This window comes from Quercus suber, unplaced genomic scaffold, assembly GCF_002906115.3.
Source record: "Quercus suber isolate HL8 unplaced genomic scaffold, Cork oak 2.0 scaffold_66, whole genome shotgun sequence".
Classification (NCBI taxonomy): domain Eukaryota; kingdom Viridiplantae; phylum Streptophyta; class Magnoliopsida; order Fagales; family Fagaceae; genus Quercus; species Quercus suber.
The window spans coordinates 535,547-607,635 of record NW_027069531.1 but is presented as its reverse complement, the minus strand read 5'-3'; the positions used below and the strand labels follow the sequence as shown (position 1 = coordinate 607,635).

The following is a 72,089-nucleotide window of genomic DNA, read 5'->3' as shown; positions in this document are numbered from 1 at the left end:
TAGTTGGGATACATGAACAGCAGAAGACCCTCCAAGCCTAATCTACCCAGGTACCTAAGCTCTCCAAGCTTCTTGCTCCAACGAGGTTACGCCGAACCTATTTCTTCTTTAGCTTCCCAGATTCCGCTACTTGACCATAGCATCAACTAATGTATATTGGTTCCTTCCAAACTGTTTCCCTCAGCACCAAATAAACCTTCTCACAGACGTGGGTGTGGTGAGATAAGGATTTGGTAAAAGACCTCTCAAGGGTATGACAATGAAGAGGAAGAGAGTAGAGGAATTTATAGAGTTTCTTAGATGAAGATTGGGGATAAGGCAATCTTGTTTTTCTCTAGGGTTTTCTCTCAAAAAATTCTCTCTAGAAGCTCTCTCAATTTAGTGGGTATAAGGGTCTATATATAGTAAGGTGAGAAAAGAATACGAAGAGACAGTTTTTGCCAAACAGGGTAAATTGGCGGCTTGGTCTCGTGGCTTGTCCAAGTCGCGAAATTAAGTCGCGACGTAACGGCCTAGCCAGCCTGGGACTTTTGTCCTATAGTGCGACAGTTGGCGTGACCCTTCGGCTTCCCTGTGTGCATCTCACGTGCCTGAAGTTGGCGACTTGCAGCCGCGAGCCACTCGCGAGTCTTAGCCGCGAAGCTCTGCTTCTTTGCACATACTTGAGCTTTTCTTCACACCTTCTCACACGCTACCCTTACAATAATCCCACCTAAATACAAGGTTACTAAGTGCTTAAATTATAAGCAAATTGGCACAGAATAAAGCCAACAAGATGGTTGATAAATTTCAACCTTACATATGATGCATGGTTCTTTGGCAGAAAATCTCTCTTCTAATGCACTTGACTGGAAGCAAAGGTTTGAAATTGCTCTTGGTACTGCAAAAGGTTTAGCTTATTTGCATGAAGAGTTGTAACATCCCAATCAGCTTTTTTTTTTTAAAAAAAAAAAAAAAAAAAAAAAAAAAGGGGTCAAGATCAGATATTTTGGGTTCCCACGTGCCAAGCCCCACCTAACCCCACTACCCACTCCCTTTTATCTCTTCTTTGGCCGGCTCACTCTTTGCTTTTCTTTCTTTTCATTTTTTTTTGGTTTTCTCTCATATGCTCCTCTCTGCTCTCATCCTCTCCACCGGCACTTCCACACCACCACTATTTCCACCATCATTTTTCTGGCAAGATCACCGAAGAAATGTTGAGAACTCATAAACACCTTCACATCTTTTTTTTTTTAGGTAAAACTTTCTCATCTTTTTGGTGGGTTTTGCACTTTTGCTTGAGGTTATTTTTACCTAAGGTTTAATAATGATACCCATGTGATTTATGAGCATTGGAAGTGATATTTATGTGTTTTTATGTATGGGTTTTGTATTGGTGGAATTATTTGATAAATGGGTATATATTTTTGTGCTATTGATGACTACTTAAGTTTTATGTATGGTGGAAAAATTCAGGGGTTTTAAGTTATAACATGTGATGGTTGGTAAATTTAATTTTTCCATTGCCATTGGGTTTATTTAGAGTTAGTTGAAGTTCTAAATTTGTTGTCTTGGAGGATATTTTGATTTTGCTTTCATGGGTCTCTTGATGTAGTGTAAATTTTATGGAAGCTAGTCATAATGTTGGAGATGATATTAAATGGTTAACTCTATAAATTGGAGTTTATGCCTTGTGAATAAATTTGTTGAGAAACTATGGAAGTGGAATGTATTATTATTGATGAGGTTAAATACTAGGCTTGCCTAATTAAGTGATTATTTGGCAATTCCTAAATTGTGTCTAGATGCAATTTCAAGCTCTATACTTATTGTGATAGGTTTACTTGATATTATTTAGGTTCTAGCTAATCTCCTTAGAGCTTGGAGAATTAGGATTTTGCGGTTGCGAGGTAAGTAGCTTTTTAATTGGATTTTAAAAAATAACAATGTTATATAAATGTTTTTGGGTTAGACACGCTTTTGGAAACTACCTATGGAAATTATACTTTCCTAAAAACTATTGTGTCGTAACCTTAATATATATATATATATATATATGAAAATGCATCATATTTGGTAGTGCATTTGGAGAAATGCATGAATTTGTTGATATAGATAAATGAGCATCTTTTATTAATCTTGATAAGAAAATCTTGGATTTTATGGTGTAGTGGAATATTTAAGATGCTTATCTTGTCTTAGTACTTGGGAAATTAATAGAAAATCTTTTTGACAAGAATGAAGTTGAAAACCTTACAAACTTTGTAGAAGTTAAATTATTTAAGGTTGTTTGAAACTACCTGGATATGAACTATGTGTTTCAAAGTAGTGTAACCTATGAGTTTATGTTGTTTTAACACTATGCCATATGTGATTTCCTGGTGATCACTCGATTTAGTTTCTGTAGTCTTGGTGACAATGGAATCAAATCTAGGTCAATGCCCTTTCACTTTGGATGACGCATTCTTCCTTGCTGTCCATGGGGGGAAGAGGTTCCTTGATTGTGTGTGGGTGAGGCTGCTACCCATGGGGCCAAGAAACCACATGCAAGAGAGGTCCTATTTGACGCGCTCTCTCTGCTGCCTATGGGGGGAGAGAAAAACCTTAAGGGTATGGGTGAGGTTGCTGTCCATGGGGCCAAGAGTCTGCATACCAGAGAGGACAATATCATGCCAATTGTGAATGGGTGGATTCGCTGACCGGTCTTTGTGGTAGTGTGGTACATTTGAGATAAATTACCATATGTTAGATTTTATGGCTGTGGAATTATATTATTAGTGCCTACAAATTATAGTATATGGTTTCAACATATTTACTTTGAGGAACTTGTATTTCATTATTAAATCATTCTTGTTGTATTATTATTATTGTAGATGAAACTTGCATTTCCCCACCCCCATTAAATATGCTACTTACTGGGCTCTGTCTCATTCTATTATTTTATAACCTTTTCAAAGTAGGCAATAGTCTTTTGAGACAGCTTTTTGGTCGCTAATAGTAGTTAGACTAACTACTGATGGAGGCTGAAACTTTTGTAATGGGTATATTAGATGGTGTACATCTTAGAATAGGCTTGACTCATTCTTTTGTATATTAAAGTGGTTGTGATGTTATTCCCACTGATGGGACAAGCTAATGATATGTAATTAAAATTCAGATCACTATTCTTTTGTGGCCAATGGTCATTGTAATTGTTGCTTAGAGCTTTGACTTACTTTGAAAGTATATTCAATGGAATTATGATGATAATTCTTGATGTTAGTACTTGATACGATTTTTGTTGATTAAATTGTCAAAAAGGAAAATTTACAAGTTCTTTGAGATGTGTTTTTTTATGTCTTGGACCCTTTGGGGTTTGGGGTGTGACAAGAGTGCTTGGAGTGGGTTTTACATTGTGACATAAAGCCTTAAAATATACTTCTAGACTGGAATTATGAACCAAAAGTGGCAGATTTTGGTCTATCCAAATTGCAAAATAGAGGTGCCCTTAACAATCCAAGCTTCTTAAGGATGAGAGGAACCCGCGGTTACATGGCTCCAGAGTGGGTCTTCAATCTGCGTATCACCTCCAAAGTGGATGTTTATAGCTATGGAATTGTTGTGTTGGAGATGGTGACTGGAAAAAGCACAATAATGGGTGTCCACACTACAAATTTTGGAGTTGAAACTAAAATCAAAAGGCTGGCCACTTGGGTTAAGGGGAAAAAGAACGGAGAAGTTGCAACCACTTCTTGGATTGATGATATCATGGACCCCAAAATGGAAGGTATATATGACAATGGTAAGATCGAGATCTTAGTTGAAATGGCTTTGCAGTGCTTAGAGGAAGACAAAGATGAAAGACCCACCATGAAACAAGTAGTTAAGAAGCTTTCTTCACCTTGAAAATGATCTTCTCTAACATGGCATGGCGGGTCTCCTCATGTTCAACCTTTTTCTGATTCTCTCGTTAGTTTATTCTCTTATTTTGTGCCTACATAGTATGTTTCGTGGGGCTGTCTTCTTTATTTCACCATGTAGCTTTTGTGGAACCCTAAGTTTTATGCAACTCTTTTATGTTATAATAGATATTTCCTTAATTGTGTTTGAATGCCATTACCACCAACATGTATAATGCATTTATTTATTTTATTGGGTAATTATAGGTTTACATTGTATTTGCAATACAAGATTTACATTGTAATATTGTACATTTTTTGTGTACAACATCACAATTTTTGGTCTATAATATAAAATTTATGTTACGTTTTTAGACCCCTTAAAACACAATTGGATTAACCTAGTAAACAAGCCAAGTTATTACTGATGGAAATTAATGATGAGTGCAGCAGAAAATAAGTTTTAAACGGATCTACTTCATTCGATATTGATAACACGTACTAAGTAAATTTCAGAATTTGAGAACAAGAGATCGTACCTTGAAGCGGTGAATTTCAAAACCGAAGATTGAAGCACTTGGGATTACTTTTAATCTTCACTCCAATTCCACTAACGCCCAAGATGTGTGGTCTCTCAATTGGTAACAAAGGGATGACTAGTGAGTGACAAAAACTCACATACACACCACTTCACAATGGTGTTTTTTTTTACCCACTGAAAATTCTGAACATTTTTCCCTTTGTATCTAACCAATTTATCTAATTGGGCTGGCCTTTTGGGCCTTCCCAATTGGACTTAAGTGTGTGGCTTGGAGTGGGACCAAAAGGGACCAATAAGACACTAGCTCCAATGGGCCTTGGGTTTTTCTGTCAACTCTTGACAAGTCCAAAGTTACCATTAACTATATTTAATACCACTATATAAATATAGTTGCGCTCTAGGTCTTATCTATAAATTATATCCCAAGACTTTATTATACATGCAACCCCTTCATAAAATATTCGTAGTAATACAAAGTCATTAATGTAGACTGCCACTTTGTAAATTACTACATCTTAATCCTTGAGTACCCGGTTTAATCCTTTAATGTTATTCATTATATATTTATGAAATCCAATTCCATAAATATATACTTTAGTCTCACTAAAGTGGTTAGGCCTAACTCTCTGAATAACAAACTCATTAAACTTATCTCAAGGGAATACTTTATATCTCCGTTAAGAGACTATGAATTCCATCTTGAGAATACATGTTCCATCAACACTAAATGTGGCTGCCCAACATACTGAGGTTTTGACCATAACTGTAGATCTCACTCCTGATATATCAAAGCAACCTACACCTCATGATCAGGTCCATTATTCTCTCAGGATTAAGAGTTCATGCAAATACAAGTCGTGAGATTTATTATTCATTTGACAGTCTTTAGGAGAATAATAAATCTCACAGCGGTCCAGTTCAATATGTCTTAACTCTTAAAACATATTAACACATCAACTAGAAGTCTCCACTTCCATGATCAAGACAAATCATCGTAGTTGATATGTTATAGTCTTCGCAGATGAAATGCCCAATTTCATCACCGACTACGAACTATAATTCTGAGTTTACAAAGAACTTGTGATTTATATCTTCTGTGACTCTTCACATAAATCACATACTATGCATCTCATGGACTATATGATAATGTCTGAATATTCATGTTACCATTATTTCAGATAATAATAAAACAAATTTATTAAACATAATATTAAGTCATACATAATGTCAAACACAATGTCACACTTAATATTATACATAGCATCTTACAATAGGATTTAAGGGCACCAATCCTAACAATTTCCCACTTGCCCTAAAGACTATTGTGCACTAATCTAACTCCCATTCTTTCCAAATGCGACTCAAAAATCCTTTGAGGCAAAGCTTTAGTAAATGGATCTGCCAGATTGTTTGCACTTTCAATCTTTGCTACCACCACATCTCCACGAGCAACAATATCTCGAATGATATGGTACTTCCTCTCAATGTGCTTTCCTTTCTTGTGATTCCTTGGATCTTTAGATTGTGCAACTGCTCCACTGTTATCACAAAACAATGTGATTGGAACTTGCTCCATTCTTATTACACCAAGGTCAGAAAGGAACTTCTTGAGCCATACAGCTTCCTTTGCTGCTTCACAAGCAGCAACATATTCTGCCTCCATGGTGGAGTCTGCAATACAAGATTGCTTAATACTCCGCCAACTAATGGCTCCACCTCCCAAGGTGAAAACACATCCTGAAGTGGATTTTCTGAAATCTAGATCCGATTGAAAATCTGAATCTGTATAGCCAATAGGTATCAAATCCTCACTTTGGTAAACAAGCATATAATCTCTCGTTCTCCGTAGATACTTGAGAATATGCTTTACAGCTTGCCAATGTTTTGGTCCTGGATTTGATTGATATCGGCTGACCATGCCAACTGAATAGCAGATATCTGGTCTAGTACAAAGCATGGCATACATGAGACTTCCTACTGCAGAAGCATAAGGAACTTGTCTCATCATATCTTCTTCCTCTTGAGTCTTAGGCCTTTGGTCATCAGACAGAGGAACTCCATGTCTGAAAGGAAGCAATCCTTTCTTGGAGTTTTGCATGCTAAACCGTTCTAGAACCTTATCTATATATCCAGCTTGTGATAAGCCTAACATCTTATTCTTGCGATCTCGCCAAAGCTTGATCCCTAGAATAAAGTTAGCCTCACCCAAGTCCTTCATATCAAATTGGCTTGACAACCAAACCTTTACCGATGACATTACCCCTACATCATTTCCAATGAGTAGAATATCATCAACATAAAGCACTAGGAACATTACTACTTTATCTTGATGTCTTTTGTACACACATGGTTCATCAAGATTTTGTTCAAAACCAAATGTCTTGATTGCTTGATCAAATCTGATGTTCCATGACCTAGATGCTTGCTTAAGTCCATAAATGGACCTTTGCAACTTGCATACCATATGCTCTTGGTTCTTTGCTATGAAACCTTCCGGTTGCATCATATAGATTTCCTCTTCAAGATTGCCATTAAGAAATGCAGTCTTGACATCCATTTGCCAAATCTCATAATCAAAATGAGCAGCAATGGATAAGAGAATTCTGATAGATTTAAGCATTGCTACTGGAGAAAAGGTTTCATCATAATCAATACCTTCTTTTTGTGTATACCCTTTCGCCACTAGCCTTGCTTTAAAGGTTTCAACCTTTCCATCTATCCCTCTCTTCCTCTTGTAAACCCATTTGCAACCAACAGGTTTAATGCCGTTAGGCGCCTTTACAAGATCCCAAACTTGATTGGAATACATGGAATCTAATTCAGATTTCATAGCTTGGACCCAATGATGTGCATCTATATCATTTATAGCTTCATCATATGTGTAGGGATCCGATTCAACCTCTTCTGAGATAGCTTCATAAGTTTCTCCCAAACCTATGAATCTTATAGGAGGCCGAACAATTCTCCCACTACGACGAGGCACCTGAGTACTAGACATGTCATGAGTAGTATCTTGTGGTGTATCTAATACAGCCACATCATCCCTAGTTTCATCTATTGGTTGTTCATTTACAGATTCATTCATTTCAGCCAACACAACTCTACTTCTAGGAGTAAAATTATTCATATAGTCATTTTCCAAGAATTTAGCATTTGTACTAACAAAAACTTTGTTATCTTTACGACTATAGAATAAATAACCCCTAGTTTCTTTTGGATAACCTACAAGCAAACACACTTCTGATTTTGGTTCCAATTTATCAGGCTTCCCTTTTAAAACATGTGCTGGACAACCCCAAATATGGAGATATTTCATACTAGGCTTACGCCCACTCCACAATTCCATGGGTGTTTTGGGAACAGATTTTGATGGAACTAAATTTAAAAGATGTATTGCTGTGTTTAAGGCATAACCCCAAAAAGAAATCGATAAAGTTGAGTAACTCATCATGGACCTAACCATTTCTAAAAGAGTCCTATTCCTTCTTTCTGCTACACCATTTTGTTGTGGAGTTCCAGGTGCAGTCAATTGGGATACAATCCCATTCTTAGTTAAGTAATCCTTAAAATCCCCAAGAAGGTATTCGCCACCACGATCAGATCGAATGGCCTTTATGCGTTTACCTAATTGATTCTCAACTTCAGCCCTAAACTCTTTGAACTTTTCAAAGGTTTCAGACTTCCGTTTCATTAGGTACACATAACCATATCTTGAGTAATCATCAGTGAAAGTAATGAAATACTCATAGCCACCTCTTGCTTGGATTGACATAGGACCACAAACATCAGAATGCACTAGCTCTAGCAAATCTTGGGCTCTTCTACCTTTTGCATTAAAAGGTCGTTTGGTCATTTTACCTTCCAAACAAGATTCACAAACTGGAAATTCATCAAAGTCCATGGGCTCTAAGAGTCCATCTTTGATCAGTCTTTGAATCCTATTTGAATTAATATGACCTAAACGCAAGTGCCAAAGATATGCATCACTAGTAGAAGGAAATTTTCTCTTTAATGATTTTACATGAGAGTCATTATCTAATTCAGAATTATATAATTCATGCTTATCAGGAGTTAAAATATAAAGACCATCCACAATATTGCCAGAACAGATAAACACTTTATCCTTCTTTATTACAACATTGTCTTTCAGGATAACACAATATCCATGTTTACCTAAGTAAGTAGCTGAAATTAAATTCCTACGAACATTAGGTACATACAAACAGTCTTCTAATATTAGAACTCTAGATTCAAAACATAAATTACAAACACCAACAGCTACAACTGGAATTTTGCTCCCATCAGCCAAAGTAAGAAACAACTCCCCTTCTTTAAGCTTTCTGGTCTCCTGGAACCCCTGCAAGGAATTGCAGATATGATTAGTACAACCTGAATCCACACACCAGGAATCCGTGGGATTCTGTACCAAACATATTTCAAGAAGGAATGTATTAATCATACCTTTGTTCTTGGCAGCCTTAAATATTGGACAATTTCTCTTCCAATGTCCTTTCTCACCACAATGGAAACACTTTCCTTTGATCTTCTTTCCTTTGTCAGCAACCCCTAAGGCAATTTGTTTACCCTCTTGTTTGGTGAAGTTCTTCTTCTTCTTCTTCTTACCCTTGCCTTTCGACTTAGGTTGAGAAGTAGAAGCTTCACCAACATTGGCTTCAACATTGGAAGTACCAAGAATGCCTTCTGCCGCTACCAATTCATTCATTAATTCAGACAAGGTATAAATCTTTTTATTCATATTATAGTTAAGTTTGAATTCCTTGAATGATTCTGGTAGCGACTGGAGTATCATATCCACTTGGGATTCTCCATCTATATCGGCACCTAAAACTTCCAATGTATTCAGATTAGAGATCATTGTAAGACAATGCTCTCTCACTGAACTTCCTTCAGCCATTCTGGTATTATAAATTTGCCTCATGGTCTCTTGCCTTGCAGAACGGCCTTGCTCACCAAACATCTCTTTCAGACTTTGCATTATGTCTGAAGCTAGTTCTACATCCTGCATTTGATGCTGTAGAACATTTGAGATAGATGCTAGGATGTAGCACTTGGCCATCTCATTAGATTTCTGCCAACGATCATATCGTTGTTTTACCTCAGGAGGTGCATCTAATGAAGGAAAGCTAGGACATGGTTTAGTAAGAACATACTTATGCTCTTCAGCAGTAAGAACAATGTCCAAATTTCTTTTCCAGTCAACATAGTTGGATCCAGTCAGTTTGTTTTGATTAAGAATAGTTACAAGTGGGCTAAAAGATGCCATGATCAAATCTGAAAACAATAAACATGAATATAATAATTAAACTGACATTATCTATTTAGCATATGAACATATAGTATGGAACCTTAATAAAACCATAATATAATATATGCAACGACAACCCAATCTCATATTCAATATCCCTCAGCATAGAGTGAATATAAAATACTATGATTGATTGAGAACTATTCTCATCATTAGTGCTATCATGATAACTCTTATCAAACACTAATAATATGCCGTTATACATTTGGCCTCTAAATAATTATAGTAAGAACTCAGCATAGAGGATACTATAATATTTAGTCTAGTGTATACCATTGTCTAGAATCATGTGTAGCCACATTTCATCCCCTTAACAGGCTTATTTTGTAGTACCATGATACAAAACACCCTCCGCATGGAATGCAAAGCTCGAGGCTAAGACAAGGTGTTTGAACAAACTACTATAAACCAAGAAATTCAATCTTGTAGGACCATGAAATAAATACTCTCCGCATGGAATGCTAAGCTCAAGGCAAAGACAAAGTATTTATTCCATACTACTATGAACCGACAATGGAGGCCGTGAGACCCAACCCTTGTATCTCTCTCCCACTAGATGTTTTAAAAGAAAGGTTTTTAGTTTTAAAACATGCATAATTTAATTACACATAGTCTTGCCCCTTTTACATGAGAAAACACTTAGAAAAAATTTTAATTTTCTTTCTTTCGATCGATCGAAAGTGCCCCTCGATCGATCGAAAAAATTAAGAAATTCGAACTTGATCCTCTGACTCTTTCGATTGATACTCGATTGACTTTCGATCGATCGAAAAACAGATTCGATCGATCGACCAGCAATCGAAAATCAATCGTTCTAAAAAGTCTGATCTCTGTCTCATTCGATCGATCGAAAATAATTTTCGATCGATCGAAAATCGCGAAACTTGAATTTCCAGAAATTTTTCTAAGACAGTTTTCTTCGTTTTTCATGAACAAACATCTTTCATACGAACATGGCAGACAGAGTTTGATGTCAAAACTGAATTCTATTGATGCTATAGCCTTAAAACTCAATTTAACATACTTAAATTAAATTTAAACAACATCATAACATCAATTTCAGTTTTCATCAAATCATAGTTTCAACAACATGCAGAAAATTAAAACATAATCTTCTAACAGTATGAAACTATCTTCTCCAATTCTAAAACTCACACAACATGTTAAACAATACGAAATTGAAGACCGCTCTGATACCATTTGATGGATATAAAGATAAATGCAGCGGAAAATAAGTTTTAAACGGATCTACTTCATTCGATATTGATAACACGTACAAAGTAAATTTCAGAATTAGAGAAACAAGAGATCGTACCTTGAAGCGGTGAATTTCAAAACAAAGATTGAAGCACTTGGGACTACTTTTAATCTTCACTCCAATTCCACTAACGCCCAAGATGTGTGGTCTCTCGATTGGTAACAAAGGGATGACTTGTGAGTGACAAAAACTCACATGCACACCATTTTCATGATGTTTTTCTCACCTATATTTTTCTGTACGTTTTTCCCTTTGTATCTAACCAATTTATCTAATTGGGCCGGCCTTTTGGGCCTTACCAATTGGGCTTAAGTGTGTGGCTTGGAGTGGGACCAAAAGGGACCAATAAGACACTAGCTCCAATGGGCCTTGGGCTTTTCTGTCAACTCTTGACAAGTCCAAAGTTACCATTAACTATATTTAATACCACTATATAAATATAGTTGCACTCTAGGTCTTATCTATAAATTATATCCCAAGACTTTATTATACATGCAACCCCTTCATAAAATATTCGTAGTAATACAAAGTCATTAATGTAGACTGCCACTTTGTAAATTACTACATCTTAATCCTTGAGTACCCGGTTTAATCCTTTAATGTTATTCATTATATATTTATGAAATCCAATTCCATAAATATATACTTTAGTCTTACTAAAGTGGTTAGGCCTAACTCTCTGAATAACAAACTCATTAAACTTATCTCAAGGGAATACTTTATATCTTCGTTAAGAGACTATGAATTCCATCTTGAGAATACATGTTCCATCAACACTAAATGTGGCTGCCCAACATACTGAGGTTTTGACCATAACTGTAGATCTCACTCCTGATATATCAAAGCAACCTACACCTCATGATCAGGTTCATTATTCTCTCAGGATTAAGAGTTCATGCAAATACAAGTCGTGAGATTTATTATTCATTTGACAGTCTTTAGGAGAATAATAAATCTCACAGCGGTCCAGTTCAATATGTCTTAACTCTTAAAACATATTAACACATCAACCAGAAGTCACCACTTCCATGATCAAGACAAATCATCATGATTGATATGTTATAGTCTTCGCAGATGAAATGCCTAATTTCATCACCGACTACGAACTATAATTCTGAGTTTACAAAGAACTTGTGATTTATATCTTCTGTGACTCTTCACATAAATCACATACTATGCATCTCATGGACTATGTGATAATGTCCGAATATTCATGTTACCATTATTTCAGATAATAATAAAACAAATTCATTAAACACAATATTAAGTCATACATAATGTCAAACTTAATATCATACATAGCATCATACAATAGGATTTAAGGGCACTAATCCTAACAATTACTTAGTCCAAAATTCAAATCTAGGTTATTACAATAAAACAATCATATCATGCATAGTAGCGGAAATATAAATAACACAATGATATGATGACTTAAGAAAACCAAACTGGTAAAAAACCTGGGGAGGATTTAACCTAGCTATCCTCAAGGTAAACTTGAATCCACTATAAAAATAATTGAAGTTTTACAATAAGACTTAGACCACTAATATCTTATTGCTACCCACTAGTAGAAACTTACTGATACGACCACGTGCAAGTTCCAAGACCATGGACTCCTTCTTTCTTTGGATTCTCTAACAAATACAAGCACACTCGCTTGTGTATCTTTAAGCTCTTATGACAGCAACTGAGTGATCATCAAGTTCTTGAACAAATCTCATCTTGATAACCCTAAGCTTGTGTAAAGGAAAGCTCCTCACAGATCTCACAAGAGATTTACACAAATAGCAATATGAGCAACTTCTAAAACGTGACTAGGGTTTGCCTTATATACCCAGGGCAAAAACATAAAACCCTAAACGTTTTAGGAGTTAGGGCTGAGTTGGAAATTCTGCAGAAAAAATGCATCTGCCCGATTTTCGATTGATCGAGCCTAAGCTTCAATCAATCAAGCCAGGCCGAGATGCACATTAAATTCTGCATCAGCTTGATTTCAATTTTACATAAACAACACAACTTTGAGCAAGTCTAAACAAGATTAAACAACATATTTTGATCATGGTTTGCCAACAATACACATTAGAGTTCTAAATACATTAAATCCTAAGTCTTTAGAACCTAACAAACTCCCTCTTTGGCAATCCGTGACAAAACACAAACTAAAAGCTCAAAGTTTACAAAGCAAAGCCCTTTACAAGAAAATGCTCATTACAACAAATCCAATCCTAACTACTATCCATCAGTTGTAAGTGTAGACAGTAGCAAAATTGAATTAACCTGTATATTTCTTGAAACACTAAACAAAACGCATAAATGCATGTATGGAAAAATACAAGTAAACAAAAATAAATTCTTGATTTCACATAACCACAAAATAAAGACATATATCATAGAATAAGATCATGAATATAAATCAATAAGCAGTGAAACAAGAACCATAAACAATGTATCTCCCCCTAACATGAATAGCCCAAACAAAAAAACATCAAGAGCAAAAAAAGTAAATACAAAGTGCAGCTCCTAGATACAATCTAATCACCACAGGCTCAGAACACAATCAAAACTCCCCCTATCAACAGAAAAAATATAGGCTACACAAAATACTAATGCTACTCCCCCTTTTTGTGATAGAATGCCAAAGGGCAATTAGAATCCGCCATCAAAAGGAGGTGGCGAAGGTGGTCATCTAAAATGCGCCAACTCTGCACGTAAAGCACGAACCTCATTAAGCAAGTCCACCAAAATCTGAGCATGAGCTGCCTGAATGGTTATGACAGTCTCCAACGTACATCAAATGTTTGAATCATCCGAAGTAGTCAGTGGAGGAACATCAGTAGCAGCAGCAGCAGTAGCACCAGATGCCTCAGCCTGTGTAGCACCTGTAGAAGAGGAAAGAGGGGGTACTGGACCAGAAGACTCAACTCGAGGAGTTCTCATATGAGCAGCCCTCTGTCTAAGAAAGGTGGCACCTATGGGACCAGTAATATGAACGAGCTGAGACGCGGGGAAACCATCTAGACCTAAATGTAACAAAATCCTATGGATGAAAATAGGATAAACAAGTGCATGACCAACAGCGCTACTCCTATGAATCTCGTTCAAAGATCAAAGAAACAGATGAGGAAAAGAAATAGAAGCACCAGAGACAAGGGCATACAAAAACACACATCTCTCAATAGGAATGGTGTGAAGATGAGAGATAGGCCACAAAGAATGACACGCTATCCTAAGAAAAAGATAGGTAGTCTCAAGAAGCTAAGCGGACGTGATCCGAGGATCAGAACTCCACTGGATAGATGACCCAGTGATGTATGACATGACGTCATCTAAGGGTGGAGACTTCTCATAAGGATAGACAGACTCCCTAACGGCCAGAACCCCAACAGTATCAGCCACTACCCTAGGGGTAATGGTGAACTCAACACCTCGTATTCAACTCCTAACAAGGGTATTGGAATCATAGATGTGACTAGAGAAGTTCGAATAGAACTCTTTAATGAGGGCGGTCAGGGGTGGATGATCTACCTCCAACAGAATCAACCAGCCCCTACTCTCAAAGTTAGCCCTAATGGCTGGATCAAACTCATCTAGGATAACAGAACGCTTAGGCCAAATTTTCCTCTTACTGTTCAACTTATCATAAGCCTCTTTGCTCGTATCAGACCTAAACCGTTCACTTTTAGAGGGAGACTCAGAAGAAGTGGAGGGAGTCCTATGGGCTCTAGTCTTCCTAGGCATGGTGTTAAGGATAAGGACAAGGTCACAAAGCAGAACCAAAAAGAACAAAAAAGAGAAAAACCAAGGGCAAGCTGCAAGTTAGCACAAAACAGATATAGAGCAAAAATCTATATGATGCATGAATAGTTAAATGTTATGATGCATGCTCTAATGCAGTAAACTATGTTCAAATTCACAAAATTTGGCTTGAGCATAGATTTTCTAACAAAAACCCCAAAAATTGAAAAACCACTTGTTTGCTTTGTTTTAAAAATTGACCAATTGATCATTACACAAGTTAGAAAACAGATTAGAATGATCAATTATACCAATTCAACAAGCCAATTTCATCAAATTTGACCCAGTTGAATAAAATCCCCAAATCGGATTAATACAAGCCCTAGAAAATTCAATTTCTCACAAACTACAAGATTAATCAAATTAACCCATCAAGATCAAGTCTATAACATCATAGCACAAAAACCCATTGATCAAGTTTAGAAAATATGGCTCGATTCATCAAAATCCCCAAGTAGGAATAGGTCTGAAAATTTCAAATAAATGCATGAATTTATGCATGAAAACATGAAATAAAATGCAAAAGGAGGGGCAGAATGGACTTACCGGCCTTGGGAGAGGAAATCCTTGCAAAAAATTCGGAGGAGAACAACAAAAAATCGAGGTGGAGCCTAGTCTGAATCGGAGAGAGAGAGAGAGAGAAAAAAAGTTGAAAACTTTTGAAAAAGATGTTTTGAACAAGTCAAATCTGAGTTTTTTAAAAACTTGATTCATGATTTTTGATTGATTGAAACAGACAGAGGCTCACCTAAAATTTTAAGTGCAATTTCGATTGATCGAAAAACAGACTGGATCAATCGAAATTCTGGAAAAAAACACATTTTTGAAAAACTCGGCAATTTTTGTGAATACACTCCTTAAAGCATTGAATGTTATGAATAAAATTCATGAGTATGAGATGAAATGTTTTTCAAAAAACACAAGTTTTAAACCCAGTTTTCCCAAAATTAAGATTTGCAAACAATCTCCCTTTAAATTCTCAAGCAATAAAACGATTTTGCATAAAAACTCAAAGTATTTTCAAACTTGGTTGGTCAGACCAAAAACTCACACAACAACATGTACAAAGTTTAGCAAAGAGTAGCTTGTGTAGTGTGTGTAACTAGTAAAAGCTTGAGATATAGGTGAGGTGATATATGAATAGAATCCAAACACAAAGTCTACAAAATTCATCACATAGAATTTAAAAGAAACTATCACCTAAAGAGTTATCTCATATAACTCCCACATCTCCTAGATCATAAGCTTGCAATCATGTAAGTTTCTTGATTTTGCCTCATATTGTACACACAAATTTTAATTTATCAGAAACTTATTAGAAGCCGGGATAATGTACACACCAATTTAATTTATATGATTTAGCTTTAAGCCCAATAATGTACACACCAATTTTAAGCATTTAAATCGAGGCTACGCCTTATGTTTTTTTTGTGCATGTGCTACACTTTCTCGAGCACAAAATCTTATGATATGCACTAAGGTGTTCATGATTGGCTAGTAAATAGTGGTGAGATGGTTATTTATGCATTTCTCAAAAGGTTCAAGTCCGACAGTTAAAAACATGTGACTTTAAGATCAAGACAAAGTGATCAAAAACCATACACATCTTTCCCTCACAACATACACTACAAAGCTTCAACTAGTAAAGTGCAATAAATAAGCTTATCAAAACTAAACAAGGTACAAAGACATGTTATGTGAAAATAAATTGACCAACCTTGTTTTCAAAAACCAAGAGAATAAATACAAAACACGATTTGCATCCTTTTCCTTTTTATTTATTTATTTATTTTTTATTTTTATTTTAAAAAGAAGAAACAAAAATAGTCCTAGAATGAAATGCATGATTGTTATGCAATGCAAATCCTAGAGACAAAAAGAAACAAAAAGAAAAAAAAGAAAAAAAAAGAACAATGGTCACAAAGAATAGGGCAATGAAGCATAAGGACCATGTCAAGAAAGACTCAATTAAATCGAGTTTTTTGCATTCAAAACTTTTTAGTTGCACTTCGAGCATTTGAGTTCTTATTCACATTAGAGTGATTTCCAACTCTAAGATTGGAATAAAGGTTTAGAACCTTTACCAATTCACCAATAAGTGTCATAGGATCTTGTGCTTGAGGCACAGACACTTTCGGCTTATTTGCTCGCTTCGCTGCTTGCAACTTGAAACAGTTTGGACGAATGTGCCCAAGCTTTCCACAAAAATGACAAACCCAAGCAGGCTTACCATACAACTTGTCCTTAGAAAGGGTAGTCTCCTTAGGCTTAGACTCTTTCAGATCAACCCTAATCTTTCTAGGAGGTGTGACCTCTACAGGTTTGACAGTCTCACTCACAACCTTACTCACAGGGGGTTCAGAGGAAGAAGAAGGAACAAAATTTGTGGAATTGGGTGTAGACACAGAGATGCTTTCAACAAAACCTAATCCAGATTTGTCAGAAGGAGCCTTTTAAACACTTAGCATTTGAACAAGTTTAGAACTAGCAGATCTAGCACAGATAAATCATATTCCAAAGATTTAACTTTATCAAGCAAAAGCGTATTCTCAGTTTTCACGTTGTTCAAAAGTTCATTAGCATTAAACAATTTAACAAGCAAATTTTTCTTATCAAGTTCAAGATGCAATTTTCTTTAAGCCTAATTCAACATTCATGGCATCCTTTGCAGCAACTTTGCAAAGTTTATTGTAAACTTCTTGAAGATCTACATCCTTAGAGAGTTCCCCACCAGAAGGGTTCTCTTCAACAGACACACTTTCATTGACTACAGCAGTAGCAGTGAAAGCAATGAAGTTTTCATCCTCATCACACCTAGACTCATCATCAGAAACTTCATTATTACTAAGGGTTATAGCTATAGCCTTACCCTTAGACCTCAAGTATGTGGGACATTCAGATTTCATATGACCATACCCTTGACATCCAAAACATTGAGGACCCATAGAATTATTAGAAGATTGACCTACTTTTTCTCTAGGTTTTTCAGTGTTGTTAACCTTAGAGGGATCATTCTTTCTAAAGTTTATAGGTTTAACAGTGTTTGTACCTCTTGCCTTTCTATTACTATTCCTAAGAAAGTTTTTGAAATTCTTGGCAAGGTAAGCAATCTCTGTAGCAGAGAGCTCATCATCAAGTCCACCAACATCAACATCATCAACTGACTTAAGAGCCATTGATTTGGATTTGCTAGTTTTAAGTAGGTCTAACTCATAGGACTGAAGAAATCCTACAAGTTCATCAACAGGGATGGAGTCCACATCCCTTCTCTTAGTGATGACAGTCACTTTAGGTCTAAAGTCCTCAGTCAAAGATCTAAGAATCTTCCTAACAATTTTAGGTTGATCATAGATTTCACCCAGATTATATGCAAAATTAACAATATCATTCAGTTTAGCATAGAATTCATCAAAAGATTCATCATCAGAAATCCTAATGCTTTCAAATTTAGATGTTAACTACTTCAACTTATTAATTTTAATTGCCTTTGTGCCTTCATGCACAATCTGGAGGATATTCCAAGCAGTGTGAGCAACCTCAACATTAGAGATTCTCTTAAATTCCTCCGTAGAAACAGCATTAAAAATAGCATTCATAGCATTGCTATTGAAAACTGCTGTTTCTTTTTGAGAAGTTTGCCACTCACTCACAGGAGTAGTGGGCTTCTCTCATCCGTATTCAACGGAGTTCCAGACTCTCTCATCAATTGATTTCAGGAATGCTTTCATCCTTACTTTCCAATAAGCATAATTATTTCCATCAAAGTGAGGAGGAATAACCAAAGAGTGTCTGTGTTCTATGACAACAGGGGTCAAGGATCAGCTCATAGATCAAAAGATCTACAACAAGAGAGCTACTTGCTTTGATACCACTTGTTAGGTTTTTAGACCCCTTAAAACACAATTGGATTAACCTAGTAAACAAGCAAAGTTATTACTTAGTCCAAATTTCAAATCTAAGTTATCACAATTAAACAATCATATCATGCATAGCAGTGAAAATATAAATAATACAATGATATGATGACTCAAGAAAACCAAACCGGTAAAAACCCTGGGGAGGATTTAACCTAGCTATCCTCAAGGTAAACTTGAATCCACTATAGAAAAAATTGGAGTTTTACAATAAGATTTAGACCACTAACATCTTATTGCTACCCATCAGTAGAAACTTACTGACACGACCACATGCAAACTACGAGACCATGGACTCCTTCTTTCTTTGGATTCTCCAGCAAATACAAGCACACCCGCTTATGTATTTTTAAGCTCTTATGGCAGCAACTGAGTGATCATCAAGTTCTTGAAGAAATCTCCTTGTTGATAACCCTAAGCTTGTGTAAAGGAAAGCTCCTCACAGATCTCACAAGAGATTTACACAAATAGCAATATAAGCAACCTCTAAAACGTGGCTAGAGTTTGCCTTATATATCTAGGGCAAAAACATAAAACCCTAAATGTTTTAGGAGTTAGGGCTGAGTTGGAAATTCTACAGAAAAAACGCATCTGCTCGATTTTCGATTGATCGAGCCTAAGCTTCGATCAATCGGGCCAGGCCGAGATGCACATTAAATTCTGCATCAGCTCGATTCCAACTTTACATAAACAACACAACTTTGAGCAAGTCTAAACAAGACTAAACAACCTGTTTTGATCATGGTTTGCCAACAATACATATTAGAGTTCTAAATACATTAAATCTTAAGTCTTTAGAGCCTAACAATTTACATTGCTAATATAGTGTAAACCAAAAGTTTTCATTATTTTATTATTAATTTCTCTAGAAAATAACCTGGGATATTATTTGCACAAAAATTATTCTAAGCATGGCCACAAATTTGTAGCCACGTTATTGTTCACTTTGTAACCATAAAAGCAAGTGGTTTTTCCCACAAAATCTTTCAATCTTAGTGAAAAATATGTATCTAAATTCACTTCATTTGCAACTGAAATTCATACAAACTATCAAGATCATGTCTTCTTGGGAAGCTTACACTCTATAGAATCCCCAAATTGGGTGCCACCCCAAGTTGGCTAGTACAAAGTGAATTTTTTTGTTGCCATAAGATCGAAACAAAACTTAGCACAGTTGCAATTTGTAGAGATGATATGTCACGACCCAACCTGTACTTCAGAATTTAGTGCATGACCGGCATGTTAATATTAAGTTTACCTCAATACTAACACGTACCAACTAAAGCTGAAGGTGCTTATCAAATATCTTTTTTTCTATTCCTTTTTATTTCCTTGCATAAAAAACATAATCTACAAAATTGATAAAAACTTTGAAACCTCATTTCATTTCAAACTTTGCAAGATTACAACTTAGCTGAAACTTAAGGTATTCGTGTAAATATTACATAGCTAAACATTTAACAAAAATCTTATCTATAAGCCTAACCCCAAAGACATACAACTGGGGTTTAAAACAAACTAAGGTTCTGAAATACATTTGTGCTACTTGATCCCTTCTATACAACAAAAGAGCTAAACTACTATACAACAAAAAACTATACATTCTAACAAACTAGAATCACAAATTCCTTGTCATCTCTAATACTCTCGTTGCTTTTAGGAAAGAACCTGTGCACTGAAATATAATAAGATGAGTTGTGAAGCCCAGTAAGATTTTAAGCTCTATGAGCATTTAATAAGAATGCATGTAAATCAAATATCTTATGAATATGTCAACTTTGATAATTAGTCTTTATACTGTTCATACTATTCTTAAAATAACTTATGACCTTTAAGATGAAAATACATTATTTTCCTTTCATATAATAATAAAAGGACATAATAAGAAACTTAAACATAATTTAGTAACCTTATCTTTAAATAGACTATAAAATACTTTATCATAAACTTTCTATCAGACTTATAACATATTCAACATACCTTTCTTATCATCATACTTTTCTTATAGATTCCAAATAGCTTAATAGCTCATTCATGACATATATTAGTTAGTCCAATTGTAAGTCTGTCACAACTTTGGGAGGCTTCCAGCACATAGTGCCAGGCATCCAGTATTCCCCACAATTCACACCCCTTTCGGCGTGATCATATCATCAACCATGAGAGTCGATTCATCATCCACAAGTTGCCCGTTCCCAATGAGGGCGACTACATCAGAGTCCTCACCACTTATAATGGCCAATCAAAATTTCCATGGAAATGTCAGTACTATAACCCCTACTGGGTAAGTTTAGATCATCACAATGGAATAACCCAAAAACTATATTTTTCTGATAATCATGCTTTTATATAAATATTTCATAACAGTAGCATATTCACTTCATTCTTTAAATATTATGTTCATGATATAAGTAATAGTATCAATATGCTAAAATTATCATATATATAGGATTCAACAATTCACAAACATATATCTTTACTTAAATCATACTTATATGTAATAGGTTTAATTAAAAGGTTTTGATGCATAATAAAATTTTTAAACAATCCTTATACTTATTAAACGCACATGTCACACATCCCTTACTTGAAAACAAAAGACACGAGAGATTTGTACAAGAGGAGCTCAAGTGTCCACGTTCTTGTTCTCATTACCTAAATGAAAGACCAAAACCTATTACTGACAAATTCTTCCTAAGTATTTAAATTTATACATGAATCATAACCTAACTCTCAAACTCATGAAAATCTTAATTCCCATCACACAAAGGTTCCCATAGCACAAGATATTTTCATCAAACACATTATGTACCAACCATTGAGAAACCAAAGCATAAAAATTTATCTATGATCCAAACATACCAAAAGATGAGCATGCTAATTTATAGCTCAAAACATTCACCCTAACTTTAGAATTAAATCTGTTGGGAAATTTAGACCCCAGTTGATAGAATTAATAAGTTTTAAACCCAAGTTGTTAATTAGATTTATTATGAATCAAACTTGTTAAAACAAACAAACATCAATATCATGTCAAAATCATGCAGCGGAAAAAAAATAAATAAGACAAGATATGATGACCCAGGAAAACCAATGAAACCAACCAGTTTCAAAGTAAAAAACCTGGGGGGAAACCTCCCCGAAAAGCAATCCACTATAGTAAAGAGAAGTTTTAGATCTAGTACAAAACCTTTGTCCCTAGACTCTACAATCCCCGTAGATGAACTCACAGCAGAAACCTTTTACCGCTTCAGAACCTCTGAACTCTTCAATATATGAACGCCATCCTTTTTGTTGCACAGATCCCAGTACGTGACTAACTCCTTTGCACGAATCCCAGTACGCAACTCACTCACCAACTTGAGGAAGAAGAATGTTGGCTACAAAGTTCTTCACTTCATCAACAATGAAGATCAAGAAGCACTTGGTTACAAAACCCTAAGGCGCAAAGACGCAGTAGCTTCTATCAGAGAGAATAAGGTATCGATCACCTTTTGCATATGTTCTCCTTGTATTCTCTTATGTGACGGCCTTTAAAATAAGCCTTATATAAGTCTAGAGTTGTGAGAAAAGAAACCCTACTCAAATACATAAGCCTGGCCCAAAAATCAAAAAGCTGAAATTCTGATTTCCCGTAACCTCGATCGATCGAGAGGTGTCGAGGTTTAATGAATCTCAACAAATAGCAGCTATCGAGGAGGTGTCGAGAAGGTGTCGAGGGGACAGAAACTTTCTCGATCAATCGACCAGCTATCGAGAAGCTATCGAGATTGCGATAAGAATCAGCTGAAGAGCTCGACAGATAGCCAGGTGTCGAGGAGCTATCGAGAAGCCATCGAGCTATCTATCCGCAGGTGTCGAGATTGTTGGATAAATCTGGTTTTGTATCTCATACAAAACACACACGCAGCGGAAGCAACAAATAATCGGATCTACTTCAAATCATGAAAGATAAACATGTAACCATGAATTCTAGAATAAAGAATAAGATGCGTACCTTGGTGCAGTGAATTTCAAAACTTGACTTAAGAATACCTTCAATCTTCATCTCAATTCCATATAGTGCCCAAGATGTGTGGTCTCTCAATCAGTCCTTTGTACATAGACACTGAAAGAAAAAATCCTTCTTCTTCTCCTTGTGGAGAAAAACTGATTTTTCTTCTTTTTCTCATACGTACGTTTTTCACTATTCTCATAGTTTCTTTATTTAATAACTCTTATTAAATAATGACTGATTATCTAATTGGGTTAGCCTTTTGGGCCTACCCAATTGGGCTTTAGTTTTTGGCTTGAGATGGGACCAAAGGGAACAAATAAGACTCTAGCTCCAATGGGCCTTGAGCTTTTCTGTCAACTCTTGACAAGTCCAAAGTTACCATTAATTATATTCAATACCACTATAAGAATATAATTGCACTCTAGGCCTTATTAATAAATTATATCCCATGACTTTATTATACATTCAACCCCTTCATTAAAATATTCGTAGTAATACAAAGTCATAAATATAGACTGCCACTTTGTAAATTACTACATCTTAATCCTTGAGTACCCGGTTTAATCCTTTATGTTATTCATCATATATTTATGAAATCCAATTCCATAAATATATACTTTAGTAACTCCTTACTAAAGTGGTTGGGCCCAACACTCTGAATAACTAAACCCATTAAACTTATCTCAAGAGAATATTTTATATCTCCGTTAAGAGATTATGAATTCCATCTTGAGAATATATGTTCCATCAACACTAAATGCGGCTGCCCAACATACTGAGGTTTTGACCATAATTTATAGATCTCACTCCTGATATATCAAAGCAACCTACATCTAATGATCAGGTCCATTATCCTCTCAGGATTTAGAGTTGATGTAAATAGAAGTCGTGAGATTTATTATTCATTTGACAGTCATTAGAATAATAATAAATCTCACGACGGTCCAGTTCAATATGTCTTAACTCTTAAAACATATCAACATATCAACTAGAAGTCTCCACTTCCATGATCAAGACAAATCATCTTAGTTGACATGTTATAGTCTTTGCAAATGAAATGCCCAATTTCATCACCGACTACGAACTAAAATTCTGAGTTTACAAAGAACTTGCGATTTATATCTTCTGTGACTAAATCACATAAATCACATACTATGCATCTCATGGACTAAGATAATGTCCCACTAGTTCATAAATAGTCTCATATAATTAAACAACTTAATTATTCATGATATGCCAATAAATTGGATTTTAGGGCACAAACCCTAACAATCTCCCACTTGCCCTCAAAGACAATTTACCATATATCCGACACTTATCTTCCATTAGAGTAATTCACAGTCACTCTAAGGCAAGGCTTGGAAACAAGTTTCAGCCAGATTTATTGCATAAATTATCTTTTCTACTACTACTACTACTCACGTAGTCATATCTTCTCTAATGAGATGATACTTACGCTTGATGTGCATCTTCACCACCTAGGATGAACACATATCTTGAAGTCCAACTTCATGAATCACAATCAAACTACGAGTCAGTATTTGTACGTCCAGTAACTATCAAAACCTCACTTTTGTGGAAAAGCATATAATCCCTCATTCTCCTAAGATATTTGAGTATATGCTTTACTCCCACTAAAATAAGTGATCTTTGATTCACTTGATATTTGCTTACTATGCCCACCACAAAATAGACATTTAGCCTAGTATTTAGCATAGCATAAAGACTTCCTATCGATTTAATATAAGGAACCGTCTTATATGCTCTTCCTTTTATATGTCTTAGGACCATAGTCCTTTATAAAGGAACTTTAAACTTAAAAGGAAAGAATCCTTTCTTGAAGTATTACATGCTATACTTGGCTAGAATCTAATCTATTTAAGCAGTTTGAGATAGACCCAACATCCTAATTTTTGAATTTTAGCAAGGTTAAATTCTTAGGATGTGACAATTCTTTCTCAAGTACTTTTATATCAAACTAGACGAGACAACCAAAAACCTCCTTTGATGACAACAACTCTACATCATTCTAAATGATTAGAACGTCATCAACATACATTAAGAAATTTATTATTCTATATAGCTTTTACACACTTAAGGCCTTTTAATACTTGATCAAAATCAAATAATTTGATTGCTTGATCAAATATGATATTTTATGATTTAGATGCTTGCTTTAGTCCATAAATGGACTTTAAGCAACTTGCATACTAAACTCTACTGGTTCTTTGCTATGAACTAGTCTAGTTACATCATATAGATGTCTTCCTCAAGATTGCTACTAAAAGAAGCTTTCTTGATATCCATTGTCATATTTCATCCAAATGAAATATAATAGATAAGAGAATCTAGATAAAGTCAAACTTGACTATTGGTGAAAAAATCTTTTCATAATCGAACCATTTCTTTCTGAATAAATCTTTTCGCCACTAGTCTTGACTTTGAAGGTTTGCACCTTCAAAACTATGAATCTCATTTTCTTTTAGACCTATTTGAGAACAATAGGCTTAATGCCATTAGGCTCCTCTACAAGTACTAGACTTAAAATAGAATCTAATTCTATTTACATAACCTTGAACTAGTAATCCATATTCATATCATCTATTGCCTTTATGTAGTTCCGAGGATCAAATTCATATCCTTGTGGAATAACTACAAAAGTTTATTCCAAAACTATGAATTTATAATCCTCCCACTACGATATTGTACCCGTGTAGTAGCTATATATCTAGAATAATGCCTTGTGGCGTATCTAATACAACCATCTCATTTCTAAATGTATTTTATAGTTGTCCTACAACAAATTATGACATTTTTCTTCTAGAACAATCTACCTTTAATTCTACCTTTAAAAGAGCCCTATTCCTCCTTTATGTATGTACTAACTTAAAGAAGTCATTGGAACTTTATTCCTTTACAAAAAGGAGCCCTAGATCATATTATCCTCTAAATAGAATTCATAGATTGTGAATATAACAAAATAATGGTTCTAAAAGCCCATCTTTCACCAATCTTGAATAACACTTAGATTAATAAGATCTAGACATAAGTTCCAAAACATACAATTACAAAGAAGGGAAACTTTCTCTTTAAAAAGTAAAACATGTAAATATCCATCTAGAAGACAATCATGGACAATGCTTAGCTTTACCAAAATTAGAAACACTTTCCTTTTGGTCATGCTTATGAGTCTAATTTCCTTTTGGCAACTACTAGGGCAACTTGCTTACCCAACCGTTTGGAATTATAATTCTTCTTCTTATCACCCTTACCTTTCGGTTCAAGCTAAGAATTTGAATTAAATCATATTGATCTTAGCTTTAGCTTTTAGGATGTCTTCCGTTGCGTAGAACTCACTCATCAATTCAGATAATATAAAAAGAATTTATTTTCAAAACAATCTGAATTGATCAAATGATTCTAACAAGGACTTGTGGATCATATCCACATGAGATTAACATTTAATCTCTACATCCAAGAATTCCAATTCATTTTAAAAATAAAATATTTTCATAAATTGATATAGAATTGAAACTCCTTAAGCCTATCTTAGCACTCAATATGATTCATACCAAACATCTCATTTAGACTTAATATAAAGTCTAAATCTAGTACTAACTCTTACATCTCATGCTGTAGCACAATTGAGATAGAAGCCAATGTAACATATTAGCATTTCAATGGAAACTATGATCACATCATAAGCTATCTTCCATAAATGCATCATGTATAGGAAATTATGACAATGCTGAATCAAATACATAAATATGTACTTCAGCTCCTTTAAGCACCATGTCCAAAATTATTTCTTAGTTAATGTGATTCAACTAAAATAGTAGCTAGAGGACAAAATTTATGACAACTTTATATTGAGACTATGAACTTAAATACAGGACATTATCATTTTGCATCCATAACCATATAATATGGAACCCATAAAACATATTATATTAGGTGCAACGACAACCCAATCCATGTCTATAATTCCTTGGTAGCAAGTTTATTATAAACACATTAATTGGTTGAGAAATATTCTCATTATTAGTGCTATCATGATAACTCTTATCATACACTAATAATATGCCGTATTACCTTCAGCCTCTAAGTAATAATGACATAGCTCCTTTGGGAGGTTAACATTACACTTAGTCTAGTGTACACCATTATCTAAAATCATATGTAGCCATATTTCATCTCCCTTTATAGTGTTTAAACTTGTAGTACCATGAAACAAAACACCTTCCTTTGGGATCGCGAGGCATATACGCCAAGACGAGGTGCTTGTTCACACTACTTTAACGGGTAAGTTCAATCTTGTAGTACCATGAAGTAAACACCCTCCTTTGGGATCGCAAGGCATATACGCCAAGACGAGGTGCTTACCCACACTACTATGAACCGATAATGGAGGCCGTGAGATCCAACCCTTGTATCTCTCTCCCACTAGAAATTTTAAAACAAGTGGATTATCTTGAAATCATTGTGATCTAATCACTATTTTAACCCTACACATTAAATGTGTTTAATTGTTTAAATTCAATGTGATGTAACTATGTCACGTCACAACGTAACGAACATTCACGCAATCACAAAGAAGTTTAACCTTGTAATCCATGAAATAAATACCCTCCGCATGGAATGCAAGACTCGAAGTCAAGACGAGGTATCTACTCGCATTACAATAAACTTAACAAAATGGTTATTTCAAGAATTCCCACTCATTATTTGGGTTTTTCTTAAATAATTGTGATCCCATCACAACTAATAACCTTGCACTTGTTGTAGACTCTAATCTTATTAGAATTACTAACTAAAATGGAAGTCCTAAACTATTTAGGATTCCTTAAACACTAATGAATCAAAAATTAGTTATATAGAACTCTATCCTTAATTTACTAGATAAAGTATTCTAATCTCATTAGAAACTATATAACTTTAATTAGAATTTTAATCTCATTAAAAACCTCTAACTAAAATAAATTAAGGACTTTTAATCATAAAATGATTTAGTACCAAGAGTTCTATTTAACTAACTTCTTTGATATCATTAGGTCTTTTAGTTAGATCCATGTGTAATCTAATCACAGATAACCTTGCTCTTAAAAAACTTGAAAACACTTAGAAAAAATTCTGATTTTCTTTCTTTCGATTGATCGAATGTGCCTCTCGATCGATCGAAAAAATTAAAAAATTCGAACTTGACCAACTGACTTGTTCGATTGATACTCGATTGCCTCTCGATCGATCGAAAAACAAATTGGATCGATCGACTATCAATCGAAAATCAATCTACTTAAAAAGTCTGATCACTGTTTCACTCGATCAATCGAAAGTGATTTTCGATCGATCGAAACTCGTGAAACTCAAATTTCCAGAAATTCTCTAAGGCAGTTTTTTATGTTTTTTTTTGAACAAACAACTAACAGTTTTTGACATCTTCATTGTTCTCTATCAAAAACACTTTTTGATTTTATCAACGAAGATTTACAGATCAAACATAAGGGTTTTCAATATCTAGATCAAGAACCATAATATGCTAGAAACCTTGAAAACATAATCCTAATCTCATTAGGAATAAATTTCATAATCCTAGCATTTAAAATACTGTTTGATCATAAAATAATAGAATGCAAGGCAAGCAACAATACTCGTTCAACATTCAGATCTTAATACAAATAAACATGAACTAATATCATGGTTTGTACATCCGCACTTTAATATATATATAAATATATATATTAATCAATTCATGAAGTTAGGCCTTGAATCCTTGATTACATATAAATATATATACGGATTCAATATTCAAAACGTTTATATATAAGATCAAGTGGTTCATATTTAATATACTATAAACCAATTTACAGTATATCCTTTTATGATTGTGCCGACTTGCAATGTTCATATAGGATTGAATAGAAATATTAAAGCAAGACACGGCACCGTATCAAAGAAGCATCATCATGGACCACTGTGTTAAACGTGAATCAATACTATGAAAACTTGGCACCGTATCATGTCAACGGTTTCCGAATCAACAATCAACAATCAATATATCATATATATTAATCATGGCATCTGGTTTAAACAATTAGTGATTCTGAAACAAAATTATGCAGAAAATTTACTGCAGAAAATTAAATCACCAAGAGAACGATTTTTTTTTTCTTTTATTCTAAAATCCAATCACATGCCATACAATCATGATATTGAAAACCTGGCTCTGATACCATTTGTTGGATAAATCTGGTTTTGTATCTCATACAAAACACACACGCAGCGGAAGCAACAAATAATCGGATCTACTTCAAATCATGAAAGATAAACATGTAACCATGAATTCTAGAATAAAGAATAAGATGCGTACCTTGGTGCAGTGAATTTCAAAACTTGACTTGAGAATACCTTCAATCTTCATCTCAATTCCACATGGTGCCCAAGATGTGTGGTCTCTCAATCAGTCCTTTGTACATAGACACTCAAAGAAAAAATCCTTCTTCTTCTCCTTGTGGAGAAAAACTGATTTTTCTTCTTTTTCTCATACGTACGTTTTTCACTATTCTCTTAGTTTCTTTATTTAATAACTCTTATTAAATAATGACTGATTATCTAATTGGGTTAGCCTTTTGGGCCTATCCAATTGGGCTTTAGTTTTTGGCTTGAGATGGGACCAAAGGGAACAAATAAGACTCTAGCTCCAATGGGCCTTGGGCTTTTCTGTCAACTCTTGACAAGTCCAAAGTTACCATTAATTATATTCAATACCACTATAAGAATATAATTACACTCTAGGCCTTATTAATAAATTATATCCCATGACTTTATTATACATTCAACCCCTTCATTAAAATATTCGTAGTAATACAAAGTCATAAATATAGACTGCCACTTTGTAAATTACTACATCTTAATCCTTGAGTACCCGGTTTAATCCTTTATGTTATTCATCATATATTTATGAAATCCAATTCCATAAATATATACTTTAGTAACTCCTTACTAAAGTGGTTGGGCCTAACACTCTGAATAACTAAACCCATTAAACTTATCTCAAGGGAATATTTTATATCTCCGTTAAGAGATTATGAATTCCATCTTGAGAATATATGTTACATCAACACTAAATGCGGCTGCCCAACATACTGAGGTTTTGACCATAATTTATAGATCTCACTCCTGATATATCAAAGCAACCTACATCTAATGATCAGGTCCATTATCCTCTCAGGATTTAGAGTTGATGTAAATAGAAGTCGTGAGATTTATTATTCATTTGACATCATTAGAATAATAATAAATCTCACGACGGTCCAGTTCAATATGTCTTAACTCTTAAAACATATCAACATATCAACTAGAAGTCTCCACTTCCATGATCAAGACAAATCATCTTAGTTGACATGTTATAGTCTTTGCAAATGAAATGCCCAATTTCATCACCAACTACGAACTAAAATTCTGAGTTTACAAAGAACTTGCGATTTATATCTTCTGTGACTAAATCACATAAATCACATACTATGCATCTCATGGACTAAGATAATGTCCCACTAGTTCATAAATAGTCTCATATAATTAAACAACTTAATTATTCATGATATGCCAATAAATTGGATTTTAGGGCACAAACCCTAACAATCTCCCACTTGCCCTCAAAGACAATTTACCATATATCCGACACTTATCTTCCGTTAGAGTAATTCACAGTCACTCTAAGGCAAGGCTTGGAAACAAGTTTCAGCCAGATTTATTGCATAAATTATCTTTTCTACTACTACTACTACTCACGTAGTCATATCTTCTCTAATGAGATGATACTTACGCTTGATGTGCATCTTCACCACCTAGGATGAACACATATCTTGAGTCCAACTTCGTGAATCACAATCAAACTACGAGTCAGTATTTGTACGTCCAGTAACTATCAAAACCTCACTTTTGTGGAAAAGCATATAATCCCTCATTCTCCTAAGATATTTGAGTATATGCTTTACTCCCACTAAAATAAGTGATCTTTGATTCACTTGATATTTTCTTACGATGCCCACCACAAAATAGACATTTAGCCTAGTATTTAGCATAGCATAAAGACTTCCTATCGATTTAATATAAGGAACCGTCTTATATGCTCTTCCTTTTATATGTCTTAGGACCATAGTCCTTTATAAAGGAACTTTAAACTTAAAAGGAAAGAATCCTTTCTTGAAGTATTACATGCTATACTTGGCTAGAATCTAATCTATTTAAGCAGTTTGAGATAGACCCAACATCCTAATTTTTGAATTTTAGCAAGGTTAAATTCTTAGGATGTGACAATTTTTCTCAAGTACTTTTATATCAAACTAGACGAGACTTGAGCTCAAAAAAACTAGACGAGACAACCAAAAACCTCCTTTGATGACAATAACTCTACATCATTCTAAATGATTAGAACGTCATCAACATACATTAAGAAATTTATTATTCTATATAGCTTTTACACACTTAAGGCCTTTTAATACTTGATCAAAATCAAATAATTTGATTGCTTGATCAAATATGATATTTTATGATTTAGATGCTTGCTTTAGTCCATAAATGGACTTTAAGCAATTTGCATACTAAACTCTACTGGTTCTTTGCTATGAACTAGTCTAGTTACATCATATAGATGTCTTCCTTAAGATTGCTACTAAAAGAAGCTTTCTTGATATCCATTGTCATATTTCATCCAAATGAAATATAATAGATAAGAAAATCTAGATAAAGTCAAACTTGACTATTGGTGAAAAAATCTTTTCATAATCGAACCATTTCTTTCTGAATAACAAACAAATGAACATATGAGAGAAGTCATAAATCACTCAACTCATATTCACTTGTTGAATACAATAAAATCTATCCTAACACAAACTCTTGAAAAACTTTGCAAGAAGAGAGTTTATGGCAAGTAGACTTTGACAACCTGTATTTTTGAAATACTTGAAATGAAACTCATCAAGGCATCTTGTGTGAAACAGAAATAATAGATTGCATACAAGTATAAAGAACATGTGTATAAAGATAGAGAAGAAACAACACATGAAGAGATAGGTGAAAGAAACGTACATCCACATATATAAAGAAGTATAAGTACAATATATGTAAAAATGGTCAAAGGACCTCATATACAAGATCAATGTATCTAAAAAGTAAGAAAAGAAAAGATACATACAGAACCTCACTACATCCCTCAGAATATCAACAGCCCCCCTATTAAAATGTCCTACACTAACTCTCTCCCTAAGATGACTACTCTCATAACCCAAAACTACTCCCCCTTTTTGTCACGAGTGACAAAGGGTAGAGTGTCATGTAGACATCTCATTAGCAAAGCTAGCATCCCCATCATCATCATCATCATCCTCATCATTCTCATCTTCCTCAGAATTTGAAGCTATTGGAGTAGGTGGTGAAGGAGTAGCCTCTGGAGCAAAACCACCTATGGTCGCCTGCTGTCGTGCAATACGACCAACATGAACATTCACCCGATACAACTCAGCAGAGAATGTATCAAGGCGAGTGTCCATGCACTGCAGCTGTGCCATAATATCTCCTAGAGATACATTACTCGAAGAGGAAGAAGGAGCAGATGTAGATGAAGCTGATCTAGACGGAGCCGAATGGGAGGGAGGAGTGGCATCCGTCTGTCGCGACCTAAACTACGCCTCACTACGTTTTACGGTAGCGGCATCTACGACAGAGATGTGTGTGAAGTGGTTGGACATAGGAAAGGGAATGGAAAAATGGCATAAGATCCTCGTGATAGCGGAAGGGAAGATGAGCTTATCACGGGACGCTGAATCAAGATAAACATCAATAATTTAAAGAATGAAGTGAGAAGGAAAATCTATAGTAAGATGCTCTAATAAGGATAACAAAAATCAAGCACGAGGCTCAGTGATGGAGTTGTAGTGAGAGAGAGGATGGAGTACAAAAGTCATCACCATGTTAAGAAATCTAGGACCTTTAGCAAAAGGCCTACATGATGTGTACTGATGCTCACCCCAATCAGCAGGGTGCTCACAGAAAGCAGAAATGAGCTCATCTTTGGACATAGTCCTTAGACGCTCACAAAAAGGATAGTCAAGAAACTCTATCCTAGGTACCCTAAGCACATCTGCAACCAGCTGCGGTGTGACAGGAATGCGCGTACCTCGAACGCGAGTGAAAAAAAGAGGTACTGAACAATCGATCCCGTCCATGTTGGAGTAAAACTCCTGTATTAGCACGAGACCAGGATGTCACACAATGACCCCCATTCCCTACTGTGAATGACAGAGGGAAGGTCAGTATCGGTGAAGTCCGTTAAAATGACTTGACGTTCTGAATGAACACCTCATCGAGAAAAGTTCTCTGAAAATGCCTTATGGGCATCTCCATCACAGAACCAAAGGTTAAGAGGAGCAGAATCAGAAGAAGTAGAAGCTCCAGAATGCAGAAGGTTCTAAGCAGGAGTGGATTTACGTTTGGGTGTCATAGACACTACTAACGTAAAAGAATGAGAAAGAGAGAGAGAGAGAGGAAGATAATCAGAAAAGTCCCAAAACAGTTCATATATGAAAAACATATTGAACAAAAAGTACGTATGCATGGGAATGCATGAGCATGTGACATGCAAATCAAAAAGGCATCATGGGCTTAGCCTAATCCAATCCTACCAGCACACATACATATAGCATACATCTAAATGCATGTAAGTATCATTCTAATGCACATGGAATGCAATGTATGACATTTTAAAAGCATTTAAGTGAAAACCTAACCCAAAATTTCAATAAAAACTCATCAATTTTGAAAAACCCCAAAAATTTCAAAAAATCCCAAAACCTAGGTTTTAAAACATGCAATGCATGAAAAAGTAAGGGAAAAAGAACATACCAGGTGATGGAATGCAAGGGAAGATCGAAAATGATGAAGAGTTGAAGCTTTGAGTGGGAAATGGGTGAAAGGGAGATGAAAAGCCTCGGAGAGATCGAGAGAGATCGAGTGAGAATGAGAGAAAATCGCGATCGTAGCTTTTATAGGCACCTTAGTAATTCTCGACAGCTGAGCTGTCGAGAGGTATCGAGGATGTTATCGAGAAAGGTGTCGAGAAAATTTGCCTTCGACAGCTGAAGGTATCGAGAGGTATCGAGATGCAAGACCAATTTCAGAGATAAAAAGCTCGATCGATCGCAAAGGTGTCGAGGAGGTATCGAGGAGACAGAAGATTTCTTGATCGATCCACATGGTGTCGAGACAGGTGTCGAGAAAGAAGACATCAGACACAACAAGTAAATCTCGATCGATCCATCAGGTGTCGAGAATCTATCGAGGAGACATAAGATTTCTCGATCGATCCATCAGGTGTCGAGAAGGTGTCGAGATTGTGATAAGAAAAAGCTTGAGAAGCTCGACAGATGACCAGGTATCGATGAGGTGTCGAGGAGGTGTCGAGCCAGCAATAAAAAGTAGTTTTTCGAGAAGAGAAAAACACAGACATGAATGCAATCCAACATACACCTCAACCAATGATCCACTCAACATATAAAGCTCTCAAACTCATCTCTCAACAGAAATTTAAGCATATGGATCCTCAAAAACACACACACACACACTAAACAAGTCTAACCAATTTTATTTTTCAAAAACAAGTTAAGACAGTTTAGTGAGCATACATTAGCACATATAAAACCTTTGTGATGACCAAATCACATTGTACCTGCACATGTATCACAAGTAGCAAAGAATATTGCGTGTTGTGTGTGAAAAACATCACAAGATTGCATATGTGAATACATGTTATGACGATCTAAGATATGAGAAAATAACTTTTAACTCACACACAATCATAACTGTTTGATGGGGATTATCACCTTAGAGGTACATCCCATAACTCCCACATCTCCTAGAATACACGCTTGCAACCATATTTAAAGCATTTTTAATCTTTTTTCTTTTAATTTTCTTTGCACATTTTCTTTTATTTTTAGCATATCATACATGGGCATAAAAAGGAGAAAAGAAATACCCAAGATGTTAAGCATTTGACATCGCACTTTTGCTATGCCGAAGTATACGAATGTCTTTGACACTGCACTTTTGCTATGCCGAAACATACAAGTGTTATATTATGATTGATGGGCAACAGTGGTGAGATGGTTATTTATGCCTTTCTCTTAGAATTTCTAGTCCTATCCGTCAAAAAGAGTGATATGAGTGTTAAGTTTTAAGAGATAACCTAATCTTACTCATCACAAACAAGAGCCACAAAGCTCATTTGCTTAGTTGTGCATAGAGATGCTCATCTAAACTACAAAAGATACAAAGTTTAGAAACTTTGTTTCAATGGCCATCTAAGGTACACAAATACCAAAGTACACAAAACACACACTGTTTTTTTTATTTTTCTGATTTTTCAATTTTTATTTATTTATTTTTATATTAAAAACAAAATAAACAAAACTGAAAGTAAACACACAAAACATGTTAAACAAGACAAAGCATAAAACTAGATGCATATGCATGAAGAAGAGGGGCAAGAGAAGGAGATCAATCCATGGAGATGACACCAATGTTTTGATGAAGGAATTCAAAACGTTTGCTGTCAAGAGGTTTGGTGAACAAGTCAGCCTTCTGATCATCAGTGTGGATAAACTCAAGAGTGAGAGTACAATTTTCGACAAGCTCCCTAATGAAGTGATGTCGAATTTCTATGTGTTTGGTTCGAGAATGCTGAACCGGGTTCTTAGAGATATTTATGGCACTGGTATTATCACAATAGATAGTGAGATGCTCTTGACAAATACCATAATCATGAAGGAGTTTTTGCATCCAGAGGAGTTGGGTGCAGCAGCTACCAGCAGCAATGTATTCAGCTTCTGCAGTGGATAATGAGATGGAGTTCTGCTTTTTGCTCATTCAAGAGACAAGATTGTTACCCACATAAAAACAACCCCCCAAAGTACTCTTTCTATCATCAACATTACTAGCCCAATCAGCATCAGAGTACCTAACTAAGACACCATTAGTGTCCTTGCTATACCACACACCAAACTCAGCAGTGGTTTTGACATACTTTATAATTCTTTTTAAAGCAGTCATGTGAGATTCCTTGGGATTAGCCTGATATCTAGCACACACTCCAACACTGTAACTAATGTCAGGTCTACTAGCAGTAAAGTAAAGAAGACTACCTATCATGCTTCTATAAAGAAAGGAGTCAACACTCTTACCTAAACAGTCTACAGTAAGTTTAACATTTGGGCTCATAGGGGTTCTAACAGAACTAGCAGATTCCAAACCAAACTTTTTCACAAGATTTTTAGCATATTTAGATTGAGAAAGAAATATAACTGAATCTTGTTGGCGAATCTGTAATCCTAGGAAGTGAGTCAGCTCTCCAATCATGCGCATCTCGAACTCAACTTGTATCTCAAACTCATGAAAATCTTAATTCCCATCACACAAAGGTTCCCATAGCACAAGATATATTCATCAAACACATTATGTACCAACCATTGAGAAACCAAAGCATAAAAATTTTTCTATGATCCAAACATACCAAAAGATGAGCATGCTAATTTATAGCTCAAAACATTCACCCTAACTTTAGAATTAAATCCTTAAAGTCAGGTATATCATATACTGTTCACTGCTTATTTTAGCAACATATACCTCATTTATAAAATACAAATGGGCTATCTATTCACATCCAATCTTCATGAAATTTTACAGAGTCACTCCTCTGGATGTCTAGTAGATACCATATCAATTTTAGAGTCAAAGCATAAAACTATGGTTTACTAAAAATCATACAAGACAACATACTCAAATCTGTTCTAACAGAATTTCATTCAACTTAGAAATTAAACCATTATTTTTTTATTGATCCAATTGCTGTGAGGCCACTTCCATTACAAACGTGTGTATCTTAGAATTCATAAGAACTACTCCTAGCATCCTAATTAACAAAATGTGATTTAATCCATATTTTTCATATTTTAAACACTGAATTTATCACAGTGACAGCTTTAACATATTTTCTCACAAAATCATCAACTAATTGCAATTGGCCTTCATTTTGTGTGGGTATTTTTATACCTATACTATACATGTTAGAGTACATTAACAGGCATCCAATTAACTATAATATCTTCAATTTTTCAAATTGCTAACACAAAACCACAAATTTCAGCTTCTAACAATCAAATTAGAGAATATAGAAGGGAAACTAAAGAAAACAGTCACACCATCAAAATACCCAATAGAAGATATAGTTTTATTTACTTACCTACAAACTTTGAAGCTGAAACTTTAGTGTTAAGCTTTTAATTTCTTCTTTAAAGAGAGATATATGGTTTCGGTGAAAGAAAAGGAGGGTTGTTGGTGATCAGAAGGAAGGTGATGTCGTGTAAGGACAAAGGAAGAAGAACAGAGAAACAAAAGAATGAATTTGGTGTAGCAACAAAGAAAAGATTAGGGAGAAAGTTTTGGGTGGGGCACGTGAATTGCTAAGGGAAAAGTGAGTTGATGACTCACTTTTACAACTTTTAACATTTACTTACTATCCCTCCATAACCTTATATTCTAGATAGGCCAAAATAATAAAATAACTTTGCACTTATACCCCTTCCTTTATAAACTTCTTTCTATAACATTAAAAGAGCATATATCTTTTATAATATCACAATATCAAAGTCTTATACACTTAAGGTAATTAAAATAATAACAAATATATAATTTCATAAATTAATCATGAAATTAGGCTGAGATATTACATGATACAAGTGAAATAATTTTTCATTCCATCTTTCACTTGATCCTATACTTGGAGAAGCCCATGCATCTCGTCTAGTAGTGACTATGGCTATGAAGCACAAGGTAGCTAAACTTTGTGATATTTGAAGGATTCCAAATTACTGATTGATGCCTTGCATCAGCCATCTACCACATCCTCCTATAATCACATGCATCCCTTAGCAATGGTTATAGTGCAACGGACTCAACTATTTTTCAAAGTACATTTCACAATTGCTGAAGTAGTCTGTTGTGAATGATCAAGAAAACTTGTTAAGTCTCATGAGTGTTAGTTACGCGTCCACCACTCACAATAAATCACTTTAATAATTATAAATTTATTATGAAAAAAGTTGTGTTGGTGGCATTACTGTAGGACAAAAATGTATAGTGTGGTGGAGATGTTTTTCTTTCTTTCTTTTTCTCCCTCAACCCCCGGGGCCCCAAGGAAGTAAACGTAATTCAAATTATTTAAACCATTCATCTCACAATAGTGAAGAATATCTCGTAGCCCATAGCCTTGTCAGCTTCTTCTGCAACTAGCTAGAGAGTAGAGACACGACAATGCTAGTGATCAGTCTGATACCAAGCTAAAAATTTCCAAAATTGACATTGAAGGATGCCTTTTCAGTACTCATTTATTAATTTCTAGCTATTTTTAGCTTACCAAATTAGTATGAAGCATAACTTCATGAACAAAGGGTGAGATTTTTTTTTTGATGGGAAAAGTGAGATTTTTTATTTTGCTTTTAATTTCAAAAACATTTTAATTATTATTTTTTATAGCTAGTATTTATGATATATAGATTTTTTTTTTGATACAAGATAGAATTTCTACTTTAGTCTAATTTAAATATATATGTGTGTGAAGCTCCCTCTAGAGATTTGAACTCCGACCCTTTCTCCCAACACTCCACAAGCATTTATACTTGTGAAGTGACCACCGCACTAAAGGTGCGCAGTGATATATATAGATTTCTATTAGTTTTCTTTTGTTGACAAAATGAATAGGCATATTTATTGTCCTTTTATTCGAAAAGTCAAGTTTGGTTTTATTCTTGTATTTGTGAATGCAAGAAAATTTTGATGGTCACGTTTTAATATGATAAATTTGGTTTTCCTTTGCTCTTTGTAACGTAGGCATTAGCATTCTCAAATCCTTTTTGATTGCCTCATATGTTTTTAAAATCATTATTAGAATATTGATGATGTAGGAAAGAATTTATGATTTAACTTTTGTAATTTATTAATTATGGCATTTTATATATATATAATATAGCTGAACTGAGAGAAACCAAAATTAGAATTCTAAATTAGAGTTCCAATTTGCACCATGTGTCCTAAATTATTTATTCTTAAAGAGTTTTTTTCCTTAATTTTAGAATTAAATGTGGGACACATTTATATATATAATAATAATAATAGCTGAAACTGAGAGAAACCAAAATTAGAATTCTAAATTAGAGTTCCAATTTTGCACCATGTGTCCTAAATTATTTATTCTTAAAGAGATTTTTTTCCTTAATTTTAGAATCAAATGTGGGACCACATCATAAATATTTATCCAATTGAGTTAGAAAGTACAAAAACCAAAGAATCTGAAATAAATGAATTGTAACTTTACAATAATTTTTTTAAAAAATGGACAATTTACATTTTATACCTAATAATATCCTTACAAAATTTTTTAAAGAGTTAACAAAATATAAAAATGACTATCAATAGTATTTAAATTATATACATATGAATTATATTATGCATTTTATTATATATCTTTAAGTATATCTATGCATGCATATGCATGGGGTTACAAGCTAGTTTTATGTAATTTTCGTTATTTTAAGTTTAGGATATTTATTTTCTTATTTTTAGATGCTTTTAATGTTGTTTAGTCAAATTATGATTTTATATCTTAGGTTTTTTATCCACCCTAAGTTTTCCTTTTACTATTTAAAAGAAAACCACCATAAGTTTCTTTTTACTATTAAAATGCATTGTAGCCTCCAAGACAATTTGGTTTTCAAAAATAAAATACAGACTTTGTCTATTATTTTCTCTGATGGATTCTAGACTTATCACCTTGTGGATTCAAGGAATCCTCGTGGATTCAAGGAATCCTCGTGGATTCGAGGTTTATTACTAGAAACTAACAGTTTAGTTTTTGTTCCATTAAGTAGAGCATTGTGTGTGCTTTCTTTAAGCTGCTGTGATATTAATTAATTATCAAGTTTTAGATAAGTACACTATTTATACTTCTAGGTCTTTGTTTAGGGGAAAAAAGTTTAGATAACTTGCCTCAAACATGTCATTTTATTGAAATTTTCTAGAATGACATTCTATCACATTATACTCATCCTGAGAGAGATTGTACATCTTGTGATTCAGGTTCTTACAGAAGCATCGGAGTGCATTTTTCCTCTCAACTTACCATGTACCAGAAGATATATATTGAAACCACACCAACAAGTAAGATGTCTAGGTCAAAGATGTAATAGGTTAATGGCAGCAAATTGTGTATAGAATACCATAGAACTAGAGCTTTAGGTTGATGTATAATCAATTTTTTGATTTGATATTTTTCTGAATTCCAAAATTTGAAACCAGATGTCTGTGTTTCATGTTATTAGTTTTGAATTCTCTTTATAAACGAGGATACATTGCGGCAACGTATATGGGAGAAACATGGCAGACATATTTTTGTAAAGGTCTCTGTAGTCTGTGCCCCAGATATAATGTACATAATGGAAATTTGGTGAATGGAAATGAGACTACCTGACAGAAGTGTGTATTAGATATAAGTTCAACACTATTACACCTTTGCAAGAAAAAAATGATTTTTATTCTTGTATAGTTCTATTTAATCAGATTGTTATAATTTTTCTTTTGAAAAAAAAATTATAATAATTAGTTACAGGTATTACAAGTAAATTGACTGCTTATTTAAAAGGCCCAAAAAGTTACAAGAACAAATCGAAGTTTAAATTTAAATTGAGGACTTTTTATAAGAGTTGAGAATGTATTGGTACTTGTCAAATTAAAAACGTTTTTTTTTTTTTTTTATTTAGGGGAAATTGCAATTAACCCACCTTGGTTTAGCCGTTTTAACAATGCCCACCCGTGGTTTGAAATTTGTCACTTAACCCACCTGAGTGGCCTTCGTTAGACCCCCGTTACCCACCTCTGCCCTTTCCGTTAGAAATTCCTCTTTACTATATAAGCCAAAATTAGAACCCAAATAGAACCCTAAAAAAAGAAACGAGCTCTCTCCCTTTCTTACCTTAGAACCCCCAAAAATCCCCAAACCCATAATCCCTTTCTCTCTTTACTTTGATTGCCAAAGTGAAATCCCCGAACTTGCTGGGTTTTTTTTTTTTTTTTTTTTTTTTTGCTGATTTTTTTGCTAGGTTTTTCTTGTTTCTTTGTTTTTGCATCCCGATCTGGGTTTTGGGGGTGGCTAACAACGGTGGTGGTTTGGAGGTAGTAGTTTGTGAGCTTTGATTTGATGGTTCAGTGAGTTGGTTGTGGTTTGGATATGTTAGATTGCTAGTTTTTTTTTTTTTTTTGGCTGATTTTTTTGCTGGGTTTTTCTTGTTTCTTTGTTTTTGCATCCGATCTGGGGTTTTGGGCGTGGCTAACAACGTGGTGGTTTGGTGGTGGTAGTTTGGTGAGGCTATGATTTGATGGTTCAGTGAGTTGGTTGTGGTGTTGGATTTGCCAGATTCTAGGTTTTTTTTTTTTTTTTAAAGATTTTTTTTTTACTTGCAAATTGGGTTTTTTAGAGAACCCAGCAAAAGAAGAGGGTTAGAGTTTTAGAAAGAGGGTATACATTTCTAAAGTACCTACCAAATGTGAAGATGGATTTAAGCTGACAGAGAAGATATTTCTGAAGTACTTGATACTGTAAATAAGCCATGGGTATACATTTCTAACCAACAGTCAACCAACTGGCTTGCTTTATAACAACAAAGAGATAGGAAATGTTTTATCTACTTGTGCTAAATTCGGGGCAAGAGTTGTAATTGATACTTCATTTTCGGGTTTGGAATTTGACTTAAAGTTGGGGTGGCTGGGATTTGGATGGAAGCTTGTCAAAGCTTACTTCTTCTAAATCCCTTTTTGGTGTCTCTCTGCTTGGAGGACTATCTCTTAAGATGCTGACTGGAGCACTCAAATTCGGGATCCTTGTTCTAAACCAAACTCTCTTGGTTGACCATTTCATAATTTCCCTGGATTAAGCAAACCTCACAGTACTGTTAAATATGCTATAAAGAAACTGTTGGGTTTGGGAGAGGTAGATCTAAACGATTGGATGGTGTTCTAACAGATAAGGAATTTGAGAAGTAGATCTAAAGATTAAAAGAGGTAATTATCTTTCATGCTAAATACTTTCCTTTGTCCTTAAAAAAAAAAAAAAACTTTTCTGAGTATTGTTCCTAATGCCAAACAGAGAGCTAAATTCAAACTAGTTGTTTTAGTACTCTTCCTCTTTTCTTTTTTCTTTTTTCCCTTAACACTTTTTGTCTTAACTTCCTTTCTCACATGTAAATGCTATAGACATTGAAAACTTGGGTGGGATGCTCTTGAATCTTGCGCTGGTGTTTCCATGGTGAAACAAATGATGAAACAAATTTTATCTTGACTTGTTTTTTGATATTTTTCTTTTACGTTTTTGTGAAGTAGAAGAAGAAGGAGAGAAAAGAGAGAGAGACATAAAATATAATGAAAAAGACACATTTACCCCATTTTTAAGGTGAAAAGGGAAAGGTGGGTAACGGGGGTCTAACGGAGGCCACCTAGGTGGGTTAAGTGACAAATTTCAAATCAGGGTGGGCATTGTTAAAACGGGCCAAACCACAGTGTGGTTAACTCAATTTCCTTTTTTTTTTTTTTTTTTTTTTTTTTTTTTTTTTTTAAGCAAACCCCTTATATGGTGGGCTGGGGTTAAGAAGAATTATCCCTCACCAAATAAAATTCTTTGGACACCAAAAAAGTACGAATATTTGACTATTAGATTGCATGTCTTCCAGAAAAATATCAGACATTTCAACTTTCAAGACCTAGTACTAGCCAAATGAAATGAAAATCTCATTGGAAGCCAAAATTATATACAACAAACTCAGACTTATCTAGAAAAAATATCCTTGAATATTAATTATTTATTACTGTTTCTTTTTTACAACTTAACGAAGTGGTCAAATGAAGTGGTTGACTGATCTTTCACATGGAATGTTAAACATCTCTCGGATTTTGTTTCACAGATTATGCGCAGAGAATGATCACGTGGTTGAGAAATTATAGTTAGGGAGACTAGAAAAATCAGCGCTTTGCTTGGTCCAAAAAAGTATCTAGAATCTCTTGGATTTACTTTGGAAAATATTAAAACCAACAAAATTCCAATACCAATTTCATCATTCTAGCCAACCATGACTTATCAAAGTTTGGGAGAAAATTGGCCTCTGCTCCTTTCGGCAAAAAATCCAGCATTTTGCCCCCTTTCCCAAACTAATTAGGGAAATGTCCCTTTTTTTAAAACTCGATTTTCTCAAAATCGAGTTAAGCCTATAGTAGCTTTTAAAGAGCCTATAGTGACATTTAAGGAGCCTATAGTGGCGTTTTGGAACTCGACTCCATGAACTCTAGTTATAGGTAAAAAAAAAAAAAAAAAAACCTTGCATGGAACTTGAGTTCATGGAGCTCGAGTTCCAAAACGCCACTATAGTTCTTAAAACGTCACTATAGGCTCTTTAAAATGCCACTACAAGGCTCCTAATTTAAAAATAAAAAAATAAAAATAAAAAATAAAAAAAAAACTTGATTTTGAGAAAATCAAGTTTCTAAAGAGGGGCATTTCCTTAATTAGTTTGGGAAAGGGGGCAAAATGCTAGATATTTTGCGCGAAAGGGGTAAAGGCTAATTTTCTCCCAAAGTTTGTAACAAGTCACCAGAAAAAGAAAAGAAAAAAACTCAAAATTTTATAGTTACATAATTTTTTTGAAAAAAGGGAAATAAAGCTACAACAAATTTATTAAAAAAAACTTATAAATTAATGTGGTAATAAATTTTATGGGTGGAAAAAGGCTCAATCTAATATAGTGGGCCGAGAGCCCATATGAGGATTACTGCGCATCCAAAAAGAAGGAGATGGTAAGGGCAAGGCCCACCTGGAAGAAGGATCCCTGGAAAGAAGAATGGTGGCCATCCGAGGAGACCGCCTTCCGTCCAAGGAGATTTTATTCCTCGGACGCGAATAGTGTGGATCAATTGAGCGTATAAAAGGTTAAAATGATCTTCCGAGGACTCCTCCTGATCAAGATAAGCTCTGAGTGTACTTGGAGATGATAAGGATGAATAAATATCTAGAGAGAAAGCTGCTACCACCGTATTTAATGCTCTGCAACAACTTTTCTGGCCACATTTATGTGGAGAAGACTCCTAAACAGTGTATCCTCACCTACCGCCACTCACGCAGAGCTAAAGGAGATGCTTGACATGACATATACTTAAGTGGAGTTACGGATGAGTTACGGATGAGGTACAAGTGGACGATGGAGATGAGCAGAAGGAAGGTTATATAAAGGAAAGAAGCTCTTGAGGAAAAAGGAGAGGAAAAAAAAGAAGAGAGAAGAAAAGAATAAGAGCTTTATTGTAATCCTAAGATTTGTATTCATCACATAATCAATAATATAGCTCTTCGGACACCCATTCTTTACGTGTAAATTCATGTTGGTTTGTGCTTGAGGGTTGTGATTAGTTGTTGTTGATCCCATAATCAAACCAGTTCTTTCACCCATACTCTACAAATTCATTGTTTTGGGCTTGGGCCACAAATCCTAACCCTACAATTGGTGCCGTCTGTAAGGAGAGCTTGAGTGTAAGGGGAAGCAGCAGCAGTTGGTCATGGCCAAATCAGGGTAACAACCGGCAGAATATGGGGCGTCTCAGCATATAGACCCTTTTCTCAATTTGGAGCGGAGACAAGATCGTGAAGGCAGTATGCATACTACACACACTGAGTGAACTCAACCTCGTGGCAGAAGTCATGTGTCTTATGCAGAGAAGAATAGCATGCAAATAGAGATTGAAAGGTTAAGAAGGGAGTTGCGCCATGTGAAAAGAAAACGTACTGCCTTGCATTCTGATGACGACTCGAGTGACGAACAAGACATCACTTATGAGCAAAGGTCTCGAACTCCAATCAGTGAATCTTTTTCATATGAGGATGAACACCCTCGCAAGGCCATCACATGGAGGGGTGGGAAATGATGCCATGAGCAAGGCTTTGAATCAAATCTCCAGGTCACCTTTCACGTGTAGGATTGAAGGAGCAAAGCTTCCTCGGCATTTTAACCAGCCAACCTTCACTATTTACAACGGTAAAACGGACCCTGTGGAACATGTGAGTCATTTTAACCAAAGGATGGCTGTCTACTCTAGAGATAAAGCTCTGATGTGCAAGGTATTCCCTTCTAGTCTTAGACCCGTGGCAATGAGGTGGTTCGACAACCTGAAAGCAGACTTCATCAATTCCTACCAAGAGCTCACTCAAGCTTTTGGTTCACGTTTTGTCACATGCCGAAGGGTGGCTAAGCCCTTGTCTTCTTTGCTATCCTTGAGCATGCGTGAAGGTGAGTCCCTTAAGGCGTATTCGAATAGATATTGGGAGATGTTTAACGACATGAAGGGCAACTTTGATGCAATGGCCCTAGACACGTTTAAGCTGGGTCTTCCCACTGAGCATGGTTTAAGGATATCCTTGTCTGGCAAGCCTGTCACTAACATGCGTTAACTTATGGACCGTATTGAAAAATATAAAAGGGTAAGAAGATCAGCAGCAAGGGAAGGGTAAGGATAAGGTTATCCCTCAGGACAAGAAGGACTTCAAGTTGGATCGTTACAACAACAATAAGCCGCGGAGAGATTTCACTGGGCAATCCGGGTCAACAAATGCTCAAGCAGTTAATACAGTGTTCAAGGAGCCAGTTCATCAAGTTCTGGAAAAGATTAAGAACGAATCATTCTTTAGGTGGCCGAGTAAAATGGTAGGGAACCCTGAGAGACGCAATCACAATCTCTATTGTCAATACTACCAAGACCATGGGCATGCTACTGAAGACTGCAGAAGTTTGTGGGATCATTTGGACCAGTTGGTCCGTGAAGGCAGGTTGAGGCACCTTTTGCACCACTCCAATGGCCGAGGAGGTCAAGTGAATTTTGAGTCCGAGAAGAGAGATTCTACGAAACCTCCATTAGGTACTATTAACGTCATTTTCGCAGCGCCAGGAAGAATAGGGTCCTGGCCGTCCAAAGTTACATTAGTGGCTCGGCTACCAGCAGGGGATATTGGTCGAGATCTGAGGAGCTCTAGACAGGCTATCCTACCCGTTTTAGGCTATTCGGACGAAGATAAAGCTGGAACTATTCAACTTCACGACGATGCTTTAGTAGTCACATTCAGGATCAGGGGATATGATGTGAAGAGGGTGATGGTGGACTAGGGTAGCGCAGTGGAGATTATGTATCCTGACCTCTACAAGGAGTTGAACCTCAAGCTTGATGACTTAACTCCTTACTGTTCTCCCCTGGTTAGCTTCGAGGGGAGGATGGTCACCCCGAAAGGACAAATATGGCTGCCCGTACAGACTGGCTCAGAAGTAGTTGAAGTGGACTTCATTATTGTAGATGTTTATTCCCCATATACGGCAATTGTAGCTAGACCTTGGTTACACACGCTAGGGGCTGTTTCCTTCACTCTGCATCAAAAAGTTAAATATCCATCCGAAGGGCGCGTTTGTGAAATCCGCGGAGATCAATCCTCGGCTAGGCAATGTTTGGTGGCTGCCATACAGCACGAGCCTGAGACTGAATCTTCAGCCAGGGCGAAGGGATACTTATAGCAGTTAAGAGGTCAGTTACCACCCGTCGAAGATCTTGATGAAGGTGCTAAATGCGAGGACTTAGTGCAGGTTTTAATTGGGAGCAATCCTAAAATATACTTTCAAATCGGGTCTCAGATACCTCAACCAGAGAAGGAAGAGCTAATTGATTTCCTTAAAAGAAATATTGACGTATTCGCCTGGAGTACTTATGAAGCCCCAGGAGTGGATCCGGAGTTCATTTGCCATCATTTGAGGGTCAACCCACTGAGTGTACTCAAGAAGCAGCCTCTTTGGCAGTCATCCAAAGAGCATGTGGATGCAGTCAAAGAAGAAGTGACGAAGCTCAAACAAGCTGGGGCTATTAAAGAAGTTTTTTATCCTGAATGGTTAGCAAATACTGTGGTGGTAAAGAAGAAGAGCAGAAAGTGGCGAGTTTGTGTAGACTTCACGGACTTAAATAAGGTTTGTCCTAAGGATCCTTTCCCTATGCCGAAGATTGATCAATTAGTAGATACTATTGTCGACCATCCTCGGATGAGTTTCTTGGATGCTTTCCAAGGTTACCATCAGATACTGTTAGCCCCAGATGACCAAGAGAAAACCACTTTCGTTACCCCCATTCGTAATTACCATTATAAAGTGATGCCATTAGGTCTAAAAAATGCAGGTTCTACTTATCAGCGGATGATGACCAAGATGTTTGAATCACAACTAGGCAAAAGTGTTGAGGTCTATATAGACGATATGGTGGTAAAAAGCAAAGTTATTTCTGAGCATGTGAATGACCTAGATAACGTTTTTGAAACGATATGGAGACATAAGTTGCGCTTAAACGCCTCGAAGTGCTCATTTGGTGTGGGATCAGGCAAATTTTTGGGTTACATGGTAACACACAGGGGAATTGAGGTCAATCCTGATCAGATAAAGGCTATTCAAAATCTGCAGCCTCCTCAAAATCCGAAAGAGGTTCAGAAGTTAACGGGGATGGTAGCTGCTTTGAACCGATTCATCTCCAGGTCCGCGGATAGGTGTAAACCCTTCTTCTCACTGATCAACAAGTGGAAGGGATTTGAATGGACTGAAGAATGTACCTCAGCTTTCCAATAACTTAAAGACTACTTGGCTCGGCCACCAATTATGTCTAGCCCTGAACTAGATGAGGTCTTATTTGCCTATATCGCAGTGGTTCCCCATGCTGTAAGTCTAGTGCTGATAAGAGTGGATCAAGGTATACAAAGGTCGGTTTACTGTGTAAGTAAGTCTCTACATGAGGCTAAGATCAGATACTTGCCATTGGAAAAAGCTATTTTGGCAGTAGTACTTGGCACACGGAAATTGCCCCACTACTTCCAAGCACATACTGTCGTTGTGCTCACACAACTCCCACTTAAGACAGTACTCCGAAGTGTCGACTACACTGGGAGGATAGCCAAGTGGGGCACTATTTTAGGAGCTTTTGATATCAAGTATATGCCTTGCACTTCAGTCAAAGGGAAGATCCTTGCGGATTTAGTGGCCGAGTTCACGGAGCTCAGCTTAGAAGAAATAATGACAAAGAGAGACATGGATGGAAAATCGGTTGGCATAATTTCTCAGCAAGATCCTGCCCGCTGGGAAGTGTATGTAGACGGCGCTGCGAACCGGAAAGGTTCTGGAGTAGGGCTAGTCTTGATATCTCCAGAGAGAATCGTCATTGAAAAGTCATTAAGGCTGGATTTCGATGCGACCAATAACGAGGCAGAGTATGAAGCCCTATTGATGGGAATGTCTATGGTCCGAAGAATGGGAGGAAAGGCAGTAGAGTTGTTCTCGGACTCAAGATTAGTTGTGGGCCAAGTACAGGGGGGGTTTGAAGCGAAAGATGAAAGAATGCAAGGATACTTGAATCGAGTCAAACGTCTGCAGTCGGAATTCGAATTTTTCAGCTTGCTACATGTTCCTAGAAGTAGTAACGCGCATGTAGATTCTTTGGCCATACTAGCCACCTCTTCGGAGCAAGACTTGCCAAGAGTTATCCTCGTCGAGGATTTTTATGAGCCCACCAGGACAGGAGGGGATGCAGTCCAAGTCCACCAGATCAGAGATAGCCTCTGCTGGATGGACCCTATAATCAAATTCTTGAAAGATGACATTTTGCCGGAAGAGCGTGGTGAGGCTGACAAAATTCAAAGGAAGGCTACCAGATTTTGGCTGTCCGAAGACCGAAAATTATACAAACGATCCTACTCAGGACCATACCTGTTATGTATTCATCCAGAGACGGCTGAGTCGCTACTAGAAGAGTTGCATGAAGGAATTTGTGGGAGTCACACTGGAGGGAGGTCATTGGTCCACCGAGCCATTACTCAAGGGTATTGGTGGCTGAACATGCAAAAAGAAGCCCATAATTATGTAAAGAAGTGCGATCAATGTCAGCGATTTGCACCAAACATACACCAATCAGGTGGGGTCCTCAACCCACTATCTAGTCCGTGGCCGTTTGCACAGTGGGATTTGGATATAGTGGGTCCATTCCCAAAGGCTGCAGGAAACAGGAAGTACCTTCTGGTCGGCACAGACTATTTCACCAAATGGGTCGAAGCTGAGCCTCTGGCCAATATCCGAGACGTAGATGTGCAAAGATTTGTATGGAAGGATATCATTACTCGTTTCGGATTTCCTTATACTCTCATCTCGGACAACGGCTTACAGTTTGATTGTAATGCATTTCGGAGTTATTGTAGCGAACTGGGAATCACGAATAGATACTCTACCCCTGCCTATCCTCAGGGGAATGGGCAAGCTGAAGCAGTTAACAAAGTCATAGTTAATGGATTACAGAAGAGATTGGACGATGCGAAGGGCAAGTGGGTTGAAGAGTTGCCACATGTGCTTTGGGCTTACAGAACTACGCCTCGCAGATCTACTGGAGAAAACCCTTTTTCGATGACTTATGGTGTTGAAGCTGTCATTCTTTTGGAGACGGGGTTCCCAACTCTAAAAACTAGCTCGTTCAGTCCGACCAGCAATGATGAACTCCTAGAAGCAAGCTTGGATTTGATAGAAGAAAGGAGAGAAAATGCAATGGTTCGACTGGCACATTACCAGCAAAAACTCAGGCAGGGCAATGATGCCAACGTAAAGCTAAGACCCCTAGAACCCGGTGATTTTGTACTCAGGAAAGTCGTTGGCACTACGAAAAACTCAGCCTGGGGGAAATTAGGACCAAACTGGGAAGGACCATATCGCATTACTTTAGGGGCTGGAATTGGGGCATATTTCCTAGAGGACTGGGATAGTTATGTAATACCACGCCCCTAGAATGTAAATAACCTTAAAAGGTACTATTATTAATCGAATCATTTCTTTGTTCACTGTGATAACTTGTCATCCTTATTTGTTCTCTAAGTGTTTAAACTTAAATCCAATCATGCCTGTAGTCCTCAGACTAGATGATTTGGGTTAGTTAACACTCCTTATTTGTTCTCTAAGTGTATAAACTTAAATCCAATCATGCCTATAGTCCTCGGACTAGATGATCTGGGTTAGTTAACACTCTTTATCGGTTCGCTAAGTGTTTAAACTTAAATCCAATCATGCCTGTAGTCCTCGGACTAGATGATTTGGGTTAGTTAACACTCCTTATTTGTTTTCTAAGTGTTTAAACTTAAATCCAATCATGCCTGTAGTCCTCGGACCAGATGATCTGGGTTAGTTAACACTCCTTATTAGTTTTCTAAGTGTTTAAACTTAAATCCAATCATACCTGTAGTCTTCGGACCAGATGATCTGGGTTAGTTAACACTCCTTATCGGTTCTCTAAGTGTTTAAATTTAAATCCAATCATGCCTGTAGTCCTCGAACCAGATGATTTGGGTTAGTTAACACTCCTTATCGGTTCTCTAAGTGTTTAAACTTAAATCCAATCATGCCTGTAGTCCTCGGACCAGATGATTTGGATTAGTTAACACCCCTTGGTTATTCTCCCTAAGTATTTAAACTTAAACCCAATCATGCCATGCGCCCGAGACGGTTAAATAGTCGTCTTTCATCTCTTGATTTGATTTGGGAAGGCAGGAGAATAATCTAACGATATTGGATCGGGATTTAAGGTAGTATCCCGCCTCTTTTTGGCTATGACATTCATACATATATGCCAGGTCATGCCAAGTCAGCCTTAATCCTAACTGTTGGTTCAAGGCATCGATAGCTCCTAGTATCCTAAAGGTGTTGGGCGCGCACTACTCAGGAGAGAGCCTGTGGTTGCGAAGGTAGCTCAAGGTGATGGAACCCATTGGGAGGGTCATTCCCTCTTAATGAAGGCTATCATTGGGATTACGACCTCTCCCTCTCTTCGGGCCATTAGTATCTGCTCCGGAGGGCAATATCTCAGATTCACCCCCCGCAGTATACCATAATTTTGCTTAAATTCCTCTATCAACGCCGGACTATGGACGAGATGTTGGAATTTGCCTATTCTTAGAGAATGATTGAAGCAGTGGACAGGAAATGGGTTTTGAAGGTAGAAAATACTAGCCGAGAAGAAAATAAAGGACCAGGAGGTGCCAAAACTTACACAAACAAGAGTGGAGAACAATCCTTGGACTCGAAACGGACTCTTGGTGGATCCTGGAAGAGAAGAAGATGGAAAATCGAAGAAGCTTGAAGGGTTTTGAATGAAAGAGCTCGCTGGGTATTCTGAGGATGCGTAAAGTAAAGAAAAATAACATCTTCTGAGGGTTTATATACGGGGACAAGTGAAAGGGTGTAATTCATCCCGTCCAAATCCCGAAGAAGAACCCTGTCCGTTGGATCAACAACCCACCGTTGGATGCAAAAGACAAAATGCCGCCTAGAGTAATTAATACAATGCTTTGGGAATACAGAACTGACAGCGGCAATAATGAAGCGCTTGTCTCTATGCTTGCGCGCTTGTGAACTGGGGTATCTACGATTTCCCTCTTTTAAACTTCTTTACTTTTATTTCTTTTTCCTTACGTGGCAGGTTAAAGTCTTATTCTTTCTCCTTGGATGCGAGGGAAAAATTAAAATTTTGAGGGCTATTGTGGGGGGGAAAAAGGCCAATCTAACATAGTGGGCCGAGAGCCCATATGAGGATTACTGTGCGTCCGAAAAGAAGGAGATGGTAAGGGCAAGGCCCACCTGGAAGAAGGATCCCCGGAAAGAAGGATGGTGGCCATCCGAGGAGACCACCTTCTGTCCGAGGAGATTTTATTCCTCGGACGTGAATAGTGTGAATCAATTGAGCGTATAAAAGGTTAAAATGATCTTCCGAGGACTCCTCCTGATCAAGATAAGCTCTGAGTGTACTTGGAGACGATAAGGATGAATAAATATCTAAAGAGAAAGCTGCTACCACCATATTTAATGCTCTACAGCAACTTTTCTAGCCGCATTTATGTGGAGAAGACCCCTGAACAGTGTATCCTCACCTACCGTCACTCACACAGAGCTAAAGGAGATGCTTGACATGACATATACTTAAGTGGACTTACGGATGAGGTACAAGTGGACGATGGAAATGAGAAGAAGGGAGGTTATGTAAAGGAAGAAGCTCCTGAGGAAAAAGGAGAGGAAAAAAAAGAAGAGAGAAGAAAAGAATAAGAGCTTTATTGTAATCCTAAGATCTGTATTCATCACACAATCAATAATATAGCTCTTTGGACACCCATTCTTTACGTGTAAATTCATGTTGGTTTGTGCTTGAGGGTTGTGATTAGTTGTTGTTAATCCCATAATCAAACTAGCTCTTTCACTCATACTCTACAAATTCATTGTTTTGGACTTGGGCCACAAATCCTAACTCTACAAATTTAATTAGTACTGATAATAGATGAATGTTTAAATTACTTTTGTGTTTTGGACATATTAGTTTGCATGATTTGTATAATAAAATTTATAATTTTTTAGCATCACTCTATTAAAAAAGAGTAATGTTACTCTACTAAGAGCATTAGCATTGGGGGGTGTTTACACCTCCCCAGTTGTTATTTTACATTCAAAACATCAAAAATTGTCCAACATTCGGGTATGGGTTCTTAAAATTTTTTGCAACCTGTGAATAGTAGGTTCTTATATATAGAGCATACTATTCAATTGGTTGTAAAAATAATATTATTATTTTAACAGAAGATGAGAACCTCTCTCTCCTCATTTACTCTACACGGTACAGAGTCACAGACTATACTCTACTCTTCTTACTCATTCTCTTCATCTCAGTCACTCTTTTCTCTCTCTCTCCCAACTTTCGACGCTCGGGCCGCGAACAATTGGAAAAAATCGTTGTCAGGCCTTCTTTTGACTACCTGCCGTGGCAACATTCCTGCGCGTGTGAGGCCCGTTGGAGGCCCCTCTCGATAATGGCATGGTTCACGTGGAGCTTCGGGTGCTCTTTCTCTCTCTCCTAGTGGAGGAAGGTGTTTATCTACCTTTGGAGGTGTGGCAAGAATCTTGGCCAAATTTTAGGTGATTACCAAAGGTAAGTGAAGTCGCCACCAATCATTGGGTTTTTCTAAAGTGTGATTGGTCACTTATTTCTAGTTGATTTTATTACCAATCCTAGGCTAAGAAAAATGGCATTTTTCCTAATCTAATGTGGATGGCAAAAAGTCTTTATTCTTGAGTCTGGAAGTTTGGTTACATGTGGGGAATGTGTTAGGCAACCCACAAAGCCTGTCCAAGGACAGTCCTTTGTTTTGATAAAACCTTAATTTTTGGAGATTGACAATAAAAAACATGATTTTGGCATTGACTTTCGGGGTTTTGCATTTATGGGGGGCTTTGAGGTTTGGCTTTTGAATGGGTGTGCCCCTAATCTATGCTTTCCTAAGGCATTCGAGCAAAGTACCAGATTTCCATGGTGAAAATCCGGCGACATGTCACCTTACTTTCGCTACGGAAATTAGGCATCGTTTGCCTTTGGTGACATGGACTGTGACAAACACACTGGAAGGGGCGAGCAGGTATATATATATATATATATTTTTTTTTTTGATAAGTAAGAATGTTATATATACAAAAGGCTACTCTATGCATGAGGAACATAGAGCAAACTCAGAAAATAGAAGAAGAAGAAAACAGAGAAAAAACGAAAAAGAAAACCAATCAACATATTAATTACAAAGAGAAAGAGAGCTAAGAAAAGAATGGAGAGAATCACTAGTTGTGAGTCCCCGTGCCCGAGACCAATCAAAAAGAGTTCCACTAAAAGAAGCAAGCATCTAATCACCGGAACTATCCAAATCTTTAAAGTTCGCCGATTCTGTTCCTTCCAAATACACCAAAGGATGCACAACGGAACTAAATTCTAAATCTGAGACGATTGCTTCCCCAACCAATTCCACTAGCCAAAAAGCAAATCTGGGATCGATCTAGGAATAACCCAAGACAAGCCAAAAGTTATGAAGACAAAGCTCTATAACCGATAAGCCATCTCACAATGAAGAAATAAGTGGTCTATCATCTCTCCACAATGCAAGCACACAGAGCAGGAAAGTAAATTCCTACATCCTTAGAGCATGACCCAAAATATAGGTTTAAGAAAGTAAACAGGGGTCGCCATACTCTAGAGATGAGGACGAATGGTACACGGCATGATATACCTAATACAACCCATCTAAGAGAGAAAGGAGGGAGGAGGAAAGGGGGCTTAAAAGAGTACATAACCAAATGAGAGAAGCTAGACCCCTAAACCTACTGAACATAACCACTTGGCTTATATCCACATGCTCGCATCCTCGCCCTTTTTGCTTGCGCTTAGGAAACTGTGCTCTAGCTCAATGCGTCCTCGCTCCATGTGTGTACATGCAAAAGCAAAGATAAGAAACCAACAGACAAGCAATGGAAGGAAAAGATGCAAAGAGCATATGAAAGTGGCATAAAGCAGATAAGCATGATAGACATGGCAAGCAAAGAAACAAGAAAGCAAGCAAATAAGCAAGAAGGCAAACAAGCAAGAAAGCAAACAAAAGGTGGTGTTCGCGAGGGACAAATGTAGGTTTGGATCGAATGTCCATAACTTTATTGTGTTGAAGCATGAACGACACACTAGCAAGTAAGACCCATGCATGAACATGTAAGCAAGCATGTAAAGATGCATAGAAAGCCAACGAGTGGCACAAACAAGCATGGTAAGCATAGCATTATGTGGAGCGGAAAAGGGAAGGGTATGCACGGAGCAACCTAGCATCCGAAGACACCTCCCAAATGGTTACATCCGAACAAGGCCTTATGGGCGACAGATGTAACCAAACAAGATCAAGCCCGCGGATGGCGTCAAGCATGGCAAAGCCTAGAACAAGAGTGGCTAGCACAAGCATATAGTATAGAAGCAAGCAAGCATAGACATGCAAATAGGATGATCTAAATCCTTTGATGTGGGCTTTGATGTATGGACAATGACAAAGACCATAGGGTCTAGATCGGGTCCTAACCATTAGACCAAAACACAAGAAAATGCGATAAAAGGAACAAAAAGGCTACAATAGCACATGGCATGACAAACAAGGCCTAGGCCTAAGCACATAAACATGGTGTGAAGCACACAAGCACGAAAATGATGGCATAAAGCATGTAGAGAACAACGATCTAAGCATATAAACACACCGATCTACACATATAAGCATGGAAATATGCATGTAGGCATGTGAATGTACATCTATGATGGGGATGTAAGCTTAAAAGCATGGAAGAACACAAATCCAAGAATACAAGCATGTGGAAACATAGATCTAGACATATAGGCATAGAAACATGAATGTAAACATGTAGATCTAAGTAAGGCATGGCCAAAAATGTGATATCAAGCATGTAAGCACGTAGATCTAAACAACAATACAAGGAAAAGATAGATCTAAGCATCTAAGGCATGGCATACAGCATAAAGCATGTAGAATTAAGCTAGAAGCACAAATAAAGCAAGGAACATCGTAAAGAAAGCAATAAATCATGTTATTAAGGCAAAAAGAGCAAGATAAATGCTAGAAAAAGATTTAGAAAGTTAGGGGTGTGGATAGTACCTAAAAAGCTACATCCACACCCCTAAACCCCAAATCCAAGGTGTAGAACCAAGGAGGAAAAGATTGGGTATAAGAACAATACCTTCTATTTTTTGTGAAGGAGGAATCAAGAGGCTTTGATGTGTTTTTTGTGTTTGGAAGAAAGGAGAAGTATGCAAAAAACATCTAGGCAGAGAGAAAAACCAAGAAAAGTCTCTTTTTTTTTTTGGTCAGGAGGTGCCTGGGGCCTTTTATAGCCTTGGCATGCTTTACGAGGCGGCAGCCCTTCAAGGGTTGCCACCTCCAAATGGTCTTAGATCGGGTTGATATTGACACCCCCGGAAAGATCTTGACTTCCTGTTTCTAAAAAGGTATGGAACTTGAAAATCCAATAGTTGGATCAAAAGTTATGGCTCCCGGAAGTTAGTGGTGCATTGATCAGTGCATTAACCCGGTTTTCATGATATCTCTACCGTTCTAACTCCGATTTTTACCCATGAATAGTCGTTGGACTGAGAATTTGACAATCTTCGCAATGGCATTGGTTTCAACCTATTCTAACGGCCGGATCAAAATTATGTTTTTTGGGGCTCGTTGAGAGTCAACGCTGGGTCAAACTTGGTCAAAGTTGCCAAAGATCTATGAAAAGCTTGAGTTTGATGTAAAACTATGAAAATTTCTATTTTGAGGGTATTTTGACTTTGTTTGACTTTCGGCCAACCTAGGGTTGACTAGGGGCGTTTTGGTCATTTTGGTTGAAAAAGGCACTTTGGGTGCTCCGGTGTTTGAACGGGTTGTGTCACATCATTCAGGATGTTCTCGCAGCCCCATGGAGAGAAAATAAGATTTTTGGATTTTTCGGAGTCCGGCACGCAAATAGAGAGCAGACAAAATACGGTATCAATAGCTACCCCCTTTTTATTTGACATCTCGAGTGCAATGAGAGGTGTCGGATAAAGAACATGATTTTGAATTTTGTTGCCCCCAAATCATGCGTGGAGACTACTCACGGACCGAGACTAGATTTTACTTGACTAGACCGATCTACGACAGCTGCTTCTGAAACATTTTATGCACCTGTCTCTAAGCTTGGGGAGAGGAAAAGGCTTTTTTTTTTTTTTTTTGGAAGTTTGACCAGGTCAATGTTGACTTGTCCAGCGGCCCTTCATGGTGCACCGGGCAGCCCAGGCCGTGAAAAGGCTTATAAAAGCTCCCTTTTGGCTCATTTTGACCTCGTTTACTCTTTTCTTTGACTTCTCACTTTTGAAAAGTTCTCTGGAGCAACTACGAACTTAGCAAGTTCGGCTTTTCAGCTTCAGTTTGCTACTGCAACCTTTTCTACACTTGAGGTTAGTGTCTATTTTTTTCTTCTCTTCATTTTTCTACAAAATTTTAGTAGCAATACTACTAGGGATGCATGCTAGCGCTTATTTTATTTTTGGAATTTCCATAGGCATATATATTTTTCGCCATGATTTATGCCATGATATCTTAGGAAAATGCATATAATTTTTTCTTTTTGTCTACGTGATATGGGTGTGCAAATAAGCGGGAATTTTAATGCTAAGAATAAAATGCAGGACATAGGTAAGGAGACTTACCTAGTAGTCAAAAATAGTGGAATAGAGATAGAGGATATCTGAATAGCAGTCCTGATGAGTGTCAGGTAGAAACAGAGGATATTTGAATAGCAGTCTCGGTCTTAAGCCGGGTAGGAACAGAGGATATCTGAACAGCAGTCTCAGTTTTTGCTAAGTAGAAACAGAGGATATCTGAATAGTAGTCTTGGTCTTAGGCTGGGTAGGAATAGAGGATATCTAAACAGTAGTCCCGATTTGCATTAGGTAGAAACAAAAGATATCTGAATAGCAGTCCTAATTTTTGTCAAGTAGAAACAGAGGATATCTGAATAGTAGTCTTGGTTTTAGGCCAGGTAGGAACAGAGGATATCTGAACATCAATCCCGATTGGTGTTAGGTAGAAACAGAGGATATCTGAATAATATTCCTAATTTTTGCCAAGTAAAAATAGAGGATATCTGAATAGTAGTCTTGGTCTTAGGCCGGGTAAGAACAAAGAATATCTAAACAGCAATCCCGATTGGTGTCAGGTAGAAACAGAGGATATCTGAATAGCAATCTAGATTTTTGCCAAGTAGAAACAGAGGATATCTGAATAACAGTCTTGTTCTTAGGCTGGGTAGGAACAGAGGATACCTGAACAGCAATCCTGAATGTCAGGTAGAAACAAAGGATATTTGAATAACAGTCCTAATTTTTGCCAAGTAAAAATAGAGGATATCTGAATAGCAGTCTTGGTCTTTTATAGGTGATAAATACATTAAAAAACAAAAACAAAAACCAAAATGTACAAAAATAAACTAGAAATTACAATAATGATTAACTAGTAACACTTAGTTGGTCATTTGCAACATATTTAGTTGCTTAATTAATGATTGATATTAGAAACTAATTGCATACATATGGTATTTCATATTATAAAATGTTCTTCCATACTTATCAAAAAAATAAAATGTTCATCCAAAAATCCTTAGTCATGACCCCGAAATGTAGGATGAACATTTCAAGGATATTTGAATAGTAGTCTTGGTCATGCACATGGCCAAACTGTTGTTATCTACTATTTTGCATATTAGTCAGCTTTACATTTGAATGTATAGAATCATTCTTTATCTTATATTTCCTAGTATTTTTTTCTTATCCATCTTAGCATTCTAATTCAACTATACTTATGTATGAATATGTTGCTTTTTAATCGTCCAACAATTAGCATAGACCTTAGTGAGTTTTATAGCAATCTTATAGCCTTTTAGCTGATACAGTATTCTTGATATACTTCTCTCTCATTCACCCTGTTCTTATTCAATGAGCCACATCCTCCTCAATCATCCCATCCTTACAAATTATTGAACCAAGATATTGAAATGGATCATTCTTCTAACCAATTTAATCTTATAAGAAAATTTTAAAATAAAATACAATAATGGTTCATTTAGTAATCATTTGGATTAGAGTGTTTAAAGAGAGGTTGTACATTGATATAGTCTGCATTACTGTATCTAGTTATGAAGGCCAGAGAAATGTGAGAAAGAGCACCTTGGTGTAAATGCCCTCAAGTGTTAAACTTACTATTGATGCATCTTGCAACTTCTGTATTTAGACATTACTTTCCTATGCAATTTTTGTTGTGTGCGAAGTTCTTAGTATCATGTTTTTGGAATTGATGCATTCGTGTCTTGGTAATTACCTATTGTTAGTGTTTTGGTGTTCATGTTTTTGTGTGTTGTCATTGTTCTTTCTCTGTAACGTAATTAAATGGATATAGGATAGCTAATTCAGTGGGAGAAATTCTGAAAGGATTACGTTGTTACTTCGACAAAGCATTGCCAGCAATACTTCTATATAAAAGTGAGCATCGGCAATATAAAGAAACAATTTCAGATGATGTCTCTCCTTCAACTGTATATGGTGCAGAACATCTATTGCGCCTCTTTTGTATGTTTATCCTTTTATGCTAGAGGTCAATTATTTGCTTAAGGAATTTTTTTTTACGTTTTCTGTGTTTTAAATAGCAATAAGCATGATTTATTATATTTTAAATAAATTAATCAACATATGTTGCGTATCTTTTGTGAAGTTTTGATTTGGAGGATGATTCTAGTTTTTTACCCTAAATATTTAATGCTTATTGTTTTCATAACCAGCCATATCATAATGATGTAGAATGTGGAAGTTTCGACATTTATCAAACATGTTGAGGGCAATAGGGCTGGCTAAATGAGTAATTCTTCCTGCCATGCCCCTATCAAAATTGACTGGCTGGTAGAGTTCTACTTCTACCCGGATAAGTTTTTCAGACAACTGTCGGGTCTGTATATCTTCTTCTAAAGCTAAACTTTATATATATCAAGGGTTCTGTATAAATAAAATGATGCAGCACAAAATTCTTAAAGGGAACTGAGAATAAACAAATGAATAGAAAAATAAAAATACGGATAAAACACACACACCACCCCTGTGGTATACCCTTAAAACATAAAACTATATTATTTTTACCTATCAAAAAAAAAAAAAAAACATGAAACCATTCTATGGTTTATTTTGTAACACTTACCTTTCTCGTGGTTTGCTTTATGAGGCATTTTTGCTAATTTTAATGAAATTTGATGATATTACTAGTGCCAACAACACCCATTGGAAAATGAACTTAGGAATCAGCACTATGCCATTGGAAAATTGCAATAGAAATTTTAAATCAAGCTTGCTTCCATTGGAGTACAATAGCTACTTATATAGACTACTGGGATTCAACCTTAATTCTTAACTGACTTGGGCCAAAGCCCAATTATTGAATTCATAAATAAATACTCTAGGAAATTAAGTAAAATGCCAATAACATAATAAACTAATATAACCTAAAATACAATCCAATGGACCAATAGTAAAAATAAAATTGCCTTCTAAAAATAAATGAAACTACATTGAAATAAAAATGTTTTTGTGCTCCCTACATCATAAAATATGCTAGGAGACTACTTATCAAAAAAAAAAAAAAAAAATTCTAGGAGACCATGAGTTATGGAAAATGGAAATGATTGTTTACATCTGTTAATCTATGCTAGTACATTTTCTAGTAGTCTATGGTAGCACAGTCCTAAAATTCCTTCCTCTTGCCCTTTTGTGACTGATTTTTATCAAAATTTTCTAATTCATATAGTTTTGAGTGGTTTATGTGTAGATTTGTTTCTGATCTCAGTTTAAAACTATTTTTATATCTAATGCTAAAACAAAGAGGACACGTGAAATGTTCGGTATATTTACCCTTATTAGCTTAATTATGTGTTTGTGTAGTGAATTGCATCATTTGTTATGTTGCAAGATCGTATATGATCGAAGTCCTAGCTGATCAATCTATGCAAGTTTTTAAATATTCTTACATGTTACAATGGAAATTATTGTAATATTTATAACTAGTTTAATTTTGTAATGTGAGGAAGTAGCCTTGTTTGATAAATTTTTTCTTACTTATCAAAAAGAAGAAGATATGGTGCCAGCTAATCTAGGATATTTAGTTTTAGACTTTTCTATTACTAAGTACAAAAGCTTGTCTATTGCTGATTTTAAATGTGTAGCTCGAGACATAAAAGATGTCAACTCATATGATATCAAATTGATTTTTTCTTTCTCAAAAATTAGTTAAAAATGGAAAAAGAAATATTGGCTGATGACTGATCTTCAAGATATACCTGCGTATGTTATATATTGATTTTGGACGACTAAGACATTTTGAATATTTATTATATTGCCTAACAAATATTGTGGTGCTTGTTGGATCTGCAGAGTAATTGATGACTATAAATGTGGATTGCTACTGTGACTGGACATGTGCTATTGTTTTTAATTGTGAATATTCCTAGACTAGAACTGCTTGATTTAGCATCTTTTGGCTTATGCATTTCCTTTTGGTATTATAAAACCTGCTAGCCATCTTTACTTCGTGTTTGTAATGTCATTCTTTTGGTATTTGCAGCTAAGTTGCCTGAGTTATTGTGCTATGCCAAAATCGAAGAGGAGACATTGATGGAGCTGCAGCAAGAATTAGTTGAGTTTCTCAAGTATAACTTCTTATCACCATTCTAACGTGTCTGTGAGAAAAGCACAATTGAGAGTTGAAGAAGAATACAATCTTTATAATTGCATATAACGATTTATGCTACTTACAAAAAAAAAAAAAAAAAAAAAAAAAAAAAAAAAAAAAAAAAAAAAAAAAAGATTAATATTTATAACTAGTTTAATTTTGTAATGTGAGGAAGTAGCCTTGTTTGATAAATTTTTTCTTACTTATCAAAAAGAAGAAGATATGGTGCCAGCTAATCTAGGATATTTAGTTTTAGACTTTTCTATTACTAAGTACAAAAGCTTGTCTATTGCTGATTTTAAATGTGTAGCTCGAGACATAAAAGATGTCAACTCATATGATATCAAATTGATTTTTTCTTTCTCAAAAATTAGTTAAAAATGGAAAAAGAAATATTGGCTGATGACTGATCTTCAAGATATACCTGCGTATGTTATATATTGATTTTGGACAACTAAGACATTTTGAATATTTATTATATTGCCTAACAAATATTGTGGTGCTTGTTGGATCTGCAGAGTAATTGATGACTATAAATGTGGATTGCTACTGTGACTGGACATGTGCTATTGTTTTTAATTGTGAATATTCCTAGACTAGAACTGCTTGATGTAGCATCTTTTGGCTTATGCATTTCCTTTTGGTATTATAAAACCTGCTAGCCATCTTTACTTCGTGTTTGTAATGTCATTCTTTTGGTATTTGCAGCCAAGTTACCTGAGTTATTGTGCCATGCCAAAATCGAAGAGGAGACATTGATGGAGCTGCAGCAAGAATTAGTTTTCAAAAGCGCTAGTATAGGTCATGAACGAATTTAATTTAAAAGACCTATACCAGCGCTTTTAAAAGCGCTGGCATAGGCAGCACCTATTTCAGCGCTCTCAAAAGCGATGGTATAGGTCTTGAATGAATAAAATTGAAAAGGCCTATACCAGCGCTTTTAAAAGCGCTGGGATAGGTTTTTCCCCATAAGAGAAATGAGTAACCCTATCCCAGCGCTTTTGGGCTTCCTATACCAACGTTTTTGAAAAAACGCCGCTATAGGCGTCCTATTGCAGCGCTATGTAAAGCGCCGGTTTTGAGCAGCTGTAATAGGATTTCCTATACCAGCGTTTTCAAAAAGCGCTGGTACAAGCTTATCTATTACAGCGGTTTGTAAAAAAGCCGGGAAAAAAAATGCTGGGACAAGATGATTTTTTTGTAGTGAACTAAATATCTGTATTTAATTAGAAAACATAAACTCTAATATTTAAAGAACTTTAGTTGATTTTTATCTTGTTCAATGATCAGTTACATGAGTATAATGTAACGTAGGCCTTTTGCATACTATATTTGAATTTAATGTACTCTCCCCTCCAAAAACAGTGAATAATCAAGTATGATGTTTGAGGAAGTATTTAGTATCATAATGATATATCAAATCTCTTTCACAAAATAGTGGGTCCCACAATATTTGCGGGTGACATAAATTAAAAATTACAACCTTAAGAATAAGACCATTCAGACTTTAAAGTGAACCACACCTAAACCACAGTCTGAAAGCCTACAATAGAAATAATCTGAGACTAGTGGAGAGATGGGTAGCGTGCAACGTGTCTTCAATGCGTGGATAATCCCATGATGAATGTAGCTTGGAAGTCAGTTTGTCCAAACTCCAAACTTAATCACCAGGTCAAACGAACATTTTACCTTGTTAGGTTGGGCCCACTATGGGCCCAGTTTGGGCTAAGCCCCGCTATTTCCTCAATTTTAAAATTCGAATCAAGGGGCCGAGCTTAACTAGCATGAAGTGTTTAACTTGGTTGAGTAGCACCAAAGGTCTCATATCTTGTACGCCATTCTATATTATTTTACGGGGATTCTAGCATTTTGCCCTTATTTTTAAAAAAATTTAGCAATATGTTTCTGTTTTGAAACTATTTAGGTCCATATCTTTATTTTGAAACTCGATTTTCTCAAAATCGAGTTTCAATGTAAAACTCGATTTGTAGAAAATCGAGTATGGGGTAATCAAACTAGAAAAGAAAAATTGCATGGAACTCGAGTTCATGGAGCTCGAATTCCATTTAAAACGCCACTATAGGACTCACTGAATGCAGCTATAGGTATGGAACTCGAGCTCTATGAACTCGAGTTCCACAAATTATTTTTTTATTTTTGTTATTTTTTATTTGTTTATTTTTTTTTTTTTTTAAGTTTCATTTGGCATAACTCGATTTTAAACCAATCGAGTTTTTGATTGAAACTTGATTTTATTAAAATCGAGTTTCAAAACAGGGGCATGAACCTAAATAGTTCCAAAATAGGGACATATTACTAAAATTTTTAAAATAAGGGCAAAATGCTAGAATTCTCATTATTTTACTATTGCTTCCTTTTTCTTTTCTTTTTTCCTTTTTTCTTTTAATGAAAATTTTACTATAATTTTTTAGATTTTTTTTTTTTTGAGATAAAAGAAAATTTTACTAATACTATTGCTACCTCACTTTGTGTGGGGTAAGGTCCATTAATATTATCAAAGCACTTGCTGCATGCATAATAATAGCTACTACTTAAATGATTTTTCTATTATGGTGTGCTTCTCTAACGGATAATTGCAACTATTTCTTAGACAATAATTTTGATAAAAGAGAATAAAATCGAGTTTCAAAACAGGGGCATGAACCTAAATAGTTTCAAAACAGAGACATATTACTAAATTTTTTAAAAAATAAGGGCAAAATGCTAGAATTCTCATTATTTTACTGTTGCTTCCTTTTTCTTTTCTTTTTTCCTTTTTTCTTTTAATGAAAATTTTACTATTATTTTTTAGATTTTTTTTTTTTGAGATAAAAGAAAATTTTACTAGTACTATTGCTACCTCACTTTGTGTGGGGTGAGGTCCATTAATATTATCAAAGCACTTGCTGCATGCGTAATAATAGCTACTACTTAAATGATTTTTTCTATTGTGGTGTGCTTCTCTAACGGATAATTGCAACTATTTCTTAGACAATAATTTTGATAAAAGAGAATAAAATCGAGTTTCAAAACAGGGGCATGAACCTAAATAGTTTCAAAACAGAGACATATTACTAAATTTTTAAAAAAATAAGGGCAAAATGCTAGAATTCTCATTATTTTACTATTGCTTCCTTTTTCTTTTCTTTTTTCCTTTTTTCTTTTAATGAAAATTTTACTATTATTTTTTAGATTTTTTTTTTTTTTGAGATAAAAGAAAATTTTACTAGTACTATTGCTACCTCACTTTGTGTGGGGTGAGGTCCATTAATATTATCAAAGCACTTGCTGCATGCGTAATAATAGCTACTACTTAAATGATTTTTCTATTGTGGTGTGCTTCTCTAACGGATAATTGCAACTATTTCTTAGACAATATTTTGATAAAAAAGAATAAAATCGAGTTTCAAAATAGGAGCATGAACCTAAATAGTTTCAAAACAGGGACACATTACTAAATTTTTAAAAAAATAAGGGCAAAATGCTAGAATTCTCATTATTTTACTGTTGTTCCTTTTTCTTTTCTTTTTTTCCTTTTTTCTTTTAATGAAAATTTTACTATTATTTTTTAGATTTTTTTTTTTTTGAGATAAAGAAATTTTACTAGTACTATTGCTACCTCACTTTGTGTAGGGTGAGGTCCATTAATATTATCAAAGCACTGCTGCATGCGCAATAATAGCTACTACTTAAATGATTTTTCTATTGTGGTGTGCTTCTCTAACGGATAATTGCAACTATTTCTTAGACAATAATTTTGATAAAAGAGGACTTGCATTAGTTAAAAAGAAATAATTTGTATAAAATAACCACTGACCTAATTTTGTAGGATTTTTATTTACAGCTAGGAACATGCCTTAGCATGCATTCAGTGCATTTGTTAATTCTTACTTTGAATATTAAAGAAACTCATGTACATAGTTGCTCTCTTTTTATCATTGATAACCAACTACCTGGTACCTAATGTAACTACCTGTTAGAATGACACAACTATTGGAATTCTAACTAGGATATAAATGAGTCACAAGACTGATTTTCATTGTCATTGTTCTAGCCATACTCTGCTTTATCAACCAAAGTTTTTTCTTAATAATCTGTCTTGGTTCTTACATGGTTACATCAGTGCTATAGGGGATTTATGGAAGAAAACTTTATTACATGGTTTGAGCATATTTTGCATCATCAAGCGCATTTCATATATTCTTAATTGTGTTACATGTTTGTTGTTTGGTTTCATGACCAAGGATTTATGGATGAACATTTTATTTTTTTGATAAGTATGGAAGGACATTTTATAATATGAAATACATATGCATGCAAATGAGTTTCTAATATCAATCATTAATTAAGCAACTAAATATATTGCAAATGACTAGCTAAGCATTACCTGCTAATCATTATTTTAATTTCTAGTTTTTTGTATATTTTGGTTTTTTATTTTTTAATGTATTTATCACTTGTAAAAGATTTTGGTTTATGTTCTCTCTTGCAGCTTGTTAAACTTCCACATGCCCCAAATGCTGATGAAATATTGAAGAAGCTATCTTGGTTACAGGATGAAGAAGGATAACTCGTAAGTTCATTCCCTATTTTTTTTGGCCACTTCTCAGTCTTTTACTTTTTGGCTTGCTAAATTTCAAGTCTTTCTGTATAGTGGACCATAATTTACAGAATTATTTTTTTGTAATGTTTACCTGGCACTTATTCTTTACCTGTAATATACTACACAGTCTACACTAGTTTTTTTTTTTTTTTTTTTGCTGGTTTTTCACAAAATGCATCATCAACTGACTTATTCTTTAAAATAAGTGGTTTTTGATTTTGTATGGCTTCTTTTTATAGAACGAGCTTTTGAAGACTCAACGTCCCAACTAAGCCTTAATTGAAATCAAATTGGGATTGGCTATGAACCTCTTCAACTAATGGGTGTTGACCACCTGTTTAATAGTATTTCTTTGTCAAATTGTTCTTTGTCACCTCCCGGTTTAATAGTATTTCTTCGCTATTTATAACTATGCTATTTTATCCTCCTTCTACTTAATTTTCACTCCATCAAAATGAATTAAACATTCTTTTAACATGTGCATTAATCAGTCTGTGCACATGGCCAAACAATTGTTATCTACTATTTGCATATTAGTCATCTTTACATTTGAATGAATGGCATCATTCTTTATCTTATATTTCCTAGTATTTCTGTTTAATTATCTTAGCATTCTAATTTCAACTACACTTATGTATGAATATGTTGCTTTTTAACTATCCAACAATTTGTAGCATAGGCATAGTGAGTTTTATCGCAATCTTATAGCCCTTCAGCTGATACAGTATTCCGATATACTTCTCTCTCCTTCACCCTGTTCTTATTCAATGACCCACATCCTCCTCAGTCATCCCATCCTTACAATTATTTTAACCAAGATATTGAAATGGTCAGTCTTTTAACCAATTTAATCTTATAAGAAAATTTAAAATAAAATACAATAATGTTTCATTTAGTAATCATTTAGATTAGAGTGTTTAAAGAGAGGTTGTACATTGATATAGTCTGCATTACTGTATCAAGTTCTAAAGGCCAGAGAAATGTGAAAAAGAGCACCTTGGTGTAAATGCCTCAAGTGTTAAACTTACTATTTGTTAGGACATATGTGATTCACTTGTTAGGAAATCACATATGTCACTACTTTATGTATTGGTTAATCCTTTGATAAAACTCTTTACTTGTATTTGGTAGATCTAAGATGTGTTTAATACTTCAAGAAACTTGTTTCAAGTTCAAGAGTTAAAGCCATGCAAGTCTGTCTAAGATTCAAGTGCAGAAAGCACTGTTCATTAAACTCGACAGCTAACTATCTATCGAAACCTGTAGAGCTGTTGAAGCCCGTGTCTGACAACATCTCGACAGATAGGGTATCTATCGAGGTTTATGAAATTCAGTCTTTCAGGATTGTTTTTCATTCAATCCATGATTGTATGTTTGGGCTTTCTTTTCTCAAAACCTAGACATATAAAAGGATTATTTTAAGGGCCATCAAAGGTAGAACAAGTTGCACAAGTGTTGAGCAAAGTTTATTCAAGCAAATTGTGACCGAAGACAAAATTTGCCCTAGTTCATCTTTCTTATGAAGAAGCTATTGTGTTTATACACCGTAGGGTTTTGTGACCAAGCACCTTCTCGATCTTCATCATTGGATGAACTGAAGAACTTTGTAGCTAACAACACTTCTCTAGTTGGTGATTGAAGTTGTATACTGCGATCTGCGCAATTGGTTAGTCACGTACTAGGAGCCGTGCATTATAGGAGAGATTATCACTACAGAACAAGTTCAATTGGGTATTGGGTAAGGGTTCAACTGTAGGTTTGTATAAGGTACTAAGATTCAATTACTTGTAAATACTTGTTATGATAATAGTGGATTCTTGGGAGTGGTGACCTTAAAATCACCCGATGGAGTTTTTGCCGTGTAGGTTTTCCCCATTCGTAAACAAATCACTGTTTAATTTATTTTCCGCTGCATATTTAGTTAATTGGTGATTTGTTTGTGCTGCAAAGCATATTGCATGTTAATTTGATTAATTAATAAATTTGGCTAATTAATCAATTAATTCATCACAAAGGGTCAATACGTGTTTGGCCTATCACTATTGATGCATCTTGCAACTTCTGTATTTAGACATTACTTTCCTATGCAATTTTTGTTGTATGTGAAGTTCTTTTAAATCATGTTTTTGGAATTGATGCATTCGTGTCTTGGTAATTACCTATTGTTAGTGTCCTGGTGTTCATGTTTTTGTGTGTTGTCATTGTTCTTTCTCTGTAACGTAATTAAATGGATATAGGATAGCTAATTAAGTGGGAGAAATTCTGAAAGGATTAAGTTGTTACTTCGACAAAGCATTGCCAGCAATACTTCTATATAAAAGTGAGCGTCGGCAATATAAAGAAACAATTTCAGATGATGTCTTTCCTTCAACTGTATATGGTGCTGAACATCTATTGCGCCTCTTTGGTATGTCTATCCTTTTTTGCTAGAAGTCATTTATTTTCTTGAGAAAATTTGTTACGTTTTCTGTGTATTAAATATAAATAAGTATGATTTATTATATTTTAAATAAACTAATCAACAGATGTTGTGTCTCTTTTGAGAAGTTTGATTTGTAGGATGACTTTAGTTTTTTTTACCTTAAATATATTAATGCTTATTGTTTTCATAACCAGCCATATCATAATTATGTAGAATTTGGAAGTTTTGACATTTATTAAACATGTTGAGGGCAATAGGGTTGGCTATATGAGTAATTCTTCTTGCCATGGCCCTATCAAAATTGACTGGCTGGCAGAGTTCTACTTCTACCTGGATAAGTTTTCTAGACAACTGTCTGGTCTGTATATCTTCTACTAAATCTAAAGTTTATATATAATCAGGGGTTCTGTATACATAAAATGATGCAGCACAAAATTCTTAAAGGGAACTGAGAATAAACAAATGAATAGAGAAATAAAAATAAGGATAAATTACACACATCACCCCTGTGGTATACCCTTAAAACATGAAACTATATTATTTTTACCTATAAAAATATATAATATAATATATATGAGCTATTCTATGGTTTATTTTGTAACACATACCTCCTTCGTGGTTTGCTTTATGAGGCATTTCTGCTAGATTTTAATGAAATTTGATGATATTGACAGTGCCAACAACACCCATTGGAAAATGAATTTAGGAATCAGCACTATGCCATTGGAAAATTGGCAATAGAAATTTTAAATCAAGCTTGTTTCCATTGAGTACAATAGCTACTTATATAGACTACTGGGATTCAACCTTAATTCTTAACTGACTTGGGCCAAAGCCCAATTATTGAATTCATAAATAAATACTCTAGGAAATTAAGAAAATGCTAATAACATAATAAACTAATATAACCTAAAATAAAATCCAATGGACCAATAGTAAAAATAAATTGCTTCTAAAAATAAATAGAAACTACTTGAAATAAAATTTGTTTTTGTGCTCCCTGCATCATAAAATATCTAGAGCTTTTAAAAAAAAACTAGGAGACCATGAGTTATGGAAAATGGAAATGATGTTTACATCTGTTAATCTATGCTAGTACATATTTTCTGGTAGTCTAGTAGCACTGTATTTCATTGCATTGCAGCTGCTTAAAATCCAAAATTCCCTTGCCCTTGCTGATTTTTACAAAATTTTCTAATTCATATAGTTTTGAGTGGTTTATGTGTAGATTTGTTTCTGTTCTCAGTTTAAAACTATTATTTATCTAATGCTAAAACAGAAGATGCAGTGAAATGTTTGGTAGTATTTACCCTTATTAGCTTAATTATGGTTTGTGTAGTGAATTGCATCATTTGTTATCTTACAAATCGTATATTGATCGAAGTCCTAGCTATCAAGTCTATGCAAGCTTTTTAAATATTCTTAATGTTACAATGGAAATTATTTTTACATTTAATTATATTAACTAGTTTAATTTGTAATTTGAGGAAGTGGCCTTGTTTAGATAAATTTTCTAAAAAGAAGAGATATGGTCGCTTCAGATTAGTTTTGCTTCTTTACGACAAAGCTTGTCTATTGCTGATTTTAAATGTGTAGCTTCGAGATCATAAAAGATGTCAACTCATATGATAATCAAATTGATTTTTTTCTTTCTCAAAAATTAGTTAAATAATGGAAAAGAAATATTGGCTGATGATGATCTCAAGATAGTACTGTGTATGTTTTATATTGATTTTGGACAACTAAGACATTTTGAAATTATTTATATTATATTGCCTAACAAATATTGTGGTGCTTGTTGGATTTGCAGAGTAATTGATGACTTTAAATGTGGATTGCTACTGTTGGTGGACATGGTGCTTTGCTTGTTTATTGTGAATATTCCTAGACTAGAACTGCTTGATGTGACATCTTTTGGCTTATTGATTTCCTTTTGGTATTATAAAAAGCCTGCTAGTCATCTTTACTTCTTTTTTTGCTGAATAAATATTTTATTAATCCGAAGAAACATGATGTAAGACACAATTTACTATTTAATTATTGTAATTTATTTTTTTGGTATTTTTATGTAAAAAAACGTTATTTTAGGTTTAGGTGATTTATTTCCTTATTTTTAGTGCATTTAATACTTTTTAGGTCAAATTTGATTCCTGTATGGTTAGGTATTAATTAGGAGTTATTTTAGATTATATTTTACTGTCAGTCAAGTTTTAAGGAGCCCTTAAATAGGCCCTTAAGTCTGTAAACGTTTTTCATAGTTTATTATCAATAAAAATTCAGACTTGTGTCTTTTGTGTTCTCTGGTGGATTCCAGACCTATCACCTTGTGGATTCAAGGAACCCCTCGTGGATTCGAGGTTTACTACCCAGGAACTAACAATTTAGTTTCTGTTTCATCAAGAGAGCATCGTGTGTGCTTCTCTTCAGGCTTCCGCGACATCAGTTGGTATCAGAGCCTTGACTTACCTGGTCTGATTGCTAACCGACGAGACGGTACCACCACCAAACAACGACGAATACTTAGCGAGTATTACGTAACGTACAACAAGCACTCACAAATATTTATGCTAGAATGACGCCGTTGAAGAATGGAAATAATAGGGATAATTGCAGCGGAGACATAACTCACGGGCACCTATTGGTAAGCAAATTTCATATAGACCTTATAAGAAAATTGCAAGTTTTAATGGTTATTTTTTAAAAGAAGATTTTCTTGATTGGTTACTTGATCTAGAGAGATTTATTTGACTATGAGAATATTTGTTATGAGAGAAAGTTGGACTTGCTTTGTATAAACTTAGTAAGTATGCCTTATATTTGGTGGGAACGAGTACAATCCTATAGAATGCACAAGGTGAAAAAGAGCTAAAANGAATATTTGTTATGAGAGAAAAGTTGGACTTGCTTTGTATAAACTTAGTAAGTATGCCTTATGTTGGTGGGAACGAGTACAATCTGATAGAATTCGACAAGGTAAAGACAAAATTCGATCATGGCCAAGGATGAAAAAGATGCTTGCTATCAAATTTTATCCTTTAGATTGTGAAGAAATCTTGTCGTATACAATACAAGATTATTATTGGCCAAGGAGTTCATACTTGAATTATGTTGAAGAGCCAAATATTCCACCATTAAAGGAAGAATTACATGTTAAAGAAAATATTTTTCTTGAAGAATATGGAGACATCAAAGAAGAGAATATCGAGATTTTTGAGGAAATTAATGAAGGCGTTGTTATAGAAAAAGAACCTAAAATCAAGATTGTGGAGGAGATTAATGAAGACCCTATTATAGAGAAAGATCTTGAGGTTGAGATAGTAGAGACCATTAAAGAAGAAATTATAGAGGAAGTTGTCAACAATCTCGATGAAATCAAATTAGATGATTGCAACATTCAAACTCCTATTATTTTATTGGGAGACATCGAAACAAAGTTTATTGATTTTATTGGGGTGGAAAGATTTGATTTGATTATTGACTCTTATTTGGTTAATATTTTCAATTACATGAAGATCAAGGGAGAAGAAGTTCAAGTTGCCCAATTAATGACTTTCAAGTTTGGCAAGAAGACAAAGAAGGTGAAGTATTCAAAGTATTTGTTCTCTTGGCATGGGAGATTTCAGATTTCAAAGATGAACTCGAGGACGAGTTTGTTTCAAGTGGAGGGGTCTGATGTAGGACACGATTTATTATTTAATTATTGTAATTTATTATTTTTGGTATTTTTATGTAAAAAACGTTATTTTAGGTTTAGGTGATTTATTTCCTTGTTTTAAGGTGCATTTAATGCTTTTTAGGTCAAATTTGATTCCTGTTATGGTTAGGTATCAATTAGGAGTTAATTTAGATTATATTTTCTTGTCAGTCAAGTTTTAAGGAGCCCTTAAATAGGCTCCTAAGTCTGTAAACGTTTTTCATAGTTTATTATCAATAAAAATTCAGACTTGTGTCTTTTGTGTTCTCTGGTGGATTCCAGACCTATCACCTTGTAGATTCAAGGAACTCCTCGTGCATTCGAGGTTTACTACCCAGAAACTAACAGTT

General features: G+C 35.4%; 3 protein-coding genes across 3 annotated transcripts; 2 read left to right on the top strand and 1 right to left on the bottom strand.

Moving 5' to 3' along the window:
* The first annotated feature begins 3,510 nt into the window (after window positions 1-3,510).
* On the top strand, window positions 3,511-3,864 carry LOC136067295 (putative receptor protein kinase ZmPK1). Its single transcript, XM_065772933.1, has one exon. The coding sequence runs from the start codon at window positions 3,511-3,513 to the stop codon at window positions 3,862-3,864; it is 354 nt and encodes a 117-aa protein (XP_065629005.1).
* A 31,748-nt stretch (window positions 3,865-35,612) lies between these two features.
* Window positions 35,613-36,107, bottom strand: LOC136067294 (uncharacterized mitochondrial protein AtMg00810-like). Its single transcript, XM_065772932.1, has one exon. It carries the CDS (start codon window positions 36,105-36,107, stop codon window positions 35,613-35,615), a length of 495 nt encoding a protein of 164 aa, XP_065629004.1.
* An 8,521-nt stretch (window positions 36,108-44,628) lies between these two features.
* Window positions 44,629-45,985, top strand: LOC136067293 (uncharacterized). The gene is made up of 2 exons (XM_065772931.1): window positions 44,629-45,229; window positions 45,315-45,985. Exons 1-2 carry the CDS (start codon window positions 44,629-44,631, stop codon window positions 45,983-45,985), a joined length of 1,272 nt encoding a protein of 423 aa, XP_065629003.1.
* Window positions 45,986-72,089: the final 26,104 nt, after the last annotated feature.

What these genes read in the sequence shown, in the direction of transcription:
- LOC136067295 (XM_065772933.1), top strand. Translation starts at nt 3,511, where the DNA reads ATGGCTCCAGAGTGGGTCTTCAATCTGCGTATCACCTCCAAAGTGGAT.
- LOC136067294 (XM_065772932.1), bottom strand. Translation starts at nt 36,107, where the DNA reads ATGCGCATGATTGGAGAGCTGACTCACTTCCTAGGATTACAGATTCGC.
- LOC136067293 (XM_065772931.1), top strand. Translation starts at nt 44,629, where the DNA reads ATGACGACTCGAGTGACGAACAAGACATCACTTATGAGCAAAGGTCTC. An exon ending in GGGTCTTCCCACTGAGCATG is followed by an intron (nt 45,230 to 45,314) that starts GTTTAAGGATAT and finishes AAGGGTAAGAAG; the next exon opens with ATCAGCAGCAAGGGAAGGGT.